We start from the raw sequence: 69858 nt of genomic DNA, 5'->3' as shown, positions 1-69858 counted from the left end.
GAAAAACACACCATAGATAGGCCATGGCTACTAGCTAGTGGCTGTGCATTTCAAGTCGGTGTGATACGGGTAAGGACGAGAAGCCTTAATTACCCATTTGAGGAATGGACCACGCTGATTTGAAGCCGTATTATAGACATTTTGCTTGCATTAATTTGCACTTTGTTCCTAATCAGTGTTTTCTGCATTTGGACCTCTCAGTGAATCAGTGAATGCAGAACTAATCACATAAATACTGATGGAATGATTCTCAATCTAACAATGTGGCTCTTCTTCTTCTTCTTCTTCTTCTTCTTCTTCTTCTTCTTCTTCTTCTTCGTAGTAGTAGTAGTAGTAGTAGTAGTAGTAGTAGTAGTAGTAGTAGTAGTAGTAGTAGTAGTAGTTATTTTTTGCCATAATGCTGCACCTGGTAGGTTGGTAGGTGTATGCTGGTTCATAACACACTGCAATACAATTACCATGTTGATATCACAGGCTACACTGAAAATGGCCCACTACTTAAGTATTGTTTGGTCAGTGGTGGTCCTGTGGTGGTTTCCATTGATGGACAGGATAGAAGGTGGCTGACAGATGAGCAATAGTCAGTAACTGTAAACCATAGAAGTTGCACCTATATAGCAGGTGAACCTGAACCTGTCAATTTAGTAATTACATATATTAAAAAAAAGTTTTTCTTTAAGGCTTCTTTCATAAATTCTATTTAGAACCACGAATATGGAACCATTCGAGGCTTAAATGCTTTTCGTGGTGAAATGGTTCTTCAGACTGATGAAGAATGTGTTGTATTTGATTCTGTATAGCACCGTTTTGGAGATTCTTACAGCTGTTACAGCGTGACATCATAACAGTAGAAGAACCCTTTTTGGAGCCTTTTCTGCACTTTTCCTTTGACTTTCCCCTTCCTTATGCCTGGGCGTTCTCATATCTAATCTCCTCTGACTTTTGCACAGCGCAGCATGTAAACAGAATATCTCTGAAATGGTAACATTTAAAGTACCTTTAAAGGAAAAGTCCTGGCTTTTCAACAGCATGATTCTTTCCACATTTCAAATGAAACACAACAAAAACGGATTTATAACGTGTTTTGAGGAAATATATGTATAAATAACTGCCTGTGCTTCTGAGAATGATTGATTATTTACAGTGATCCCGAGTTTACTTACCTCATACTTTGATTCAATTGCACATCAAGTCAGTATTTCGGCAGGATTTAAACGGGCAGGACTGGCGTTAAGGTGCAAGCACAGCTTGTTTCTAACAAGGATGGACTAATATCAGATGAAAACAGACATTTCTCAGAGATTCTGTTCATTAAGCCAGACAGCGTGGTGACACTGGCAGTCCTCAGCTGGTCTAGTCCTTTGCGCTACACCAGTCTCAGCTCGCAACACTGAAACTGCTGCAGGACACCAATTTGGCTCTGACCTGTAAAATGTGACAAGGAGGTGGCCTTGGTGAATGAAGCTGGAATGCTAATTGAGAGATACTGTTTCAGGCTAAAACCTGAAGTTCCTCTTCACAGATTGAAAGAAGAATCTGCCAAGAAAAGATGTATGCGTGAAACTCGGGCTGAAATCTTTTCCTTCCAGCACACCTTTGATTTTGAATAATGTAGAACCACAATCTTGGCAGTGGTGGGAATCTGAAGTGAACCTGCTCAGATTTTTAAGGAGATTAAAATTGTTCTTTGTGTATGAACAAGTGGTGCCAAATAGAGGCAGCCAATACAGCAAAAATGTAATATTGCAGTACTTTTTTTTTTTTTGCAATACTTATCTCACAATATTTATTTTTTCAAGCATCTGGCTCAGTTATAACAGAGAAAAAAGGGCAGTAGACATTTAAAAAAATACTGTCAGAAATGTGAATGCAGTTTTTAAAACTACAATTTTATTCAGTATTTGGCACAATCTGTTACATTTAATCAAGTTAAACAGGACTAATTTTGCTCTCTTTATAATGAAACATGCAGTTGGACTGTGCTCTACAAGCACTGACGATATTCATATGTCCAGAAAAGCATATTGTAATGTATTGTGATGTAATTTATCTTGATAACAATAAATATTGTCATGTTGCCCAGCCCTACTGCCAAAATGAACATAAAAATGATGTTATTCAATGCTACTCATTTTTTTAATGCTGTTATTTTAAGCGCATTTTCCTAGTTCCAGCCTGAAGCCCCGCTACCCACAGTCATCCTCTTGTTCAAAAAGAGTGACCGCTCTAAGTTCCACTAATGAAAAAACTCACAGCTGTCACAGCTGATGCTGGCAATATCTGTTAATATCAGTAACAAATGCGTCCAGCCGACAGTGCAGGACAGTGCTCGGGGCAGAATCTGGGCCATCTCCTGCCTTTAAAGTCCCTAAGCAGGATTTTGGGTGGCCCCCATCTTTGTAGCTAATGTACTGCAAAATAAAAAGCTAACTAATAACAATGACTTCTACAAGCTGTCTTAATTATATACATTTTGGACTGGCTAATGAATGCATTGCTGATGTGTAGATGCTTGTTTGGGGCTCTAAAAAGTAACATCTTAAATTATGGATTACTTACTCAGCATTCTTGGTCCAGCGGTCATTACTTCTTGCTTACTCAGATAATTTTAAGCTTAGTTTGATCTAACTCAGAAGTTGTTAAGCAGCCCCCGGTGGTGACAAGGCCCAAACAGCGGCTTATGTTGCTTATGTGGTAGATCCAGCACTGGAGAGAACTATGGATAATAACCTGAAAACTAACAAGAGCAATAGCAAAGTGGACAGCTCCAGTTCCATCAAAACATCACATAATGTGAATAAAATGAATGTGCAGCATCTGCTGCTCTCTCTGGATGTTGTGTTAAAATTGGAAACTGTGACCACACGACTTCATGTTCAGGATCAAGCTGAATTATTAAAAGTAAAAAAACAAAACAAAACAAAAAATTCAGATGAAGCTTGTTTTGTTGACTCAGCTATAACAAAATACACCACTTTTTATATTGAAAGAATTGTATTTTAGGGCCAATATAAGCAAATGAATGTGATTAATCATGATTGACCACACAAACTAATGCTCTTAGTCAAAATGAATGATGTGAATTGCTTCACAGCCCTTGTATTAATGTATTAGGCAACAGTCCTGCAATATAATGCATCGCTGCGCTTTGACTTGAGGCATCCAAAGGTTAACCTGTTCACTAGAGGTTTTACACGGAAGAAGCTGAGCCATAAATACACTCGGGCAAAAGCTATAACAGGATAATTCCTCAAGGCTCGGATTGCGCTGCTGTCTCTCGAGCCAGCAGTTTTTACTTTCCCTCATTAACACATCCTGCAGAGATATGGAGGTTATGGTGTGAAAGATGTTGAGATCCACCAGCACTCCACCCCTATCGGGTCCAGCACTCTACACGGGCGAGTTTAGCATCTGGCAATTTCACATACAGCTGCAAGAAGATAGAGAGAGAACGTGAACCAGTGAGAGAGAGCAAGTGCATAGCAGTACTAGTCAGTGTGACAAGGTTTATACCTGTGGCAGGTTGTCAAAGCCAGTTATGAGGTGTCTGTGGTCCTGAATTGCATCTGTCACAGTCATGTGTGCGATATTTTGCATGTGGGGAAATAACAAACAGCTGGAGCAGTAGCTATTTGTCATGGACGTTTCAAAACGGCTCCTGATGCATGGCGTGTGAATTGCTGTGCTCTGTATAACTGCGCCCTTTCTCTTCTATCTTGTAAGCATGAATGATAAGGGAGGCTATTTAAAGAAAACAGTGTTTTTAACATGGAAACTGCATTCTGCAATATAGTTTGTGGCGGTGAATGTAACTGTCAGCCAGAACCACCGCGTTGCAACCTAAAGATGTTCTGGTGGGTCATTACCGTGGCCAGGGCATGATAGCACATCAGGGGTCATGTCAGCCTTATTACGGCTGGTGACAAATGAGCTTCACTTTGCGTATGTTGTATTCCGTTAGTCAGAGCGAACTGTCTCTCAGAGCACTGTACTGCTGTAATTACACACAGGTCTTTTATAATGAGGCTAGGCAGAAGAACAGAAAAGAGAACAGTGTTTGTGGGAGCTGGTCTGGAAGTGCATCTGACATGAATTTGAATACTGGCGTGAACAATGCACCAGAGGGTCCAACACTAGATAGTCATCTAGAAATGCAGTGGATTAACCTGTTTGAAAGTACTTTCAGTGTATTTTTGCTATGGTAACACAACTTGCTCTGTCCAAAATGGTAAGAACAAAATGTTCCTGATTTTCATGCATGTTAATACATTCGATTTGAATCATTTTAATGCATGTTTATCCTAAGCCATTTTAGACCACTATTGGTCCATCTTTTGTGAAATGTTTACTCAATTTAAAGGGCAGCTGGCATTATCAAATGTTGTTAAAAAAAACAAACAAAAACTTGAAGTTGAAAATGTGACAGGAATGTCGGGCCGGTCTGAACAGCATTTCACAAGCTTCAGGAACTTGCTGGTGCTTGAATACTTGTTGAAACATTTTAATCAATGTTTCAGTCACATCAGCAACACTAGACACACGTATTATGTCCATCAAAAACGCAGGAATATTGCACACAAGGGAAGCATAAAGTCCATAGAGACCGTCAAATCATACACTCCCACTTTCTGCAGTGCTCTAAACTATTTTACTTAGAATGCAATGATCTTCTGGTGATATTTTAATTTGAGTGGTCCTTTTCAGATGACATAAACACTCACCAGACTTCCAGTAACATATCACCAGCATATCAGTGATGTAGCAGCAGTGAAGACAATCAGTAGATTATCAAGAGGCATTTAATTAACTGTGTAAATACACTGTTTTTATAATCTGCTGAATCCAGTTATTCACTTTATTTGGTGTCCACGTTCATATCTGTAGACGTTGCAGTGACCTGAGAAGCCACTGAACATGTACCAGGTTTAATACAGACCGTCTCAACATCCTCAACAGGCTGTTCTAGACACACTGCTGACACCATTCTACAACTGGAGCTCAACTGGATTAGGTTTTGGTTAATGTTAGGGTTAGGATTAGGGCCAGGGTAAGGGTTAAGATTAGGTTTTGGGTTGAGGTTAAGACTAGGGTTAGGATTGGGTTTTGGGTTGAGGTTAAGGTTTGGGCTAGGTTTAGGGCCAGGGTGAGGGTTAGGATTAGGTGTGATTTAAAGCTAAATTTAGGGCTAAGATTAAGGTCAATATGAAGAGTAGGTTTTAGAGGTAGGATTAGGGCCAGAGTTGGGGTCAGGTATTGGGTAAGATTAGGTTTTGCTTGAAGGAAGTAACATATCAATACATCTATTTAATGTAGGTAATATATGAACAGAACATCTTCAAGATATTTACCTCAATGTATTCAGACGCTCCACTATTGCTACTACTGATACGTTGCTGATGTGTCACTGATACTCTTTTTCTATGCGTAGTTGTTCAGAGCAGCTCTTTTCTGGTACTAGCAATGTGTGGAGGCTATTTTTCTTTAATACAGTGATTAAAGTGATTTCATTCACTGTTTTATGATGTAAAGCTGCTGTAAAACAAATGGGCTAGTATTCTTGCCTGAAGTGGTTACATGATGGATCTGGAGTTGGAGTCACTGTGGATTGGACAGTTGGCAGTACTTTGATAAGAATTACTATACTAACACTGTTTAAAATGCAGTTTAACCTAAAAAAATCTCCTTCATTCTACTTCTATAATTACTTTGACTGAAACAATGTTTCATACAAAGTTTTAACTTCAGCTGAACATAAGTAGTTCAATTGCTTGTTACCCCATCAAGTAATCTTTTTAGGGTGAATGTATCAATGCTTGACATGCCCTCATGGCATACCAGCCACTTTTCCCAAAATGTGCACTGAGCTTTTCATTGGATAACTGAAAGTGCTCCCACATGTGGTTTATTAGGTATCTTTGCTCTTTTAACTTCAGGTGATGCATTTTATTGCCACATGAAGATATGTATGCCAACACTTGAGTATTCAGATTGTTCAGGCCAGCTCTACAGCAATGATATCCATATGTGATTCTTTTCTTGTAGCTTGGACAACAGTGCTGCTTTGAGATGTTGTAAAGTCTTTCTGTGCTGCAGACTTTATCCCCAGGGCAAACAATATGCTTTGTGTGCCACAAGCCTACCTTCAGGCTGAGACATCCATAGAAGGACTTACATTTCCATACCGCCTCATCCTGCAGCAGCAGAAAGAAAACATTAGTTATGAGTCTCATGATTATATTATAATGAATTTGACACTTGGCAGCAAAGGAGTCACTGACTATTTGAAGCTGAGGAAGAGCGTTCCTTTGCCCTTCTTTTACGTTTCCCTTGATGCTGCTTGTGCTTTGAGATAAAATTGTTTTTTTTTTTTTTTTCCAGATCAAATACTCAACACCAAACCAATCTGTCTTTGAAAAATACAAATTAGTTTTAGACAATTCAGGTGACATTTCCATACAACATTTTACCCACATACCTGGTTCTCAGTTTTCCTTGGAACCTCTCTCTTTACAGACAATTAACACAATATGATACACTGAAAAATACGAGATGCTGAGATTGCTCATACTGCGATTGGAAACACATTGCTTTTAGAAAACTTAATAAACATTCTCAGATTAAGTTGTGCTCTGTACTGAGGAGGGAGTCAAATCTTTTTAAGATTTACATGCTTAATCCTTAAACAGTGGGGTACAATGAGAGTACCTATTGCTGTGGGCTATTGGTATCCAAAAAAGGATGAGAAGAAAAGGAGTAATACTATGTGCTGTGCAATGCATAGAGAAAGTGAATATTAATCATTAACATATTAATGTGGAATGTCAAACAGCTGACACACAACAGTTAACCGACACATTAAAAAAAAAGCTCTCTAATGATCACATCCTTAGTCACAAAGCATCAGCTGAATATTGCACAGTTCATCATTTGCAAGTTATAAAATAAACCCATTAAGCTTCATACATAATCAAGAGGTCTTTGTCTTGAAGAGACTCTACACTTCAATAACATAAACTAGGGGTGCTTAGTTGGTTTGATATGTGCAACTGAAATGAATAAAGAAATTGTGAAAGTTTAGCATGTTGTGTATTGTATACTCTACATACTGTATACTGCATGTTATTCCTCATAGTAGTGTATGGTACAGTATCTGGTTTGTGGGAATTACCATCATCAACACATGACCACTTGACGTTTACAGCCTCCTGAAATGACCCTGTTTTGTTATGGGATGCACATCACAAAGATCCCCATGACCCAGAAGGATAAGCGGTTTAGGTGTGTATGTGTGTGTATGTGTGTGTGTGTATGTATGTGTGTGTGTGTGTGTGTGTGTGTGTGTGTGTGTGTGTGTATTAGAAAGATAAATGACTACCACTTCCTACTACTTTTGGGCACAAGCAGTCCACATAGGGTGATGCATAGTTAGGGTGACACTTTATTTTAGGGGTGGTTACAGTGCCCTTGTAATGCCCTTATTAAGCCTTATCAAGCCAATATCTGGAAATTAAGTGCCCATTACTACTTTATAAAGCAGTTTTATTAAGCAGTTTCCAGGGCACCTTTGGTTCTTTATTATACATCGGAAAGTTTTGCACATCATGAGGTCCAATTATTTCTTTGCAAAGACAAACTGATGGGATTCAATCTAACAAGTATTGACTAGAAATCCTAATGTTGATGTTAATAAGCACAGACTCTAAATCAGGGTTTGCAGCAGACGTTAACACTTTCTTCAGTGTAAATGTTAACTAGTAATTTGTGAAAGATGATTTGTGATTTTCTAAAGTATTAATGAGAATATTTTAGTGATTTGGTACTGAAAGGAATAATAATAATAATAATAAAAAAAAACACTTTCCAAACTGTTCTACGTACAGACCAGGTAAGAAGTACAGCACACAAATACAAGCGCTGTGGAAAATCCTTAATAAAGTATGAGTAGGTAGCCAGAAACTGTCAGCTCTTTGCTTGATAAGCCTTCATAAGGGCATTACAAAGGGATTCTAATATGCCTGCCTAAAATATCATACATAGATATATTAAGGATTTTTGTGTTTATAAATAAAGCCAGATTATTTAGTGACATTGGCTGTTCTGTTAGTGTAATGAATGTTATTCAGTTGTCCCTCTGTTTTGTAAACATTGTAATACGCATACTGTGCTGTCATTTCAAAGACCATCCTCTGTTCATTTAATTTCCAGTCAAAATGGCCATTATATTCACGTTACTCATTTTCTGAAGATATTTTGAGTTTAGATATAATCTAATCTAAGGAAGGGTGAAGTACAAAAATATTGGAAAACAAAATAAAGACTAAAAGATATATAGACAATGGGACTAACTAGAGACAATGGAACTAACTGCACAAGGCCTGGTAGACCGCCCAAGCCGTCCCCATCAGATAAACAACACTTAAGTTTTCACCTTTTGAGAAAGAGGAGAAAATCAAGCTCCAGTCTTGCTTCAGATCTGAAAAAAATCTACGAATGTTCCTGTCCATCCTTCTACTGTGAGAAGACAACAAGCCATCAAGAAGACATTACTGAGAAAAGCACACCGACCACCCCCAGAGGTCAGATCTCAAAACAATTGAATGTATTTGTCTGTGCTTGGATTGTGTGAAACAGAAAATGGCACCAACTTCTAAGACTCAACTTTGGAGGTGTGGAGAAATATCCTCGCAGATTTCTTTCCACTTCCAAAGTGTGGACACACTAAATACTGACAATTTTGAGGTTATATTTAGTTGTTGAGGCATCTGTGAAATTTTCCGTTAAATATGAATTTTCTGCTTTTTCCTGATGCTAAAACAATGTCTGTCTGATTAGAAGTGAAACAAAGAGGGCTCTCTCTTGCGCAGTAATGTTTAAATGCTCAGCACAGTTGCAGCGCACTGACATTTCTCAAAGTCTCTGGTGCATGGTTGTGTAATAGACAGAGCTGTAAAAACATCAAGTCATATGTCGCTTTGTTTGACACAGCTTAATAAGGCTGAGGTACAAGTTGCCCTCGAGAACCTCAAAGTTCATGACATTTATAACTCGGCCTGTTTGTTTCTCGGTATTTACTTTGAAGGTTAAACTGGCCTCTGGCGGTAATTACATTGTTGCTTCTCCCCTGATCATATCGAATCAATAGAAGACCTTTAAGGAAGGCTCTGAGGTGGTTTAGAGACCCAAGGCACGATCTGCAATGCTGCTAATTAGGATCAGGGTCTAATTCAATCATACGCGCATAGTTTAAATGACGGACTTATTTACTAGCACTCAGAATTGTCACTTTTAGCTGATGCACCTATTAAGCCTTTTGCAGTGTTGTCCCCCACCTGTATTAACTCTGAAGAGAACTTGTCAAGGAGACTAATGAAGGTTTAGAGAAATTCCATTGCTTATATGGTGAACGTGATTTTTTTTCTGGATGTTTGGGTGAGTTTTTTTTTTTTTTTTTACATGGATTAGTTTAGTCTACACATTGATAGCAGGTATTTTCCACGGGAAATCATTTTTAGTCTAGCACTAGCTGCCATCTATGTGTGGAGAACCATTCCTTAGTGTTTTGCCATAATGGCACTTTTTTTGTATTATCCCACGAGAATGTGACAGGGGTTTCAATCTGCTTGGAGGATCACATCTGTTATCACATAGTAAGACATCTGCTGATGGTGTGCGGTTTTGAGATATCTGCAGAAACAGAAAATTACATTCACCCTCTAAAAGCATCATCCCACACAAATAAGTCAACCATTATCAATCTGCCACCTGAGCTCAGTTTCACAAAGCAATTCATGATCAAGAGAACTTTAGTCGACCTTAAGTCACACCAGTAAGCATAAGCATGAGGCTCTGAAGTTCTTGAGGATGTGTTTAATTTGTATTTTGTTTTTTTTCCTTTTTACATTTTATGAAATGTCATGACACACCTCAGTAGTCACTGTATGCTGCTCGGGTTTCAATTTCATATCAAGATGATTGACACGGTTTTGTATTTTAAATAGTAACAGTGAACAGACACAGTGCTGTGCATGACAAATACTCTGAGATTGAATGACAGCTTCTCAGTTAGTCTCTTGATTTAATGAACCATCATCTGTTCTAAAGGTATTAAAGGATTTCAAGTGAAAGGCAGAGTCTCTTGAGCTACAGTACGAACACCTTTGGACTTCGCCTGCATTTTTTAATCGTTCCGTAAGCTTATAAGCTATTTTAATATCCTAAGAGCATTTGGTCTTAATTGGTTTAGGGCTCCTTTGAGGTTTTTCTGTTTCCATTTTCTGCGTCGACCGACTACGGATCAGATAAAACCAGCCTTGATTGGCAGATCTGATCGGATGACTCATTCATCTTTTAACAAAGTGAAGCACTTTCCACACAGGGTCTCCCCTCGACCTCCCCTGCCCACCCCTGTCAGTCCCATCTGAAGTCGTGTCCTACCATTTCGTAAAACTTTACATTGAAAGGCCTATAAAAGTCTCGCAGCTGCTCAATGACCTCCTGGTCGATCTGCACGTGCGTCCTGCCCTTGGACTTGCCAAGGCAGCGGGGAAGGCTGCTGCTCTCAGGCTTCTTCAGACAAGGGAAGCCTTTTGTTCGGTTGAAGTAGAAGTGCTTGTCTGTGATGATGCGTTTGAGGCCCAGGAAGTCCTGCACACGGCCCAGTTCACCGGCCGGGTCTGTGATGAGCCGCTCCCCGCTCACAAAGTGGATCTGCGACAGCCGGAAGTACTGCAGCCAGTTCTCCAGGTGCAGGATGTACATGCCGATGCGGATAGCATTCCAGGAAGTGTCCACCACCCCCTGGCTCCTGTTCTTGAAGGCTAGTTCCTCAAAGGTGGGGATGTCAGGCTTTTTGGACAGCGTCTGGGTGTAATCTGAGATGGCTCGTGTCACTGGGTTCCGCACCACCACGATGAGCTTGGTCTCACGGGACATGCTGGCGATGCGTCGCGGAGCCTCCCGTGTCACAAAGTAGCTTGGCGTTTTCTCCATGGTGATTTGGCTGTCCAGCGTGCGCGGCATTAGGCCTCTAGACAAGGATTGAGAGAAAAGAGAAAGGTGAATGACACAGGTATGTTTCTGTTTGAGCTACTGATTAGCCCCTTGAGCCAGCAGTCCTGGAAATCTACCCCCCTGGAGCGTTCTGATCCAACACACCTGGTTCTAATATTCTCCTGCCCCTTCATTACCTGAATCAAGTGTGTTCTCTTAGGGTTGGGTCTGAACTCTTTAGGGTGGTAGATCTTCCAGTCCAGGATTGGGCATCCCTGTCTTAACTCCTAGGCTTAAAATGTTAATCTCAAGCCTATAAAGCTGCAGTGATTGCCAGCAATAACAGAAGCATGGTGTAATCTGATGCTTATCATTGCTCATTAGTATCTCATTGAAAGAAGCAGAAGAATTCTGACAAAAGTTCAGATTCAAATCTTAATCACTGCCACTGGAGATGGACTGATCGTGAAATGTATATTCTTTACAGTTAATTTGACCAAGCACAGTTTTCTTTCCCTTTTCTTTAAAAACTATTTTCAAAGCTCACACTGCATGAGCAAAGTGGTGAAAAAGAAATATATTTATTATTATATATTAATATATATTTATATATAGGAAATTATATAATAATAATAACCAGCAATAACAGCCATGTTTACTGATTGAATCCTGCTAATTAACTAAAAATTTAGAGTAGAAAAATACTGAAACATTAGTGGGACAATACTAGTGTCCCTTTGTGTAGGTCAGTGTTTAATACTTCATTTTGGTCAGTTGCATATTCTATTTTTTGGATGATAGCTTCTTCTTCTTCTAGGCACTGAGTGCATGAATTTGTACAACTTATCCCTAGTCAGGCAGGTTTTCAACATGCCCTGTGTTTTTCTGCCCATTCAGTACATTTTTCTCTCTTGATTTTAGAATTTTAGAGCTTTCAACGTATCTGTAACCTTTCTCAGACATTTTATCATTTATTACCATTATTATTTTCAGACAAATTCAACTTAAATATTTCCTTAGCTGTTTAACTTTCTCCATCTTTCAGAAAATGAATGAAAATTTGGATTTGGATTACTGCCCCAACATTTGTTTTGAAATAAATAAGGGGACAAATCAATGTCTTCTAGCATAGTAAGGTTCATTTGGACTCAGAATACTGACTGATAAGTCATAATACAGCTGAAATATACACATTTGAACATGGTAAGGCACAATTTCCACACATTAACAAATAAAATCATTCTAAAAATAAACAATGACAAACTACTTTTGAGCACTGTACGTTTAACAGGAGCATTATTATCTGGATCATGTTAAATACATCATAAAACTGCACCACAGATCGGCCAAAAACAAAATGACAAATTGCCTGTCTGCTTATTGCTTGTCTGGACAATAAACTGGCCAATTCCTATGTTGCAACCTTATTTGCCAAATCTGTGCTCATAAGCACAAATGGAAATATTTTATGATTTAAATGTGGGAAATTCTAACATGTTTTTGTTGCTGCTTGACATCAAAACAAAGTCAGACAGGCAGACTCACAACTGTTTAAAGAATGCAAAGCAATTGAAAATGTAATTCATTGCAAAAGTCACTATTTATATGTATAAATATGTAATAACATCTGAGGGTCACAGCTTCTAAGGGTTAACACTTATTATTCAGTAACTACTATGAAGCTAATGTGCAAGGTACGCAGTCATGAAAGCAAGGCACTTGTGTGTAGCACACATGCAGGTCCTAAAGGGTTTTTAAGGGGCTAATATAACAAGCACAGAAGAACTTTGAGGGCTATTAAGAATGCATGTAGGCTATTTAATGAAAAATTACACTTTATCACATTCTTTCCATCACATACTTCTTCACATTTCACATCACACTTCAGGCTGAGCTGTGAAACACCACTTCTTAACAAGCGACTTACAACAGACTGGAGCTAACACATTTATACAATTCAGACATTCTAAAGCAACACCATGTCCTCTGAGGTAGGGTATTAGATAAGAATGAGCTGCTGTCATTTATTTTATTTGCTAATCTAAACATACATTTCAGCCGATATGTGAAATAAGGAGAATTCAGTCTGCAATTGTTTTACCAGAAGTGGATTTTTGCAAAAGAACGGAGTTATCCACAGCCTCTACAAAATGAAGTAATTACCCTGGCCAATATTCCTGATGAAGGGGTAAAAATAACGCTGACATTTTCCACTTGGAGCTTTATTTAGAGAAGAAAAATGAAGAGGATGGGGTAAAATGGTCAATGTACGTAGGTGCAAGTCTCAAAGTGAAAAATCATGATTCTGTTAGTCACAAAATCAACACACACACACACACACACACACACACACACACACACACACACACACACACACACACACACACACACACACACACACACCCACAGAAGCTTTTAATACTTTCAGCCAATATTTCCAGTCCCTTATCTCCCGAGTGAGTTTGATGCTGAAGGGCATGGGGGAAATTATCAAATCTCAGCCACATCCTGCACTCCTGGTCATAAATCACCATCACCTGCATTACGGATGCACAATGGAGGAAAAGGCTTTGGGAAATCTAGGACACGTGAAATAGGTCATTATTTTCACAAGTTTTCCTCGAGAAAACCATCAAATCCTCCAACTTTGGAGTTGTTCTGACTTGAACTCATGAACTACATAAGGAGAAATCCAATCAGTCATGGTGGGTCTTTTATTGTAAGAACCGATCCGCTGTTCTTTTTTCCCCACAGAGTAGTAATCCTTTGGCAATGTTCAAGCACAGCGGTGACATCCAGTAGTTTGTTAAAACATTAATTGCCTTGACAGTGCATTGCAGGCCTTTGAGTATATGATATTTTGTTCACTGATGTTATTACGGTTTTCTGAAGACTTTATTGTAGACAAATCCATGTGTAGGAATACACCACTCAACAAAGGCACTGACTTTGCGTGGGTGTGGTGGGTGGGGTGGGGTCATTGGCACTCCCAAAACTAACTGTAGGCGCAATGCCCCCCAGTCCCAATGCAAAGCTAGAGAAAAGCCATAATAGTGGAAAAGTATGAAACAGTCAGGAAACAGCCACAACAGTTAACAGTTTGGAAAAATGGGCCATTTTGAGCATCAACATCAGCTGGGACAGCCACAGCATCTTGAAAACATTGTGCTGTCATATGGTCACACCTGACAGTGTCCTGATAAAGATGTAATTTCGCATCTTTTATTCTTTCAAATTAGAATTTTATTTTGACTTCATGAAAAATAGTCCTGAAAAACATTTTTCAGACACACTGAAAATCTTTCCATTTTTCTGTTAGAAACAGCTGTGCCATATGATCAAGTTGACTTTGTTATGCTTTAAATCAGTGTCCAATAACTGTCCTTGTAACAATAACTGCTCCTTCCTCCCCACCACCACAAGTTGGGTCCCTGTCTGGTTGTCCAGGGGTAGCTCCACCCCTGCCATCAAGATCAGCGAGGGTTTTGATGCTCCAAGACCTGGACCGAGAATGGGGCCTATGTCAAGGACTCTTTAATTTCCACTGAATTGTTATTTCATAAATTGCTCCTGCTTCACTCTTGCCTCCTGACACATTCTGGCAGAACACATATATATTCCTGCAGAGTTCAGATCCAACCTGTCTTACATGCTGACCCTCCCCATACCTACACTAATGCATCTGAAGTAGCCAATTAAGAACTACTGAAGTTAATTAACCGGTGCAGGTGTGGCAGACAGTGGTTTGAACAACAGTCCTAGGAAGGCAGAATTCCAGCACCAGGGTGTGTGACCACAGCTTTAGATTTTTCTAATGGATTTTATCTTCGTTTCTATCTCTGTTAGCTAATTACAGAACCCAGTGACCAAAAGTGATTGCAGTACACTTTCTATTACTCGGTTTGTTGCTTGATTCCTGCTGCTCTGGTCTTAAGGAAGTTTTTCTGATTACTACACGTGTTCCTAAAACTGGTGGCACTTCCAGGGAAGTGTAAGATATTAAATGTTGGTATGACACTAAAATTGAGAGCTATATTAAACATCTACCAAGATCTTTAAAAAAGATAGAAATACGGTAAAACTGCTTAAAAACCATTTAACCACTGAGATCTGTCTGTGTGGCCCAATATTTAAATGACCACACATGAACAGCATCCTTCTGTCGTCTGTATTGTGACAAGTGAGGCTGCTTACACAAGATTCACCCAAGATCAGGACTGTTCAATCAAAAGGGGACCCATTTGGCGAAATATAAGTAATGCCATTTTCTGGACACTGGAGCATTATTCATAAAGCATGCTTTGTACATGACTACTGTATATAAAAAAAAAAATTAAATACATAGAATGGATAGGCTCCCTGGGGTTTTAAAGTTCCTTTAGCAGCAAAGATGGTGAATAACAATTGAGGTGAAGTTGTAGCTAAACCAAAAATGGTGCTTTCAATTATAGAGTAAGCGTGCATGGCTGGGAGGCCAGTTCAAGCAGGCTTCTAGCCAAAGCTGAACTTTGACTGCACACATTGAAAACTAACCTGAGGAGTGAAAATGCACAAGTTTAATGAGTGGTCCCTCTCCCATATGCACTGTAACAGATGTGGGAGCACATCATAATATAGCTTTCAATTTGATCCCTGAAATAAGGCCAAGATAACACTTACACAATATTGCATGTGTATGGCAGTGAAACTTACAATTGGGCATGATTTTAATATATTCACCCACAAGTTCTGTTCATACCTCCATGCCTTTTTCCAACCAAGCTGAAGTCAGTGTCAGAGATAACAGGAAGAGATGACAGTACCCAGCTGAAATAAGAAATATGATTAATGGGACAGCTTGTAATGCTCAACGTAGTGGCTGTATTTTAGACTGTCCCTCCTTTCAATAAAAAGAGCCAATCATCTTTTTGGTTCTGGGGAAAATGTTTTATTTGTTTATTTTTTTGCTTTATTTAAGCCAAATACTACAAACTACTTAAGGCTTTTCATCATTTTTTTTGTCAATGACTTGAAACATTAGTGTAGCTAGTCTTCCATCCATCAATCCATCCATTGATCCATTTTCTAAGCCGCTTCTCCGTCAAGGTCGCGGGGGGTGGGGGTGCTGGAGCCTATCCCAGCGGTCATCGGGCGGAAGGCAGGATACACCTTGGACAGGTCGCCAGACAGACACAGACAGTCACTCACACCCAGAGGCAATTTAGCATATCCAATTGGACTGACTGCATGTCTTTGGACTGTGGGAGGAAACCGGAGAACCCGGAGGAAACCCACGCAGACACGGGGAGAACATGCAAACTCCACACAGAGAGGACCCCGGTCACCCGGCCGGGGAATCGAACCCAGGCCCTCCTCACTGTGAGGCGACAGCAGCTAGCCTTCCATGGCTACAAAATACCAGTGGAGGTAGAAAGAATATCTCACCTCTAACCCTTTTAATCTTTCACTTTTTGAACTAACACAGAGCCTAAACATGCTCAGAGGAGAAAGTTAAGCTTTTGATTGACCATGGGACCATTTTTGATTGGAACATGGTCGACTGCTAACAGCAGGTTCCACAGATGCTACCTAACGCTTAAATAACTGGGTTGACAATATATTTTTTCATAAAGTTCAGTAAAAATCCATTACACGCCAAACTACAATGGCTGCACAGATATTCCTTAACATACCTCATATTAACAACCCAGCAGGCACTTCTTTATTAACAGCATTAGTCATTGGATTTGCAGTCCAATTTATAGTGTTTCCTTTTTACTGTTCTTACGACAGTCTTAAGCTGCATTTACAAATGGACTTTAAATGTGATTAAATCAATGTCGACATGTGAAGCTGAGCTTTTACTGCTGTGGGCCAGTGCAGACAAGAGCGAAGAAATTTGTATCTTATTAGCAAAAAGCAATATTACAGATTAATATTATATTGACTGACTCATGGCAATGAAAGCAGGGGTCAGAGAATAACCTCAAGTTTCCATCAGATGTGAGTCATTCCCAGTTTTTAATGGGCTTTCCTGGGGTCGGAATGACTATAAGTTACCTCCATAGTCCCAGAAATATTGATCCATTTAGCTTGATTTATGATTGGTGTTCTGCTGGCCAGGGTGTCTCAGTTAGCCTTACTAGTTCAGGGCCAGAGGCGAGCATTAATCTTGCACAGAATGGAGCGGCGCCTCTCCTCCAAACAGCTTTACTGTGTGTTTAAATACATGCCACCAATCATAACTTTATGTTGATAGAATGCACATTAAAGTACCATAATCAGCCTTGTCTCTCTCACTGTGCGCACGTCGTAAATGCACCCTTGAAGTATCACTGTGTGACTGTATTGGAGCTCCATTACACAAGTCATAATGGTCATCTTGTTTGTGTTACCTCTTAATGGACTGATTTTGCAAAAAACTTTATTATACTGTCGAAGGAGATACTACACTGTAATAATGGTTAAGTGAGATTATCCTAAATCTTGCTGATATATCTAATATTTCTCGTTGTAAGGTTGCTGTAAGCTTATTATAAGATTATTTTTTATTTATTTATAGACATTTCTTGTTCTGTTTTTAATGATTTTGGTTATCAATATTGGCAAATACACACCGATCATGCATAACATTATGACCATCTCCTTATTTCTATGCTCACTGTCCATTTTATCAGCTCCACTTACTGTATACTTCTGTGTCTGATCCACTTAGACCAACGCAACACACTAACACACCACCACCACATCAGTGTCACTGCAGTGATGATCCACCACCCAAATAGTACCTGCTCTGTGAGGGTCCATGGGGTCCTGACCACTGAAGAAAAGGATAAAAGGGGGCTAACAATGTATCAGAGAAACAGATGGACTACAGTCTGTAACTGTAGAGCTACAAAGTGCAGCTATACAGTTACAACAGGTAATACAGTGGAAGTTTTAATACATTAGTAAGAAATGTGATCTGACAACTTGATGAATTAGATTGCACTAGCTAGCGTACTTACTATTCACATTCCATGCTAGCCAACCGATGTGTTTTGCCTCTGTTCTTTAAAATACTCATTTATGGCATGTAGCACTTTGTTCTATGCATTAGACCTTTTACCACTTTAAGGTTTACAGTCCTAATTTAATCAGTTTTGTTCATGGCTCTTTTCTTCAGACTGGAGAAAAATGTTAAATCTAGAGGCTGACTTGAAGCATGAGAGTCATGTCAAGAGTCAAGTTTAAGTTGCTGATTTGAGCCCCATATGCGGTTGCAACTGATGCAGCTGAGTTTCAAGTAAGTTTCAAGGGAGGTGCATTAGTCATTGCATGATGCAACCCAAGTGAAATTTAGTTTCATGTAAGTTTCAAGCAACTAAAGTTGAGTGAAAGTTGCACCATGTAAAGTCAGCTTTACTCAGCATTTGAGATAAACAGCCCAGCCTGGCAATGAATGATCAGGGTGTTGAATGAAGGGATCTTGAAAAGTTACGTAAATGGACTACATGGTTTTAAAGGGGGAGATTCAATTCCCTTTTACATAGTTGCCAGTTTTCAATTAGTTCATCACCTGCGTCAGCAGTCATGGGTCTATTATTGATCACACTCATTTCAAATCAGACAGTCTGGACTTTTTGTACCAGTCAGCCTGTTATCACACTACTGTCCCTCTAATTTGTCTCTTCATTTAACAGTGATGCATTTTGTAACATGTGAGCTGAATAGCTATTCCAAGCAACAGCCAGACCTACTTATGAAACAGGTTAGATAAACCATTTACTGTCACTGAAACGATATTATACAACGGGTGAAAGAAAAACATATCTCTCCTTTATGTCAATTAGAAAGTTATATTGTGTTAGTTGATTCTCATCACTGGAATCTTCATAATATCCCAAGGACAAAAACGTTTTCATTTTAATTCTGAAACAAAGGACAAGTACTTTCTGGCAGGTAGCTTGGTGTCGCCACAAGATGTTTTCGTTGGCTGCTTCGGCTGATAACGAGTCAGATTCACAGTCTGGAAACCTTCTCATAACTATGAATTTGTTTCTCAAAAGAATTTTGGGGGGAGGACCATGCCTGAAACCCCCTCCTCGTTTCAATCTGACACACTATAAATTTTCATCTGTCCCTTTTGTTACCCATGACCATGTCACCACACCATCTTCTCCATTACTGTTTACTGTCAGTCCTACCACAATTAAAAGGGGAGGTCCAACCTTCCAGGTCCAGCTCTAGGCTAGAGGTTGGCAACCAAAACTTTAAGAAGAGCCATTGTGAAAAAGTAAAAACCAAAAGTGAAACCACCTTTTGAGCCACAACATTTACATTCATTCTATTGAAGTAAAAGTTTATCATATTGACTGTAAATATGTCTGTGTGTGCTAATGTACTAGGCTAAAAATGATAAAAATTATAAATATAAATGTATAATTATAATTTATAATATAAATTATATTATAAATGCAGACTCACTTTGTACTTTTAAGCTTTAGCTCAGTTATAGCCGCTTTTCTCACATCTCTGGCAGGAAACTTTTCTTCAGAAGTAAAATAGCTTTGTGTAAAATCTCTCACAATGTGTGATTTTTGATGAAGCTGAAGGCAGCTTTTCGTCCACCAGCTTGTTGTTTAAATTTTCCCATTCCACCTTAAAAGGTGACTGTTGCGGTAGAATGTAACTGTTGCACCTTTTAAGGTGGAACAGGACAATTCAAACAAGAAGCTGACTCAAGCTTCGCGACTCTTTAGTGTTTGACAGTTTCTCGATTCTCAGGAAACTGGGAGAACTTATAAATGCAAATAAGTCCATTCATCTCCAAATGATCAATGTTCACCCTTAAATCTTTCTATTTGTTTTTCGTTAGCTACTAGCTAGACGAGACTGTGTGGACAGTCTGCGCGCCAACCTTCAGGGTTAAAGGGTGAATCAGCAGTAATAGGCCACTTTAACTCCAACGTTTAAGACCATTCATTGTTAACCTGTGTTAGAATGATCAGCAGAGCTTTATTTTACTGCAAAGGAGAATCATTTAATTTTTTACCTAAAAATCTAATGCTGTGGAGCTGCAACAGGGCAGTGAAAGAGACGCATGTTGCCAACTCCTGCTCTAGACATAGTCGCCCAGAACTCCAGAGTCCCCTCATACTACCACCAAAAACATACAGGTAGTGCATTGCAAATGCACAGTTGTGCTCTTGCATTACTGTGGCAATTTAACCACTACTAAGGAGGAGATAGAGGACAAATCAGAACATCAGTAAATGGAACATACTTTTATTCCAACAGCCACAAACACTAAACATCTTGACAGTTGAGGAATGTGTGATGCTTTACTTGTTCTACTGGAATAAGGAGGCAACTATGTAGCTCGTATATGGTTATAGGAGCAATACGGTTATATGTTTCTGCAATGTTTCCTCCATTTGCTGATCTGTCATGAGTTGACTGGACACAAGCATGGTGGTAGTGCAAGACAGCATGGCCAGGCTTGGCTGTCACTGTGTCCGTCCTGCTGCAAGCTGCATTATGAACTGTCATGGCAAGATTTATTGGTGAACAGTAGACCAACTGTGTTGGAATATCATTTTAAAAACAAACAAATAAAAACTAATGTTAGTCAGTTGATCACCACCACAAAAGTTCTTTGTATTTATCAAGTGGGCTCAAATATATACACAAATCCCTGCATCAATTAATGTCTGTCCATAATCTGTAGTAATTAAAATAATGATTAACTTATCAAGAAAGCATGCAAGGTGCAATTTCCAGACCTTTTTTTATCACGGTCTCTGGAAATAGCTTCTTAATTTTGAACTTGGTCTTTCATGGCAGTAAGACGAATTAATTCCTAATTGAATTCTCTCCATCAACAAGTTAGACAGTAAACAATTACCGTCATGTTTTTTTAAAAAATGGGAAGCACCACAAGATAAACACTTCTCCAACAATTACTTTTTAAATCCTTCCCAGACACAAAAATCCGTCTTCACACTGTATGTTTACAACATGCGCAAAGGGGGGATTCCTGATGGATGCTATCAGTGGCTTTTGCTCCTAATAGCGATTGACATTCCAATTCATCCGAGGGCTTACTCAGTTCATTACTTCAGACGCATCTACCATCTTAATGTAATGAGGACTGACATTGGGCCATGGTCATATTACATCTGAAAGATACACCGGCATTAATTGTCTGCCATTTATTTGTCCATGTTGCTTTTCTTCCTCCGCTTTCTTTTCAGTTTTGTAGTTTGGCCTGCAGGTAGTTGGACAGCGCCATGAATGGCATGAATAGGGCCTGTTGACAAGATCATACTCGCATATCAAATTGAATAGAAACGTGTATGGGAATGGTGATGTTGGTGATGTTGGCTATAGAGTAAAGGCACCCTAGCTTCTTGCAACATTAAGGTTTCCAAGACCCACATTAAGCCCAGGACTAAACAGGATTTTGAAAGAAAAACACAACTGCCACTATAGTTTGGTCCATGGCTAAACCTAAAGCATGTCTGAGAAACTGGCCCTAATGATTAAAGCATCCACATATAGGATATCTTCATGTAAAGGTTAACATGTCAAAGACCAGGGTTGTTGATTCTTAATTGTGCATTCTTAATAAGTACAGGCTTTCTGGAAGAACCATTTTCTTAATAAATCAGGTGTGCAAGTGTGAAAAATGTAAAGATTCCATGCCAATGTAAGTTTTTTTTTTCTAGAACTGCACATCCAAGGACCATTTAGGAACCTTTAAAGTTGCCAGGGTTAAGCTGGGAGCTTATGGCAAAAGCTAAGCCTAAACATGACTTAATTAACTAAACAATGGTCACATTCTTTAAGAGGAGAATGTCATTTTGATGAAATAGTTGACAAAAATAATCTTGTTTAAAATATTATTTTTATGCATGTTAACCTGATACTGGGCTAATCCCATTTGTCAGTCACCTTTTGTTTAGTTTCAGGTTTACTCCTTAATACTTCTGTGCATGTACATGAAAGCCTAGAAAAATCCCCCAAATGTCCAGAGCTGGCCCTCTTCCTGCGCAGTGAAATGATGCCGTATGAAAACTAAGTCTGCTGTGAAACCTCAAAGTTATTATGTACTGCCTAGTCGGACTATAGTCTAAAACTGCCAAAGCCATTAAACTTTCACACTGGAAAAAGCGTACTGGTTTGTGTGTGGCATTCTGGTGAGGTTGCCAGTTTTAGGATGTCAATTCAGTGTGAGCAGTGTTAGCATGCCAATATTCATATTTCAGCTTCTTAATCACCTCGTAAGTCAGAGGATCCTGAAGAAAATGCAGAGGAAAAAGTGCATGTGTGGCAAAATGTATTGGCTTTTGTAAAGTAGGGATGAGGTAGTTCGGCTGCTGTGCCAGTCGAACGTTCTCATCTACAAAATCTATGCTTATTACCATACCACAGTATTCTTCAAAAATGCATATCAGTTACTTTTCTCTACCAGACATGCCTTTTTACTGTCATTTTCCTGACTCTTTTTATGATTTTAAAAGTGAAACAAATCACAAAGCAGAACTAAGAGCCATTTCTGACAGGCAGCATGCTATGTGACTGACATAAGATTGTGTGCCGGTTATTTTCACTAAAAGCAAGATGTCAGATTCACAGCATGGGAATCTTCACATCATTTTCAAAAAATTAAAAGAGCATCGCAGCTAAATGTAAATTATGTCTGATATAGCACATATAGCACATCTACTAAAGCCTGCTGCTTCTCTGACATTCATTGCATTGCAAAGAGGTTTTCATTGCTCAGAAGGCAAAGGTACAGTGCTGCTTTCTCAGTAGATTACTATTAATCTACCATGTTACTTTGCAAAATAACATCTCATAAATGCTGGTTAGAAGTCATAAGTCAAACCCATGCAGTTTACATGTATAAAATACTTTTGTTTACACTTTACTATAGGGTAGAGTTCATAAGCCTACATGACGACTGACATAACACTACATACATGCGTACAAGAGGCGTCATCTGTCATAAAGGCTACTTTAGTTAACTGATCAAAATTGGCACAAGTCATGTTTATAGCGCATGATGCCTAGTTTAATAATAGTTCATACACATTTATGTTGGGTTATGTCAGTTGTCATGACAAGGTTATGTAGGTGCTATGTAGTCTTATGAACAGTACCCTACAGTAAAGTGTTATCATACCTTTTTCACAGTTTACAGCCATATAAGCCTGGAATATGGGACATTTGGTCTGATAGTTTTCCCATAAACTCCAGAAATTAACATCAATAATTCATATCGCTCAGATGTGCTTTTTCCTTTGTTTTACCATGTAGTCATGTAGCTGAGTGATGGAGCAAGGGTGAGGGCATACATTGATTTAGGTGAAGTTTTGTTGTTGTGCACAGTCATTCAAGCGAGCTAAGATTTCGTTTGTCTTCCCTGTAAGGAAAAAAAAAACATTAAAAAGTTTCTGCATCTTCAATGTAACATACTTAAATACTTGCTTAAGTATACAGCACAATGATTGAGGCCCAAGGCATTGGCAAAGATAAATGATGTTAATTGCTAGACTTTTTGCTCTTCTCAGGACACAACCTGACTCTCACTGTCAATCTCTCTCTCTCTCTCTCTCTCTCTCATGACTTAATTGCTGTAAAAACTGTTGTTGTTGCTAATGATTTTAATATCAGAAACATTCTCCAGAGGTATCTGTAAATTTATACAGCTTGGAAGCTGTGAAGGGTTATCAGCTCTAGAGGTTGACACTTATCATAAGTGGTTACAACAACTGCTTATGCCGGATGCAGCTTTCGCAGCATTCAAATAAACATATCATTAGAAGTAAAATATTTAATTCACATTCAGACAGACTACATCGGCATTCGGAACACCACTTGTATTGCACAGCTAGGAAAAAACTGCTTTTTCCGAAGGCAGGTGGTTAGTATTTTTACAGCAGAACTCAAGGGCCTGAAAAAAAAGGCTATTAGGCCTTTGTTCTTTTCCTGCAGCCACAGCAGACGAAACATTTTTGATTTGCTATGTTTAAGAGCAATATAAAAGCTGTAGTATATGATTACCAGCAGCCCACTACACTTTAATGTAGTTCTCTGGACATTAAAGCTACCAGCCTGGCTGCCACACTCGGCGCTGTGTTGGCCAGCTCATAAACAAAATCCTGTGGCCACCAAAATAGCTGTGGTCACCACAGCTTCTGTTGCCGCTTCAAAAGCAGCTATTTAGAACTTTGTTGTTGGCACTTTCTCAAATCTGTACACATGCTGCAAACGTGTTACATACACTGCAAGTGCACAGACCAGATGGTAAAGGATGAATGAGGGTGCTCATTCACTTATAGCGTATATGATCAGCGATAGTGGAATCCAGGAGAAATTGACCAACTTCTCCTTTCATTTTCTGTGCAGCAGACAGGACTTTTAATACTTATTCAGAGCTAAACTTGAATAAAATGTGAACAAATTTGTTCTCTCTTTTGGCAAATTTGGCATCTATGCATATTATGACAACTATCATGACTCTTGAAAGAAAACTTAGAAACACCTACAGTTGTGGTGAACACAGTTTGGTTAATGATGTTCACTTAATGTTTACTTTGTTTAGTTTATGGGCATCTTCTAATGGTCAATGGAACCACAATTAGAGATTTCAGAACAATAATGGCCACAGAAACTCTGACAGAAGGGGCACATTGCTCTCTTTAAAATAAAAGCCAGTGCTTTCAAAGCAACGACCAGCAGGCATGAAGAACTACATTTACAGTACAAAGTATATATGGAACATATTTATTGTCAGTACCTGTAAATAATCAAAAGCTCTGTCATTTTTGCAATATTAAGATTGAACAGTAGCTCATTTAAGAGGTACAGCCTTCAGAGATCAACAGAAGCGCATCTTAAATGTGTTTTCTAGCCTGAAGATAAAATTCTGATTTAAATCTTTAGTAGTTCCTTTAAATTGCTTTTTGTTAAATGTTTAGCTTTGTATTATGTATCTGTTGTTCTTTGTCCATTTTGAGCATGTTCTATTTAAATTGCCTCATATCTGTTTTCATTATTCCTACAATTGGAAATGTGTCCTGACCAGGTAAGTAAGTAAGTAAACATTTATTTATATAGCACTTTTCTAAGCACAGCTACAAAGTGCTTCACAAACAACAAGTACTAAAAATAGAATGATAAAACAAAACAGATACATATAACTATAAAAACAGTACAGCTACATTCATAAACAACATAAAACCATAAAAACAATGCAGCACTATCCAATAAATAACAAAAGCATCACCTGTGACCAACCTCAAAAGCTAATGAATAGAGATGCGTTTTGAGTCTTCCTTTAAAAATGTCCTTTGATCCAGGTCTCCCTTGAAAAGAGATTTTAAAATCAGAGGACTTCTTTGTTAAATAAAGGTTAAATAAAATAAATAAAATAGAGACATACAGCTGCCCTGAAAAGTAACTGAACATTTGTGTCTTTCTTAAAAATGTATTCACTGTGTTAGGAATAAAAAGTCTAACTTTTTTTTTGGCAAAGTATTCTTTCAAAGTGGGGTCAGGGGATATGCAGCCAGAATGACCACTTCTGAATTCATGATACCATCAATGAGCATAAGCTCACTGACACCACTGTAAGAAAAACAGCTCCAGGTTTCGATGTTTCCTTCTACTTTCATTGTAGTGCTTAGTAGTGGGAAGTATAAACAAACATTTATATCACAGTATAATTAGGATTACTAATGGTTTTGGTAAATATCACAATAAAGTGATTATGTATATATTTTTTTCCAAATAAACAATTGTGGATGCTTAATTAAAGCTTTTTTTGTAGATTTACAATGGCATGTCCTTTTACTTTAATAAGAAATATATTTAAAAAGTGAAATAAATCTAAAATATTTTTATTGGGCAAAACAAAACATAAAAACAGATATGAACAACATGTATACAGATGTCAATATTGCTTTTAAACCCAAACATGATAAAGGAGAGTGTATGTAAAGCCCACAGTGGTTTCTCTGAGCCTGGCAAAAATGGTGCTGAATGTTATTTTACCTCTGAAAGTCATATGTCTCCTATGTGTGTCTTGAGCTTTAATCTACAACTGTCAGAAGCATTCGCAGTTTTAGTGGAGAAGCTGTACGGCCTCTTGGCTTGTAAGCTGAGACCAGAGCCTCGCCTGAAGCAAATAGCTGAGTTAGAAGTGCTTTAGACAGTGCTCATGGAAAGACAGCTAGTCTCCATGCTAGGTTAATGGTTAACAGCTAACCCCAAGAGACTGGCTCCACCCTCCTCCCACCCCCTTTAAATCATTAACTAGTTAAACTCTGATGTATGCTACATGGACAATAAACTAGAAAAACAGGCTGCAAATTACTACATGAGTGCTGAGGTAATCAGCATGTTTTGCTGTGTTTGTATGCCTGCATTTATCTGCATACCAGTATAACGGTAATGACACAAGTAATATCTTAAAAAGAATTTCAAAGAGTAGACTGGATGAACTGGACTTTCTCTGCACAGCCTACCATCAGTTAGATGTTGTGCTAAAAGCATTTGTCTCTGAACAAAAACATTTTGCTCAAAATTTTATGAAGTAACCTAAAGAACTAAATCAAAGTTTACCAATGGTTAAATGGGTAAAGCATCCAAATATATATATATATATATATATATATATATATATATATATATATATATATATATATATATATATATATATTGGGTCAACTGTATGAAGGCTGTGGTGCTTATTATAATGGCATAATCATTTTAAACACCACATACAAATAGGGCTGAAGCCATGCTTAATGCTGACCTTGCCTTTCAGCTACGTTTCACTCAGCACATATTGCAAATTGTCATGCATTTGTGTATAGCAGGGCACATTCGCAATGAGAAGAATAATGTCGATTTCCTCAGAGCCATCTAACTGTCGCCCCTTCTACTTCTATTTTCATTTATTTGGTTGAGTAATTTACATCACAGCTGCCTGGTCAGGTTATCTATTAAAGTCAAGGCACATTAATGGTTTGACTCTGACATTTTAATCATTCTTTTCAAATTAACTGTGTCTTAAATTCTGTCTGTACATGGAAGAATGTGACTAAACTGTTGTAGATTTGCCTTGCGCTTGTAAAAATAACTACTGCAGGTGAAAACACATGTTTTAATCTCCATTCTTAAAAATGAAGCCTCCTAGATGGTTCTTGACTTCCACACAGGGTTCCAGAATAAACCCATAGAAGTTGCCATAGAAAACTTCAAATCATGCAGATGTTAGTTAATCTTTCATAATTTCATATTTCAAACTTGCGTGCGATTTTACATTCAAATTACTGAGACTGCAGATTACAGTGGGAAACGAGAGCCCCCAACAAACTTAAGACAAGACAGAAAACGGACGTTCAGCGATGACGATAGTGTTACTCCAGCTAAGAAAATAGAGGTTAAGAAACATTAACATAGACTACAAGTGCATCTTGTGGCCATATCACAATATATTTTGTGCTGCATATTATCACACAGGAATGTCTGGTCTTGAGAGTTTAATCGGTATTATTCTGTTGGTCAACATTTTCTCCACCCACTTTTGCCCAAACTTTCTGCTTGCGTAAGTTTTGTGTGTAAGATGTAGGCAGAATCTGATTTTCACTAGAAACCGTCTGAAACAAAAGGCTTCTACAAATGTACTTATTTATTTATTTATTTTACAGTATACATATTTAGTTTACTGTATTTGGTATTAGAACCCATTTTGCTTAGAGTGTATGTGCCGCCAAAATCTTTTCGTTTCATTTATAAGCTTTGCAAATTGCAGCTTGTAAGAATTCAAGTCCGGTCTCTTGGCCGTCAGAAATGCCCACCAAAGGCTGAGGTAAAGGTCAGTTTTGGATGCGCGATCAATATAAGCTGACCTCAAAGCCTGCTCCTGATGGCGTTCGAGCAGCTATGGGAATAAAGACTATTCTTGTATCTATCTTCACTTAGTGTTTGCTCAAGCAGCTTCAGCCTGGCACACCTGTCCCCTGATGCTCTACACAGCTTCTATGTAAAACCTCCCAAACCGAGCTAGGAGGGTGTTTGCGCTTCGTTCTTTAATACACTCCTCTGTGAAGCCCGTCTTTCAAGCAATTTATGCATGACTGCTGACTTGCGTTTGCTTTGGGCTTATGCTTTCAAACACATAGTGATCCTTTCTAGTCTCCCTACAGGAAGCTCCACAGAAATCTAATGGCTCAATCCCAGAGGTATTAAGGTTAACCTTGGCATATTTGGATAATGCATGCTTGTAGGCTCAGCAATATTGCATTAGCTGCAGTCCCTTCGAACCGCTAACAAGATAACGATGACAGTGTTTCTACATAATTAATCCGAGACTCATTGTGCTAATGAAAGTGCTTTATGACGAGGTGGAGGTTTGGACAGTAATGTTTAAGACGCCACTGATTGGTATTTAAATTGGAAACCATCAATCACGTCCAGATGGCAGAGCCGGGCTGAGACAATGCCCTCCATTTCCTGTAGAGGAGCAGACGCTAGCCATCAGCCCCACTAATACTGAGCCCAATAATATCCTGGACTAAAGGTGCAGTCTTAGCGGGGATTAGGAAAACATCGGTGGTGTTCATAATTTACTGTGGCCGATTTGCCTGCGAGCCATTCTACACATGTCCATGCTTGATCAGTAAATCCTCATTATGCCTGCATCAATGTCTAGTCCCATCAGCTCTTTAGGCAGAATAATAGCTGATCAAGCCAAGATAATAATGCCAAGGACTTCCAAATCAAATACAGGGAGTCTTTCAGAACCTCCTGCATCTTTCATGAAGTGGCTCTCTTCATCATTTCTGTGTTTAAGAGTGGTAGTTATAGTTTTACTCTTACTGCCAAAACATCTGGCCCCTCTACCTGCTTCTGTTATAGAGCACAAGCTCTTTAATTATGCATACTGTGGTCCAGCAATGCACAACTGAATTATTTTACAATGCTGTTTGAAACGAAATACTCAAATAAATATCAGTGCAGCATAGAGTGGCAGCTTGTTAAATCTACAAAGGCTATGATTGAATCTTTGCGCTCACGTCCGCCAGAAACCAGTCTTGAAATTTAACTGGAATCGACAAATCACAGACAGGATTTCTTTTATACGTGGAAAGGCTCTAATAAACAAGGCCTCAAATAATCCCTGAGCCAGTGAACAAACTAATTACTAATTGCAATCCACACTTCCTTGGCCTGATAAGAAGGAATGACTTAATTCTGGCTCCTCTCGAATACATTAGCTCATTAATATTTCATTCACTTACATTTTCTTCAGGGAGGATGTCTGACCATTAATCATCAGCTGCTGAGCCCGGAGGAAGTATCGCAAGAGTTAACTAAGAATCACTCGAGACAGCCACTGAAACACAACCGTTAGGTAAGGTATAACGCTAATATGACAAGGGATGTCAATAATATGACTATGTGAATTAGAGCTCCTTCAAGACGACCCGTTATAAAGCTCTCATTACTAATACAACGGATTCACATCAGCCATATTCCTCTTGAAAGATTAATACGTGTCAGACTGCAGTGTTTTAGCACAAGGTGCTTTTCCTAGTTGCCCACCAGCCTATATCGATTTTCTTTATTATTGTATGGATTGCATTTTAATTGAAACATATGAAACCACACAACAGCAGCCTGTTGGCATCATTGATCTGTCCAGATATACTGAAAGCAATTAGATCACTGCTGACTCTAAAATAGACTGCATTACTAGGATGCAGTGGCAAACCGAGTGATCATTTTTCCTTACACTTCACTGTGGAGCATCTGAGCTCAGTCAAGAAAAAAGCACACGCCGACGCTGTAAAGCTTCATGGGTATTTACTCAAAGAGACTCCTCCTCAACAGAGACTATAAAAAGATGAAAAAAGAAGACTTGTCAATCCGCAAACTCATTTGTGTCGGAGCGGAAACGTCTTTTCGCTCTACAGCGGCACAATGATATTTTTGGTCTCATTTACTTCAGCTACGGTCCCTGGGAGGGGAAGCTCTCAAAAAGGTGATGTCTGCTGGATGATGGATGGAATGCAGTGCAGGGTGGACTCGCACACTCATTCTTCACAGAGCTGGGTAACTGTACAATACCACTTCATGACACTGACTTACAGCATACAGAACTAACAGTATATATAGAAACTGTAATGATGTATAATGATCCTTGTTCGTAATATAATAGCACTGTCTCGAACAGCGGTCACTGATCTTAGTGCTGCACATCTACTTGCCTGTGGAGTGTCGTTCCAACCACAGTCTGCCACACCTGCTCCAGCTAATTGACTTCTTCAGAAGTTCTTGATTTGCTGGATCAAATGCATTAGGCAACATATTAGATGCAGGCTGAACCAAACCCTGCAGGAAAGTCGATCTCCAGGGGGACCACTGATCTAGAAGCTGTGCATTGCATGGAGCTTAATACCTGAGAGAGCTCACTATGACACAAACCAATACAGTAGTATTTCTTGCAGAGAAAAGGAACCTTAACGCAAAAAAAGCATTTTGGGAATTGTGACTGTGTTGTTGTTTTCACTGTTGATGATGTTTTTACCAGTGCCACTGAAAAATATCTCTAAAGAACCCATCTAGCACTGCACTATTGGCCACTCCTGTTATTTGGTAATTTTTTTACTTAATTTTTTTTTCACAAAATTGCTGATGGTGAAAGGAAAATCAGATGAAGGTAGGCCCAAAGTCAGGAGCCCTTATTTTTGTCAAGGTGAATTTTCAGCTCTTTCAAAATCCTTGACCACTGATCTATATTTTATAATAAAACCGTTTCAAATTGGCATGATGCTCGGTCAAACAGCTGAAGGTGATATTTAACAAGCTGCATTCTTAGGCTGGTCAGAAATTGCTCATGCCTTTTTCCTTAAAATACGGCACATGGAACCTTCCTCAAACGATGACATATTTCCTGACATTGGGTACCATTTTATTCTCCCAGAAAATTAATCGAGTTATTTTGGTGGCGTATGAGTGCCATTGTCTCCTAGAATGGAATATATTAATCTTTCATTTCAAAAGCCATACAGAAAATTGCTTGCTTCAGAAGATAACTCTTGAAGGCAAAAAGTGAAGAGAGTGAAAATTCCTCTCATTTTCTGACAAAGGAATAGCTCTAAGGATGGCCAGCCGGTTGCACGATCTCCAATGAGCTTTTCAGTTAACTGTCATAGTTTCAGATTAATTAACTGTGGGTGCACTATGTTGTGTGTTTTTTTTTTTTTTCATAAGGCAGCAAGTTATATAAATAGCACACTTTATCTCAGGACATGTCAGCTTAGCTGAACTTTTCATTCTGTTTACTTGCTTCTTTGGAAGTTTTTTTTTTTTTTTTGTCTTTCCTCCTCTGCTGGTTTAAAAGGCTCATTGCAAAGCTGCAGGAAATAATGGGAACATTAGCATGGCATAATGAGACGCAGCCTGGCTTTACTCGTTGTGAGGCAGAAATGCAAATGGCTGGCAGGCCACCTGAAAGCAGCCAGAGTTGAGCACTAATGCCTGCACTTACTTGTCTACAGCCTGAGCTCTGAATGCCACAAAGCACCTTTGTGTCACAGCAGTGACAATATCATTATGTATTTACTTGCAGCACTAACAATCTTGATGATTATACGGGATGTGTTCTCATAATGAATGTGTTACAAGCACTGCGAGTTTGAGAAGATGAACATACAGGGCCTCACTGAGATGACTGTGTGTGCTACCATGAACACGCGTTTACTTTTTTTTGGGACATTTTTGAGCAAAAACAGCAGTCTTAATTACATCGGTCTTGGTGAACGCAATAACTTGCCACAAGCTACTAAGGCATCCTGTGGTTAGCCTCCAGAGCGACTAAGAGCAAACAGAATTCATCCATAATCCAATCCATCCCATAATAGACTCCCATAGGTAGACATCCGGAGTCTTTGCGTGGCTCATGTTTACCTCCAGCTTCCACTGATGCCACTCAGCCCTAATGAGTAATTTAAGCTAAAACCCACCATATCAAAACATTCCAGCACTCTGGCCTTTTCCTGAGGGACATATCTATGGGAAAGTTGTGTTGATAATTAATGTTACGGCAAGTTCTCCAACTCCCACGATTCTACTGGGATTAGGAATTCCCATTAGCGATGGCAGCAGGCTAGCTCACATGTTCGCAGAGGAACGTGTAGTCTTTCCTGCTAAATGAGCTTCGCCTAACTTTCTGTCCTCGTCAACCTCTCTGACTGCAGCGTTTCTCCCCTGCCTTCCCCTCCGAGCCAATTAATGGCGGACCAGGAGGAAATTCTGGGCCGCAGCGAATGTTAAAAGGCCTTTCTCACAATTTGAGCACTTCTCTGGAAATCTACTTGAAGTGCTCCTGGCTTCAGTTAAAAATCAATAGATGCCCTTTTAAGTTTGGATGGTGTCTAGCGGTGAGTATTTGTTTGATTTTATGATCCAGTGGAAAATGGAGCCATTGGTCTCTGGGGTGTTGGCGAAATTGTTTGTGGTTGCGCATGATGTCCATTTCACGAGGCCAGGTGGGTTAACTGACAATGGGGAGACAGGCTCGCACAATACAAATTATCCCGTGTGCCACCTTCTATTCTGGAAACGCATTAATGAACTTCGCAGCATTTGTCCTGCTCATTTCTCACGAGCTTACTCATTGAGAATGGGTGGAAAAAAATTGCCCGTCTGCTCACAGAGCTCAACAATTAACCATCCGATCCACACATCATCCATGGGCATCACCGCTGCTTATGAGAATCTCATTATTTCAGACGTGGACACTCATAGTTAAGACCCATGAACAGCGTTCCAGGCAGTGCCCACTGAATTTAATGGACGGGCCTGGTCATTAGCAAGATTGAAATAAAATGAATAACAAGGCTCTAAAAGGAATTATTAAGGGAACTTTCAAGGGAACTTTTAAGTTCATCAGACAATCGTCTTTTTCATTACTTATGGCCTTTATTGCAAGATGTCAGGAGCTAAAGTAAAATTGCTTTCAGAGAGGATTAGGGGAACTGTTTCAGTGTCTTGGCCTCAATGGCATTTTAATTAACCAGTCCACAAATAGTATTGATGGGCTTGTGTGTGTGTGTGTGTGTGTGTGTGTGTGCCTGCAACAGCGGTGACGGTGTGTCAAAGCAAGCACTGGTGGGTGATAAAAAAAATGTGTCAAAGACTATATTTCTTCTGTATGGTGCTGGTATGGTACGGTGCATGATGGTAAATGGTACGTGTCCCCATTACTGACTATACTGCATCTGATGCATCAATAAGTCTTACTGAATGTTACCAAGGTCTAGTTAAGCACACATAATGAAGACAAGAATGTAAAAAGTGAGCTTCATTTGCTTCCACTTCCATTGTCTACTTCCACAAGGCTAATATTCATTTGTTACTCATTCAACACTACAAAATACCATAGTTAATCTCATTCTTCATCCTTTTATCTCAATCTATCTACATTTCCAAGCTAGAACCCGGCACCATCGATTTACACGTCTCACAAACATTGCCTGCTTCAGTCACCTTAGGCGCAGCAGACTAAAGGTTAGTGGCGTGGCCCCAGTACCAGCACAAGTAGTGCAGAGTGCGTTTTTGCTTGGCTTTCTACACGACTGAGCAGACAGGAGTTGTCGGAAACACCTGCTAATGGCTAAAGGGCCCCCCTTCGCTCCACTATCTTCTGTAGACTCCTATGGATTCTGAGTCTCGGGGGATGCCACGCATACTAGCGCTCTCCCAGCCGTGTGTTCTGTCTCAGCAGGGATGTGATGTGTATGTAATTACTGAGCCCTGAGCTGTATGCAGTGCTGGCAGTGGGAGGTCTGCTACACTCTCACAGAACCCCCTGCTCCCCAGCCTCATACACCGTATAGCCATGCCGGTCTCAGGTACCAGCCCAATGGCTCCCAAAGGCACGTTTGAATGGCAGGCTGTCAGTAAGAAAGCTCAGATCCAGATCGGCAGCCGCTGCTCAATATGAGGCGTATTTCTCCTTGGCAAGGTTTAATGAAACTTTACGACGTTGCGAAAAAAAAAGGCCTCTGTTGCCCTTTATCTGAACACTTTCTTCCTGAAATCTAACACCGCAATCATTCTGTGTCATTTCACCCTGGCTCCCTGGCCAAGTTATCAGCCTCGGTATGATTTCACACAAACAGCTCCATCTCAGCAGCGGCAGCGTTGGCTCTGCTGAGTTTTGAAGCATTCCTCTCCCCTCTTCTGCTATCACTCAATAGCCCTCTGGCCAAAAATACACATCTGTATCTGTCAAGTACATACGTAAGTAATAGATGCATGCAGACGCCACCTTTTCCCTTATCAGTTTCCAAAGGAAAAGCCATACTGCTGTTTCACGTCCAAGTCAGCACTGCCGTTCTACAGATGTCATTTTTTAAGCCAGTCTTAATCATTTTAAATTGTTTCAACACATAAAGGGGACAGGATAAAGGGACACAGTGAAGTTCTCCGCTTGAAAGCAGCGCCTGCCTGGCTCACGTTCTCTCCTCTGCAAGTCGGGAAGTTTTAAGCGGAGGAAGTTTTACATGCGGCCTCTTAACGACAGGGCGCTACGGAAGCAACAGCTGCCGTGTGAATCCCACCAGGCCACCTCAGAGCGCTGGAGGGGGCGCTTACCTGTACCAGTCCAAGCCTTTGTCGTAGTTTCTGTCGAAGAAGTGCGGCTCGGTGCCCACCGCGCGCACGTCCGGGTGGATGCGGATGAACTCCAGCACGGCCCTCGTGCCCCCCTTCTTCACGCCCACGATCAGCGCGTTCGGTAACTTCTTGTTGCCGTAGCGCTGCGCGCTCGTGCCGTTGCCCGCTTTGGAGCGCGCGGCTTCGGTGCGCGCGCTCTGCGCCGCCGCGCGCCTGCCGCTCTGGTTGCGCGCGGGACTCGCCGCCTCGCTGCGAGGAAGCGCCGCGTTCGGGCCGCTCTGCGCGCTCTCCGCGGCGCAGAAAGGCGCCTTCTGCAGCAGCTTTTTGGCCCCGGCGCTCTCCAAGCGCGCGCAGCCGTGCTCCTCAAAGCCGTGCAGCCTCGGCATGACGGTGCCCGAGCAGAAGAGCACGCTGTAGCATAGATAGGTGAAGGAGAGCGAGAGCGTGAACACGAAGAGGAACCTTCTGCTTAACTTGTTGGAGGGCGGCACGATGCGGCTGGACAGGACCCTATATGCCATGTCTCCATGGGGTCACGGACGGCATGTTTTTCGCTCCGAGTTTTTCTGGGACCTTGGCGATTTCCCCCATCAAGCCCAGCTCCCCTCACTCACTCACTCACTCACTCACTCACTGACGCACTCCCTCACTCCCTCACGCCGGAGCGCCATTTCCTGACAGGAACGACTTTTGTTGACAAACGAGTCCGGCTCGCGCAGCCGTTAACAGCTCGGCGACACTCCCAGCTCAGCATGTCACGTCGTTCCCCGGCGCGGATCTGTGGTTTTTATGTCGGGGAGAGAGGGGGCGACGCTCGGGCTAGTTCAGCTCTTCAAACACTGCTCAAGTTGTGAAACAAAGCCACTGCTCCGTGTTCTGGCTGCTCCGCGGGTCGACGCCGCTTCGTCGGCAGCTCTCCTCATCGCTGCTCACTTCTGACCGCGCCGGGGCTCCGAGCCGTCACTGTGCGCAGCGCGCGCGCTCCTCCGGTACTCCCTCCGTCCGAGCACTCTAATCCACTGTGGACACATCCCGCTCCGAGAGGCGCGCGCTTCTCCTGCTCCTCCGCTCTGCCCGCGTCCCCGGCTCCTCCGCTCATGTTGAGCTTCTCAAACTTCTCGCGAGCGACGCGCCTCGTGCTCACCATTTAAACGCGATGCCTGACGTCACGCCGTGTTTTCGTTAAAGGAGCATACGCGACAGACGGTGGACAGCGTCCGAAAAGTCTCCAGACGGCGCTAAACTGGGATGAAAGGTGGAGACATCGGACCAGATCTAGAGTACGTCAGAAGTTTATTTAATCTCTCTCTCTCTCTCTCTCTCTCTCTCTCTCTGTCTGTCTGTCTGTCTGTCTGTCTGTCTGTCTGTCTGTCTGTCTGTCTCTCTCTCTCTCTCTCTCTCTCTCTCTCTCTCTCTGTCTGTCTGTCTGTCTGTCTGTCTGTCTGTCTCTCTCTCTCTCTCTCTCTCTCTCTCTCTCTCTCTCTCTCTCTCTGTCTGTCTGTCTGTCTGTCTGTCTGTCTCTCTCTCTCTCTCTCTCTCTCTCTCTCTCTCTCTCTCTCTCTCTCTCTGTCTGTCTGTCTGTCTGTCTGTCTGTCTGTCTGTCTGTCTGTCTGTCTCTCTCTCTCTCTCTCTCTCTCTCTCTCTCTCTCTCTGTCTGTCTGTCTGTCTGTCTGTCTGTCTCTCTCTCTCTCTCTCTCTCTCTCTCTCTCTCTCTCTCTCTCTCTCTCTGTCTGTCTGTCTGTCTGTGTCTCTCTCTCTCTCTCTCTCTCTCTCTGTCTGTCTGTCTGTCTGTCTGTGTCTCTCTCTCTCTCTCTCTCTCTCTCTCTCTCTCTCTCTCTCTCTCTGTCTGTCTGTCTGTCTGTCTGTCTGTCTCTCTCTCTCTCTCTCTCTCTCTCTCTGTCTGTCTGTCTGTCTGTCTGTCTGTCTGTCTCTCTCTCTCTCTCTCTCTCTCTCTCTCTCTCTCTCTGTCTGTCTGTCTGTCTGTCTGTCTGTCTGTCTGTCTGTCTGTCTGTGTCTCTCTCTCTCTCTCTCTCTCTCTCTGTCTGTCTGTCTGTGTCTCTCTCTCTCTCTCTCTCTCTCTCTGTCTGTCTGTCTGTCTGTCTGTCTGTCTGTGTCTCTCTCTCTCTCTCTCTCTCTCTCTCTCTCTCTCTCTCTCAAATTCCAGTTCAAAGTAGCTTTATTGGCGTGACTATTTGAAGTCTACCTCCATAAGGGCTTCATAACACATTCATAAGCACTGAATAATGTGTTTATGAAGCACTACTTGAACATTTATTAAGTGCTTATGTCAGTTCTCGCAACCTGACATAAGATGTTTTATGAAATAAATGACATTTTAGTGACATAATAAGAATAAACGTTGAACATATTTAAACATTTAAAACACTTTACATAATTGCATCCATCATCTTATCCATGCCATGGAGGGAAGAGGGGGTGGTTTCCAGGCATATTTCACCTGATATCAGTACAATGTCGTATTAAGAATGTTGACATAAATAGTTATAGTAGTGTTTTAAATGTTTAGTGCTGTAAATATGTTCAACGTTTATTCTTATTATGTCAGTACAATGTCATTTATTTCATAAAACACCTTATGTCAGGTTGTGAGAACCGACATAAGCACTTAATAAATGTTCGAGTAGTGCTTCATAAACACATTATTCAGCGCTTATGAATGCATCATGAAGCCCTTATGTAGGGAGCCTTCAAATAAAGTGTTACCATAAAATTCAACTCAAGTCAGGACACACTTTGGAACTAAAACAAATATACAATTAGTAACAATAATAATGATTTATTTTAATCTTTTTTGTTATTATTTCATAGCAAAAACAATAATATTAAAGTAACTAAAGCAAATAAATAAAATAACATGTTAAATAATAGAAAATAATAACAGACAGAATATTTAACCTGTGTACAGTGAGAGGTTGGGGGGTCAAGGAGGTCAGGTTGTGGAGAGTGTGACTTACGTTAGTCTGAGAGATGCTGTGTGCACTCCAAGAAAAATTGGTAATTATTCCGATTGTATTAGAATTTCAAAATCTGGGAGAATCTTTTTCAATGTTATGAAATTTTCTCATGCCAGTTTTCACATTGAAGGAGGAGGTGCGGTTCTGCCTCGACCTCACCTCCCTCATAGTGGCCAGACCTGTAGTCTCTCTCTCTTTCTCTCTCTTTCTCTGTCTGTCTCTCTCTCTCTCTCTCTCTCTCTCTCTCTCTCTCTCTCTCTCACTATTTCTATCTTTGTTTCTCTATTTCTTTCTCCATTTGTTTCTCTTATGTATCTATTTGTTGGTATGTCTTTCTGTCATCAGTGTCTTTCCTCCTTCTTTTCTCTCTTTCACTCTCACTCAGTCTTTGTTTCTTTCACTCTCTTCATACACTGTCCCCTCTTCCTTCTCTCTTTCTTTTCTCTCTCACTCTTTCTCTCTTTTCTCTTCTCTGTCTCTGTTTCTCTTTTGTCCTCTCTTCCCAGACAGTAGTGTGAAGGGGTACAGGCGTACATAACAGAACAGTGGAGTATGCGACAAGTTCCTCTGTCTGTCTCTCTCTCTCTCTCTCTCTCTCTCTCTCTCTCTCTCTCTCTCTCTCTCTCTCTCTCTCTCTCTCTCTCTCTCGCCCTCTCCCCCTCTCTCTCTCTCTCTCGCCCTCTCCACCCCCCCCCCCCCCCCCCCTCTCTCTCTCTCTCTCTCTCTCTCTCTCTCTCTCTCTCTCTCTCTCTCTCTCTCTCTCTTCCTCTCTTCCTCCCCCCCTCTCTCTCCCTCTCCCCCTAACTGTCTCTATTTCCTTCTGTCTCCACAGACGGTCTATGAAAGGGTATGGAAAGGACATTTGAGGTGAAAGATATTGAACAGTGGGAAGGCACTGTATGCGTTTAATGACCTCTGAACACAATTATCAAGACAAACAGGCTTGAAAGCCCTTTAATCCTCATTACCTAATCTGCTGCTCAGAGCTTTATTTCCAATGTATTTGTTTAGAGGACCTTTAATGTCGGCAGGTCTGCTTTCCCCCCGTGTGGAGAGACCGTATCAGGTGAGTCTCAGTCTGCACGGACAAAATCCCTGTGATTCAGAGCTTACAAGTCTTTAGTGTCCGAAAGTTCTTAGTGTGGAGCCTGGAGGCCTGGGGTGATAAGCAGATGCTCCTTATTATACTCCAGCTTGTCTGGTTTTATATTCACCATAATCCTATGAGGCCAAGTCTTCTGCTTACTGGACAAACTGATTTCAAACTTTTGTGATCTCTGAAGTGTTTTGTAGTACAAGTTGGGTTGCACAAGACCCGGAGTTTGTTTTAGTCAGCAGTTCTGATGTTGCTTGTTTCTCGCTTGTTTTGATGTCTCCTAAAAACACACCGAATGTGCAGATTATATTTATATACATGATGACACCATGAAACTCAACAGCCGCGTTTTGCTAAAATACAAATGCGGTCTGGTGCTAATTTGCCAGTTGTTCATTTTAGTGCCGTATGTTTCAAACAGTTGGGTCCTTTTCTTCATTATCTGATAGACGGCCTCAAATTTTGTCAGCGTCTCTCTTTTTTTTTTTTTCCTCCACATTTATTTATAGCTGACTGCTGGCAACAGCATGCCATTCAAAACCCAAATGTTGACTGGCTTTTAAAAACTAGAGGCATAGACAGACAGAGGAAGAGAGAAAGAGAAAGAAAGGGAGAGGCAGACAGACTAATATGTGATTTTCCCAATTAGTTGGGCCCCACAGAGTCTGTCTCTCTAATCAGCAAGCCTCACTGTGGCTGTGAGTCTGCTATTAGTGAAATGTGATCAGAGGCGAGATCAATTGGGTTAACAGTCCCCACCAAGATGACACTGATACAATTAATGGGGGTTCATTAACCTTTTCATCTTGGCAAGGCTAGAAAGCCTTGACCATGATATCTCGAAACACTATCAGTGCAACTCCCAAGGGCACACACACAAAGGTTATTGGTTCCAGACGTTAGCGCTGAGCGTATACTTAAGGAAGATGGGAGCTTTCAGGCTGAAAGGTGTTGTTTCATTTTTTAGAGAACACTCTTTAAAATGAAGGTATCATAAAGGGTTTCATTGGCAAAATACATAGGACAGGGGTGTCAAACTCAACCACGAAATGGGCCATATTAAAAAAATCTCAGTAAATCTGTGGGCCATTTTTTCTTAACGTTTTGCCTTAACCCGAACAGGCAATTGTTTATTCAAAATATATCAAAACTGCAACAGCAACATAGGCATTAAATACTTATTCAAAAATAATTCTAAACAAAAGATACATTGTTTTAGGTAGTGTTTTAAAAACTGCTTATTTATTTGAACTAGGCACCAGGCATATATTCTTTTAGTGTAACCATTGGCCCATATTGTTATTGGGGAAAGTGGCTCAGAAGGGACATTATATAACAGTGTATGCTGGGGAGTGTAGTGCATTTTGGGGGTGAAACAGGCAGAAACATAAATCTAAATAATTTTGCAGGCTGAATAGGACTGTGTCATGGGCCTGACTTGGGCTGCGGGCCTTCTGTTTGACACACAGGTTACAGGAAGAGCCCCTGAATGGGCGATTCTTCAACTGAAACCACTGAAACCACTGGAACCTAAACCTGTTACTTAATGGCTTCACTCCAAAGATCCTTTTCTGGCCTCTTAGGTTTTTAATGACCATATACAGTATCTCACAATACACAAGTGAGTATACCCCTCACATTTCTGCAAATATTTTATTATATCTTTTCATGGGACGGCACTAGAAATGAAACTTGGATATAACTTAGTCAGTGTACAGCTCGTATAGCAGTATAGATTTACTGTCCTCTGAAAACTCAGCACCCAGCCATTAATGTCTAAATAGCTGGCAACACAAGTGAGTCCACCTCACAGTGAACAATTGTGTCGTTGTCCCTCCCTGGTGTCATGTGACAAAGTTTGAGGTGTGAATGGGGAGCAGGGCTGTTAAATTTGGTGTTTTGGGTACAATTCTCTCATAGTGGCCACTGGATATTCAACATGACACCTCATGGCAAAGAACTCTGAGGATGTGAGAAATAGAATTATTGCTCTCCACAAAGAGCCTAATCTATAAGAAGATTGCTAACACCCTGAAACTGAGCTATAGCACGGTGGCCTAGGTCATACAGCAGTTTTCCAGAACAGGTTCCACTGGGAACAGGCCTTGCCAGGGTCGACCAAAGAAGTTGAGTCCACGTGTTCAGCGTCATATCCAGACGTTGGCTTCAAAAAATAGATGCATGAGTGCTGCCAGCATTGCTCAGACCACACGCTACACAATGCACCAACTCCATCTGCATGGCCGTCGTCTGAGAAGGAAGCCTCTTCTGAAGCTCATGCACAAGAAAGTCCGCAAACAATAAACTTGTTTGGCTCAGGTGGTGTCCAGCATGTGTGGTGGCGCCCTAGTGAGGAGCACCAAGACAATGGTCTCAAGCATAATGGTGGTAGGATCATTGTCTGGAGCTGCATGAGTGCTGCCGGCACTGGGGACCTGTGGTTCATTGTGGAAAACATGAATTCCAACGTGCTGTGACATTCTGAAGCAGAGCATGATCCCCTCACTTCGGAAACTGTGCAGCATGACAGTTTTCCAACACAATAACGACCCCAAACACACCTCCAAGATGACAACTGCCTTGCTGAAGGTAAAGGTGATGGACTGGCTGTGTGTCTCCATACCTAAACCCGGTTGAGCACCTGTCGGGCATCCTCAAGCAGAAGGAGGAGGAGCAGAAAGTGTCTAACATCCACCAGCTATCATGATATCATGGAGGAGTGGAAGAGGATTCCAGTCACAACCTGTGCAGCTCTGGTGAATTCCATGCCCAAGAGGGTTCAGGCTGTGCTAGATAATAATGAAGGTCACACAAAATATTGACACTTTGAGCACAACTTGGACACGTTCACTGTGAGGTGGACTCACTTGTGTTGCCAGCTATTTAGACATTAATGGCTGTGTGCTGTATTTTCAGTGGACAGTAAATCTATACTGCTATACGAGCTGTTCAGTGACTAAGTTTCATTTGTATAGTGCTGTCCCATGAAAAGATATAATAAAATATTTGCAGAAATGTGAGGGGTGCACTCACTTTTGTGAGACACTGTATTTTTTTTAATGAGTGTATGATTTCATAGTCTGTTGTAGGCTTCTGGTCTGCGAAGACTACTTCCACAAAATTTACTGGCATGATCATATTGTAACATTGGTGAAGAAGATCAGGAAGCACTGTGAACACATCAATTGCTCTTTTTTCGGCAACATACACTTACAGTACAAGACAGCAGGCTTGGTGGTTAGCCACAGGAGTAATGAAGCTATGGGAAGCCAGTGGGAGCTAACAAAATCCACTGGACTCCCACTGACAGCAAGCATATGCAACCTCCAACTAACATGCTGGTATAACAGCTGTTGATAAGAATAACCAGAACATACGTCCATTTTCAGCATCCAACACTTATTCCAATAAAACAACAGCATAAAGGCTTATAATGGTGTGTTTGGATGATGCCATTCATGTTAATCTTTAATAAATAAAATAAGTAAAGGGGCTGAAGGCTACAGGCTTCTGTGCATGTATGGATGTGTCAGACTGATGGTATCAGACAGTGATGCTTAGCATCTTATTGTTAGTGTTATATATATAACCCTTTCCACAAATCCATAGTAGATAGCATATTGCTATTTACAGTGAGAAAGGTGTCAATCTGAAATCTTGAGGATTAGCAGACAAATGCTGACCATCCGTTTTTACCTCTCTAACATTCTTAGCCTGGTCACATCTTATGTCGCGTCGTAACTTTTAGCTTATTTACATGTTAAATTCAGTATTTCAACGATAAAAGTTTTACTCTCTATTTATGGGAATAGTGTAAAATAAACTTGAGCAACTTCTGGAGTTTTCCGGGGGCCTTCTCACAATACTTCCTTTAATCCTTTTTCAGCAGTGTGCTACTACACGTCTGGTGTGGGGTAGCCTTTAGATGGCTGTAGTAGTCTTTAGTTCCTTGGACAAAACAGATAAGAAACTGTAGTTTCGTGGAGCCAGACATGACCTTATAACGATAATGACAAGGCTGTCATGGTGTGGTACCCAGTTGGACATGCCTGGACTAGAATAATTTGGAGGTGGGATTTAGAGGGAGAATACTCTTGTTAGTGGTAGAGTTGTGCAATCCCACACTAAAGTCAGCTGGTTGATATGAGATCTGTCCCTAATGAGACTAAAGAAAGTATAAATGTAAGATGTAGCTTCTATACGGCCCTGTGCTCGGCAATACAGTTCAAACATCTCATGATTCTTCAGGATGACAACTGTCCTGCCACAAGCACATGGTTGGATTTAGAAGCCTCATTCCATTTTTGTATAAGAATATTCAGTAGCCAGTTGTAGTTCACCTTTAAACCACAGGTGTCAATAGCTAAGAACCATTGGAGGTTAAAGCAGCCTATCACATGTTATCTGGAAGTGAGAGCAGGCCACTCTTGAGAATCGTGGAGCATTGAATCAAAAGTCAATCCAGTGAGATCTGCATACATCCTAATGTCATTGATAGCATTGTGGGTATGTAACTATTGTTTATTGTTATCTACTGTTGTAGGTCATTATTTTAGGGACATTTTTGTTACATTTTGTTACATTTGATACTGAGAATTGATTGAGGCACTATTGTGGCAGTTGCATTACCACGTCTTTCTGGTGGACATGAGAACGCAGTATAGTCTGGCAAAACAAACAGTGAACAACTGTCAGAGCTGGCCTAAATAGAGATACACACTGTGCCATGATGGAGGAAACGTCTTCCTTAAAGACATGGTCTTACGCTTCATGTTCCTCGGTATGATCATCAACCGGGTCAGCTGCAGCCAAAGCAAGAGCAAGAGCAGAAGCAGCAAAGGCACGTCTTTCCTTTGCTGAAGAGGAAATCAACCTGACACTGGTAAAGGCTAAGTTGGAAGCATCTATGGAAATGCTTAATTACAAGAAGGAAACTGCTGCTGCCATTGCAGAAGCACTCGAAGCTGCAGTTGATTTCAATATGGAGAAACTTAAGTTAACTTAAGAGCAAGTTAAGTTTAAATTCTGTTCCCTTGGAAGCCGCACAATGCACAGAGCAATATGTTGTCGAGCAAACCCAAGTACAAGAGAAAGCGTTCCAGCTAGATGGGGGTGGTCTCTTACCAAGAGCAGAGCCAAGTACTAGCTAAAGTTTTGTACCTTCACATCTTAAACCTGAAGCCAAACCATTCTTTCCAGACAAAATCAACACTGCTTCCCAGTCGTCTCATCTTACCTCACAGCAGCCCCATACCTGTGACAATGAAGGTCTCCATGTACCACATAAAGTTAGGTTCAAGAGCAACCATGCTTCTGCTGTGCAACATTTCACACCTCCAAAACACAAAGATTGTCCCACTCCTTTAGCCTATCCCATGGACCAAAACTCCAGTGATGGCAGCTCGTACGTTCATTGTGAGGTACCTTGCTCATTGTGAAGTGGTAGCTACAGGTTTACTTCAATTTAATGATAAACCTCAGAATTACAGAGCATGAAAAGGTTCTTTTCAGTCTGCTACAAGTGGGTTAAATCTAACACCAAGTGAGGAGATGGACCTTCTGCTAAAATGGCTAGGCAAGGAGTCAGCAGAACATGTTGAACAGATAAGAGCAATACATATCAACCATCTAGAAGCAGGGTTGGCTATGACATGGGACAGACTTGAACAAATCTATGGCCCGACAGAGATGATAGAAGATGCACTGTTCAAACGCATTGATGCTTTTCCAAAAATATCAAATCATGATTATGCTAAACTTACAAAGTTGAGTGACCTACTCATGGAACTGTTGTCAGCCAAGGCAGAAGGAGACCTGCCTGGTCTCTCTTTCCTCGACACGGCAAGAGGAGTGAACCCAATTGTACAGAAGCTTCCATTTCGTTTGCAGGAAAAGTGGGCATTAGTTGGTGCAGCCTACAAGCGGCAAATGCATGTTCCCTATCCTCCCTTTGCCTACTTTGTAGACTTTGTTAGACAGGAAGCTAGCATTGGAAATGACCCAAGCTTCAAATTTATCTCACACCCAGATACAGTTCTCAAGTGTGAAAAAACAAATTGGAAGCCAAACAAACTACGAGAAGTCATTGTTCATAAGACAGAGGTTTTCCCCAGTGGCATTCCTGATTCCGTATCAAGGAAAAGTACAGTGATGTCCAGGTCTTCAGTCACCATCCAATATCTGGGGAGAATTGTTCCTGTGAGACTGACCACTTGGGATGCACTGTTTTCAATAGGACCAGAGATGATAATTAGATGGCTCCATCAATCCAAGATGCATCCTTCATGAAAATAATGGATGAAGGACTACAGAAAGATTCAAACAGCTGGACAGCACCATTACCTTTCAAGTGTCCAAGGCAACAACTCAACAACGGGCCCCAAGCACTGAAGTGTCTCATGTCTCTCAAGCGCAACTTTGACAAGAAGCCTGAAATGAGAGATCACTTCCTCAGTTTCATGGACATGTTTAAGAACGGCCATGCTGAGTTGGCTCTTCCTCTCAGGGAGGAAGAAGAACAATGGTACCTGCCAATGTTCGGAGTGTTGACTTGCTAAAAAGGACACAGGACACTCTCGCTAGATCAAACCTAAAGCTACATAAAATCACAGCAAACAGCAAGGAATTCATGGAAGCTTTTCCATCCAGAGATCATGCAAGTGATCTTAAGGACTTAGACCTTGCTGTAGATCTGCTGCCAGTGCAACGCAGTTTGGGACTCAACTGGGACCTCCAAAAAGACTGCTTCCTCTTCAGTGTAACAGATGAGGTAAAGCCTTCCACTCGACGAGGTATCCTATCCACAGTCAACAGCCTCTATGACCCTCTTGGGTTTGTAGCACCAGTTACAATACAGGGCAAGGATATTCTTAGAGAACTCACTGTTGAGTCACAGATGTTGCTGCCAACAATCATATCAACCCCCCGGCCTGAGCACACAGTACAGAGACTGGAACTTTGTGCAGCAGTGCTTGCTGTCGAATTGGGAGACCTAATCTCTGAAGAACTAGACCTTCAGCTTGATGCCATATCCTATTACTCGGACAGCAAGGTCATTCTGGGTTATATTTGTAATGAAACAAGGCGCTTTTATGTCTATGTCAGTAACAGGGTACTGCGCGTCCGAAGATCCTCCCATCCAAACCAATGGCACTATGTGCCTACAGACCAGAACCCTGCAGATCATGCAACACGGTTTGTGGCTACAGGTCATTTGAAAGACACTAATTGGCTAAGTGGACCCAAATTTCTGTCTGTACACCAGCCAAGCACATCTGAGGGCACTTTTGAGCTTGTTGAGCCAAGCTCAGACCCAGACATCCGGCCTTTAGTGTCCACTTTAAGCACTACATCATCATCTAAGCAACTGGGTTCTCACAGGTTCACCAAGTTCTCTTCTTGGAAATCACTAACTCGTGCTGTTGCTCGCCTCATACACATGGCCTTTTGAGAGTTGGAGGTCGTCTCCACTATTCAAGCCTTGATCAAGGTGAAAAGACCCCCTTGATTTATACCTGGCAAACATCACATTGCAACCTTACTTATCAGACAGCACCATGAACAAACTCAACATCAAGGACGTTTGTTTACAGAAGGAGCTGTCCATTCAGCTGGATTTTGGATAGTTGGTGGGAAGAGGAAAGTAAGCAGCATCATACCTCGGTGTGTAACATGCAAACGCCTAAGAGCTCCACTTGGCAACCAAAAAATGGCCAGTCTTCCAGCAGATCGTCTTTCCGCAGATCCTCCATTTACAAATGTGGGATTAGATGTGTTTGGCCCTTGGAATGTCTCCTCACGCCGAACCAGAGGAGGTCTCATACACAGTAAACGATGGGCTGTGATCTTCACGTGTCTAAGCATAAGGGCTGTTCATATTGAAGTCATAGAATCCCTCAACACGTCCAGCTTCATCAATGCACTAAGGCGTTTTCTTGCAGTTCGTGGGCCAGTTAAACATATTCGTTCGGATCACTACACAAACTTTGTTGGTGCTTGCAAGGACTTAAAGATACCGTCGAACATTGATGGCACAGCTGTGAAGACTTACCTGTCAGACCGTGGCTGCACATGGACCTTCAATCCGCCACACGCTTTCCATTTTGGTGGAACATGGGAAAGAATGATTGGTCTTGCAAGGAGAATTCTGAACTCCATATTTCTCCAGCTGAAAGGAACACTTACTCATGAAGTGCTGGTCACCTTTATGGCTGAAGTATCAGCCATTATCAATTCCAGGCCTCTTGTTCCTGTAACTGACTCTGATGATCCATTTGTTCTTACACCAGCAACTCTTCTGACACAAAAGGTGAATGTTGTTTCTGTTCCAGTGGGGGAGTTTGGAGAGTCAGACCTCTACAAGTGCCAGTGGCGACAAGTTCAGGACCTGTCCAACACTTTCTGGGACAGATGGCGGAAGCAGGATCTCCCAACATTACAGGCATGCAAGAAGTGGTGGTCAAGTCATCCAAACATCAAAACAGGAAGTGTTGTTCTTATCAAGGACAACCAGGTTCCTAGAAATGAATGGCCTCTTGGACTAGTAACACAGACCTTCCCTAGACGGGAGAGAGCGTCAGGTTGAGATTAGGATCATTAAGCCCGGAAAGGCTACATCTTACGGACATGGTGCTGCTTCTTCCCCCAGAAACATGTGTATAAGGGATGTTGTGATTGAGTGATGTATTCCCACGTCAGGCGGGGAGTATCCTGCCACAAATACATGGTTGGGTTTAGAAGCCTCATTCCATTTTTGTATAAGAATATTCAGTAGCCAGTTGTAGTTCACCTTTAAACCACTAGGTGTCAATAGCTAAGAACCATTGGAGGTTAAAGTAGCCTATCACATGTTATCAGGAAGTGAGAGCAGGCCACTCTTGAGAATCGTGGAGCATTGAATCAAAAGTCAATCCAGTGAGATCTGCATATATTGTGGGTTTGTAACTATTGTTTATTGTTATCTACCGTTGTAGGTCATTATTTTAGGGACACTTTTGTTACATTTTGTTACATTTGACACTGAGAATTGATTGGGGCACTATTGTGGCAGTTGCATTACTCTTATATATTCATTCATGCGCAGTTGCAGTAAACCCAAGAGATTTTATTTCAAATGGTGGTTAATTAGCACATGCTAAAGGCAAGCATATTGTTGAAATGTTGTTTTTCTGTATGTTTTAGTTTCACCTTTCCTTGCAACGTCAATAAACCTGTGGATAAGGGCCAAGTGTCTTCAGAGTCTTGATGTTAGGAGAGAGGACAGAACAACAACATATGAAGTTAAAGAAAACCTAATGTGCATGTCACGAATATTAATTTACTATTTAACTTTCTTTTGACTTTCATCATTATTCATTTTGTAGCATTTACCACTGTTAACAGAGGCAGATTATACACAACTCATTGTGCTTTATTAAAGGGCTGTAGTTGGCCACAGCCACACTGTACACATTGTGTTGAGCACTGATGTTAGCTTCAATGGCAACACAACAGAATAAGCTTTAACAGTTCGTCTTTTTGAAATTCTCTTTTCTGGCTCTTTACTGGTCAAAGTTACAGTTGTTAGGCCATAAAGGGTCTGGGTGAGCCAGGTTGCTACAGTGCTACCCTGAGGTTGTCCTGTGCTAGTTAAGAATAATAAAGACAGAAGCTCACCAACCATGTGTGAAGCAGATTAAGTAACAACCTTTCCCCAAATCTGTATCTGGGTGTCAGCTTTGCGGACAGCATAATGTCATAATGATTTTAGTTTCAGGGACCCCCAGAAGTCTGATAGTGAGTCATTCAGGGGTCCAAGAGGTTAATTAGCCAGTTCTGGACCCCCCAGGACTTTCTATATTTTGCACCTGGCTAGTAGCTAAGTAATACCACTGTGTGTCACCTAATATCTTTATAGAGGCTAATGTCAGACACCAAATATGTCTTGGCTGACTGGCTATGTTTATGATATAGTGTGTACACTTGATTTTTTTTAGTGAACCATTCCTATAAATCTTTGTTGTATTGGGTGCTTGGTTGATGGAATATGCCTTTGCTATTCTCACCTCTGCCTTACCTGGCCAAAATAACCTGCAATGCACTCCACTTCCAGTAAATGGCTCATGTTGATATTATATTTAATGCCCGTTGTCTCCAAGCACTTACTGAGGCCTGGTGCTGAGCTGTGCTTACTCTGCAGTGGTCTATAGGGAAAGATGTATGTTTTCCCCTGAAAATGTGCAGCTGAGCAGTCAAGCTGTCCGGATAATTGACAGACATGTCTTCACTTATGTCAGTGAGAGTCACCATAGATGCTGACCATGTTGGATGATATGAGTTGTGTAAGACATGCTACAGTACACATGCACTAATTTTTAAGGTAGAAACATTTAGTTGGGTTATTTGGAGTCTATTTGTTTACTCAGCTGTTTTCCCACATGAGAGGGTTTATCTACTCTCCTCAGAACAGATAATATACATATTTGCATGTTGGTTGCCAAGTGCAGAATATTAGTATGCTGTATTTTTATCTATGAAGGTGTCAAACATTTCATTAACCATAGTACGTTTTAGATATGTTGTAAAAAAATGGATCTGTTTTTAAAGATCATTTAAACTGTTTTAAAAATCATTTGAAGAAGCTTCCACTGAAGTGTTCGTTAAGGAAGCAAAACGGGTTCTTCTATGGCTTTGCTCCAAAAAGCACCCTTTTGGCACCTTTATTTCTCAGAGTGTAGAAGTATATTCCTCTCTCTATGTTTCACATATAACCTTTATGATATCCCACTTTTCCCTGCAGGGTAACCACATAAGAAGTAGAAAACTTCTCATAAAGGCTTTGCAAAGGCACATCAAGGAGTGGTTCTACTAACTCTAGCCTGAAGGTGGAACCATTATGTCATGTTGATTTTTTTTTTTTTTTTTTTTTTCTCTGTGCAATGACAGGATACAGTGGGAGGATATGGCTATTAGATCTTGCTGTTCTCCAAGATTCATAATTGAGTTTCTCTCTACTTTTGACCTCTTTTGATTTACTAGTTCATCAAAGCCAATAATTGCAAAAATAAAAATAACAGATGCTGTTCCGTGTGTGGTTTTTGGTTGACTTTACCGCAGCGTCTTGTCTTTGGTAACCACAGTCTTCAAAACATCACGTTAAAGGAACCATGTGGTCTTAATAGAATGTACATTTCCATCCTGAACTATGTTCTGAAGAGTGCGGAGCTAAATGAAGTTTGAGTGTTGGTAAATGAACACAGCTGAGCTGCAGTTTGCTTCTCCCCTATTCCCATCTCTCTGACTCTAAGGAAAAGAGTTATGAAGACGGATGCTCTTTGTGTTACCTGTTCGTCCAGGGCCAAGAAACTTACCTCCAGGCTTCAATCACCGCAGTGCGCCCGTTCGTTACTCGGAATTCGGTTGTCATGCTATCATTCAAGTGTAATGAGATAACAGACCACACTTGCATGCATCACTCCTAGCCTCAGAGGCAAAAACGAAATGTCTCGTCTTACTCTGGTCTAGCCATCGCAAGTGGAAAATCAACATTATCCATTATAGGACAACTGACATTTGCTCTATCCTACTTATCCTGCTGTTTGATCTTTGTTATTTATTCACTAACAACCTGAACGAATTTTCTGAAGAGGTTTCATCTAAAACACTCAGATTTAATGTGGTGCAATTTCTTTTTCTGTTCTGTTTTCTAACTAGAAATATGTCAATATGCATACAGAATTTTTCAAAGAAATATGCAGAGATGTTTTTTCCCACCTCCAGAGTTCAGTCTTGGAAGTTTGTTCCATTCTCTGCTTCCCACAATTCAAGTAATTCCAGACACATTCAGTGATATTGAGGTCTGGGCTCTGGGGTGGTCATTCTGTTGTTCTGGGACCACCAGCAGTTTCTTTGATTTGCAACCTTCCTTCTTTTCCCTTTCTCAGTAATGGCTTCTAGAGTGGAAGGATGGACCTGAAACACTTGTGGATTGTAACGGGGAGCGAGGCAGCGGACACACGTGTGGAGGTAAGCGACTTTTATTGAGAGCAAATCCAAAATCAGGGTTGAGACAGTCCAGGTTCAAAGAGCCAATACAGAGAGATCGTGGGGCAGACATGACATAAACCAGAATACAATCAATAACACAGAGAAGCAAAGCAAACATCAAGCATAGACCAATACATCAAACAAAGACTGATACAAAGACCAGCGAAAAACAAAGGGCAAACACAGGGCGTAAATACACACTGGGAAGACGAGGGACGGGTGAAAACAATCAGGGCCGGAGTAACCAAACAAGGGGCAGGACTTGAAAACCAAAACAAACGCTCATGGACAGGACTGGGAGGGGCCGATCCTGACATGGATTTTTTTTTCCCCATTTTTTTCCCCCATTCCCATTTATTAGCTGTTTCTCAAAGATTTAATTTTTGTTTGTCTGATGGTGACATTTATGGTGGTCTAGCAGATCTGTTATGTACATATTATAAGCCTTTTTTAAAACTCCAGTTTTGAGATTAAATAGACAGAGTAGTCTGACTTTTGCACAGTATTGCATTGACCTAACATGGCCTTTTACAGCCTGGTGGCCCATAATAACTGTTTTTAGAAGTCAGATTTTTTTCTACATATATTTCTTACTATATACAGTTTTGGAGACTTGTTTCTTGTATTTTCCTTTGACTTTCCTCTTCCTTATGCAAGTGCCTTTTATTATGCCTAGTGTCCTCTGCAATATCGCCTGAAAAATGAAGAATTTATATTTAATGTTTTTGACTGGACATTAAATTTCAAAGACTTTTGTGCAGCACTTAACATGTCGGCTTCATAGCAGTAACTAAATAATGTGTCTTAAGATTAATGCCTGACTACTGAATCTATAATTAAATGCATGAATAGTGATATATTTAATACATTTTATTAATGAACGGAAAAAAACAATGACGTCTTTTAAGGGCATAACATACAACTTCCTGTAGCACAGGAATACTAACACACACACACACACACACACACACACACACACACACACACACACACACACACAGAGGGCTGGTCAGTGTTGTGGCTTTTGGCCTGCCTTACAACCCCCTCTTCTGTAGTGACAGAATTAATATCGCCGAGGCCAGCCTTCCAGCAAAGGCCATTGAACAGCAGGTCACTTCTTCCCCTGCCAACAAGTCCATCGGCTAATTGTTACTGACATTTCGCCTGTGTTGTTCAAATCTGAACTATTTTGATCCATCGATCCCTAATGTTGTTCACAAGAGGGGGACATGAGTTAGAAATGTCATGCTTTTGGTCGTCAGCCCGCTGTCTCGCTGGAGTTGTTTCTCAGAACCTGGTAATTGTCACATGCTTCGTATTGGCAATAGACAGCAGGACACCCAGCAGGCAGGGGCATTTCCTCTAAAGTCTCCAGATACTTATGTACTGAGCTCACAGTGGAAAAACCTGGAGAAATCTGTCCTCCATGTGTAGATGTTGAGATCGGATGCTTTTATGCCTTTTCCTGTCAGCCGTCACACGGCACACCATTCTGTTTTAACCACTTTTCCTTCTGCGAAATAAAACTGAGATCAAATCCGCTAAGAGTGCTTTGCTGAAGATGGAACAAACAGGGAGCAAAAATGTCAAATGTAGAATCAACAATTTCCTCTGATACGTCTGCTCAATTGTGAATGGTTTGTGGCCATTGATGGCAGAATTATGCTACTAGATGGATGGTTTCGTGACACTAACAACAGCACACAAGAACCTTTATCTAAAAATGTCGTCTCGGAAATTGCCGGTAATTTATCTAGTCTGGGCTGCCTCTCTGCCAGACAGCTGAACATTTCACTGTAAAAAATTATTAGCGTGTCGTAAAGGTTTCTCCATACATCACAAATGTGTCACCCATGCATTTGATTCTCCTCTAAAGTACAGCACAGCCTAATACAAGTTGTATTTCACTACGCTCAGCTCAGGCATTACTAAACCTGGTTGCTATGATAATGCTTTTCCAAAGGTGACTTTTTCATAACCGTACCTTGAAGGTTCCCATTGTTGTACAGACATTGTACATTTTCCACACTACTGCTGAATCGTACATTCCTGTATTATCCCCAAATATGCAATGCTTCCAGTAGCCACATTCATCAAAAACCTGGGCACGGGAAGTCTGGGTATTATATATACATGCATGTATGTGTTTGATGTTAAAGCATGAAATTCAATGGCTTTAAATATCTATGACATGCATAACAAGAAGAGTTAGCTACTGGAACAGATGAAGCATACATTTATATTCTCCTCTTTGCGTGTGCATTCAACCCAATCTGTCCAATTAGAAAACGCTGTCTTTAGGGAGTCAATGACACTCGCATGTAAAGAGTGAGGTGTACCTAATAAATCACCCACTCAAGCTGTACTTCTGCTATGCTTGTAAATGTTTGCCTAACCAGTATCTACAAATACACATATAGAAGTTAGTATTAGTAATAATACACACACATTATATCTACATACAGCATACAAAAGACACCATGAGCAAACTGCCTAAAATCATTTATATTTACAATTACAGACTGTAGTCCATCCGGTTCTCTGCATACTTTGCTAGCCGCCCTTGGTCCTGTTCTTCAATGGTCAGGACCACCACAGAGCAGGTATTATTTGGGTTGTGGTTCATTCTCAGCACTGTAGTGACACTGATGTTTTAAACACTGTCCACGCTCCCAAGTGGCGTCATCAGGAGATCGTGAGTTCGATCCCTGGTGATGCTACAGCCACAGTAACTCCGTAGCTGGGAGTCCAAGAGAGCACAATTGGCCTCACTCTCTCTGGGTGGGTAGGATGGTCCCCCCCTTCCCCTCCATCACTCAATGCAATGCTAGTCGGTGCAGGCGCCTGTTAGGTGATGTAACAGATCTGGCGGTTGGCGCTTTCCTCCAAGCGCGTTCAGCTATCCAATGATGTTGCATAAGCGGCGATTTGAAAAGATGATGTGGCTTGTTTCGCAGGTCTCGGGGAAGCCTGTGCTAGCCTTCACCCTCCTAATGTTGATGGCATTGTGTGATTGGGGGAGTCCTAACTAGTGGGTGGAATCGGAGATGATTAAATTGGGGAGAAAAAAAACCCCCAAAAAAGATTGTGTCCACTCACTGTCCACTCTGTTGGACACTACTGTAAACAAATGATCCGTTGTAAATGCCCAGTCTTTTACAGTGTAATCTTGCATATATTTTCACTGTAAAATAGATGCTGTAAATTTACAGAAAATAAATTTTATTGAGCCAAGGTCTGAGACTAACCTCGATTTGTTTAATTGCCAGTCCAAAGAGCCATTAAGTACAAGTTATTAGCTGTTCAGAAGGCATTTCTGAGGAGATTAGCTCTGTTTCCCTTGCACGAGGAAGGTGAAAGTCATAGGAAAATAAGTGAACAAACTGGAGTTTCCAAAACTTGAGAAACTTCAATGTAGGAGTATGAACTATCGAAAAGTTTAATGTAGAATGTCAACATTGTTAAAGCTTCAAAACATACCATTCACTCCTCTGCTTTTGTGGCCCATTATGGTCACTGAGACACAAAAACAGCCTATTTTATATACAGTGTATTTATGATGTCATTAAAACTTTTGCATGTATCCACCTATTCAGTCTACAGCAGTTGTTGCTGATGTCATAAAAATGCTTCTCTGCACTGCTTTTTAAAGAATATACACAACACCGGCCAACCAGTCAGAACAGAAACATTTTCCATATGTTGCTCTTAGATGCACAGCAACAATCATAAATTAGGGTTGGAAAAAGGTCATGTTAAAATGTAAAAATGAATTATGACTGTTTTTGATACATAAACCCATACGAATGTTGGAAGTGGATCTCAGGACAATTAAGAAAAAAAAAAGTTTTTCTTAAACTATTAAAGTAGTATCCAATTAAGATAACAAAAAGCTAAATGTATAAATTTATATAAAATGATCATTTATTATAGGGTACTTTTATTTGGGAGGTGTCTAGGCCAAACACCTAACTCTAACCCACTTAAAAAAATATCTTTTTGATTTATTTTTATGGTGAAGCTGAGAAATTAAAATTTATCCCAAGTTTAATTTTTGATTAAAAGTTGTCCCTGATGTTTAAGTCCATAGGTGGAGACTTCTTTTAGCCACACCCCTGCATTTAAAAGCAGGAAGCGAGAATGCATCCCTGTCACTCATGGCCACATGGTGAGCAGTTAGATCCCCCTGTTTTTTTTTGTGTATTTTTTCATCAAAATAACATGATTTATTGTGTGCACAACTGTTCGAAGATGCGCTGGCTTGTCATATATATGGCTAGTGTTTTTGAGTTCTGCTCAAAGCTAGCTAAACTTGTCACTACTGAAAGATCTTCTGTTGACACATTTGGAAAGTTTGGGTAGTAATGATTGTTTTGATGGTGACAAAATTAAACGGTCAATCCTTTGTTCTAATAATATAAACAAAAATAAAACACAGAGCCACTCAAACCAAGAAGATTTCAGTCTACAGTCCAAATCATAAAAGTCTGAAATATGTTTTCAGCTCTGACTTTGAACCAGTTCAGCACAATAACCCATTAAAACCCTTTAAATTATACTCCCTTCAAGAAAAGCTAATAATGACTGGATGACTAGTGCTGTGGCATTGAGTATTCCATTGTGTGGTGGGCAGTGATGTTGTAGCATCTTGTCCAAGATGAGACAGGTATGCTAATTCCCTATTTTTCAAAGCTTCTGGGTCTTGCACTATTTTTTGGCCTCAACCCCCACCCACACATGCTCCTAATCTCCAGAAAATGAGGGTCGCTACATGGGTGTGATGAAGATTTCAACACTCCCCCTGCCACCACGCTTTTTTTTTTTTTTTTTTAGATTGCATTCTCACATGTTTGGTTTAGCATCTGCTACTCTGACACCTTTGTGAAAGGCATGCAAACAAGAAGCTGCCCCACAGAAGTGTAACCCACACGGCGCTCTCAGTGAAATTGAATGCAAACAAAATGGCGGAGAGATGAGAGTTGCCCCCTCATTGGTGCCATCTATCACTGAGCCTCCTGTTGCAAGGCTGGAAATGATTCCCCTGATGATATATGCCGAACCCAGCCTTGTGCAAATGGATCTGAAGGGTGACTTGGGTCATAGATGACGATTAGAAGCGCATTTCTGCCTTCTTTGCAGATGGTACTTGTTGATTTACATACTTTCGGCTGGGACTGTGTACATGGCGGGTGTTTACACAGGGAGAGATAAGCAATTATTAATGTCGATGTTTGCTTTGAAGGAGGCTGGGAGGGGACTATGTGCACATGCTGGTTCTTTTGGCAGATCTTAGTTAAAAACAGCTACATAGTTTTGCTCAGACCGAGAAACGGTGCTAAAAGATGAAAAAACATCGGAGAGATGGTGAACAAGTGGAATGCATAATGAAACCTTCAGAGCGGCTGTTTTTAAGGATGTTCTGGAGCAGTAATAATGATGATATATAATAGTGTTCTTTATCTAAATGGATAGTAAGGTAGTACCTACATCAAACATTTCAGAGCAGAACACATTAAACCTAGTAGAAAACTGGCCCAGGTTTGTGGACATGGGGAGGCAGCACAAATTTGAATAATCCTTTTGAGGTTGTAATAGAGTCAGAAGATGTGGGGCAGGATGGAAGATGTTGGAAGGTTTTATTTCTCGTAACTGCACTCAATGCATTGGAGAGCAGTGAACCGGGCAAAGTGGAGGGGATTTGAGATGTGAGTAGAAGGTCCAATCATGGGCTCCTGCTTTTGTGTGGAAGTAGAAGAGCAACGTTTAGTTGGATAGAGAAGTCACCTCGTCCTGAGGAGTTTCTGTTGAGCTAACATAAGTTGAGACCATTTGGCTGGTTTTTGATGACTTAAGAAGCTGTCACACCAAATTACGGTCACCTTGCAATTTTCTTCACTGAGGTGGAGCAAAAATGAGGTGGTTCACTGCTAACTAATGTTGGCTAGTTAGCTTTTTTCTTTTCTTGCTGTGTTGCTACTGTGAGCAACAGGAAAAAAACAGCTTAGACCAGCAGGTATGCTCTGGTCTGGTGTTGGTCTGAAATTGATTTAGCTGAACTCCCAGCATGATTGTTTTTTGACCAGTATATCAGCATCAAAACACAATTTACTGTTGCTGTCCCAACATAACCTTCCATATCCAAAATGGTAGCTTTACAGGAGAAGGGAAAAAATACATTCTTAACTTTAATGTAAAGGTTTTTTACTTTACTCCAAGTTATTTTGGACAATTTCTACTGGTCCCTTCATCATGAAATCTTCATAGAATGTAAAGAGTAGCTGATATTTTCAAATCATATGAAAACTTTACTGATCTATGCTGTTTTTTTTTCCTGAGATGTCGAATGGTGTTCCTCCATTGAGTTAAAGGAAACCTATTTTATTCCTTTTCTTTAGTTTAATATACTTCCCTGCGCTCTTTGAAAGACACCTGTGATGAGTTTCTATAATGTGTATTATATGCGCATAGTTCACAAATGTCTTCATTGGACTACAGCGTCTTGAAGCAGAGTGCACATGAACAAGGTTAAGTTAATTTTACACTCTGCTCATTTAAGTGTAATGAAATAAAAATTCAACATCCTTTACAACACTTTGAACTCTGTTTTTGAGCTTAAAAATACAAGGTAAAAAAAAAGACACATCTAATGTTAGCTGAGGTAACAGACCATTAGCATTTGTCTTTTCACCTAAAAAAGAAGGACTGACTGTCATTCTCTGTGTAAATTTCAAGTCACATGTGATCTACTGTGGCTTTCTGTGGTCTTGATGTGGCTTTCATTGAATGTAGTAATGGCAGTGCTGAGTAGGGTGCTGAGAAATGAAAGTATCTGGTGATTGTTGGCCGTTTTATGTTCAAACTGGAGTCAGAAAACACAAAGAGGGCCAACAACTCACCAGGATTACTAGCAAAGATTGCCAGCTAACGAATCCAATAGCTAGCTACATTTATTTTGCTGCAAACTGCAATTATACTTTTATTATTTTATTATATATATATATATATATATATATATATATATATATATATATATATATATATATATATATATATATATATATATTTGCATTTCAGTTTCAACATACGCCATGTCTCTTATAGACTTAGGACCTTTTGCCCAGTAGATAGGTCGGAATAGGACGCATGCCATGCACACAAGTGCCACTTGCCTAAGTATTTCATTGTTTCCATGTCTTTCATGTGACATCGCATGAGAGACTCGCATCATATTGACAGCCTTTGCTAGCTAGATGGTCACTGCAAATGAGATACAGAGTCCCTTTGTGGTGATTTAGTGAAACATACAGAAGGTGAACAATCAGTGCAGCACTCCACCAATCAGGCCTTTATGGCAGTGTGGCCTGCTGGAAGCCTTTCCTCACTAAAGAATACATGACAGTCTGCTGGGTGCTTGCCAAAAGGCAACTCTCAAGCCATGAGACGTCCTCTGGTCTGAGGAAATGAAGACTGAACTATTTGGCTGCAAATTTTCCCAACAGAGTGTGTGGAGGAAACCAGGCACTGAGCATCATTAATACCATCCCTACAGCCAAAAACATTGATGGGAGCATGATGCTGTGGGAATGTATTTCTGTGGCGGGGACTGGGAAACTAGTCATGATAAATGGAAAGAACGATACAGAAAAGTAGAGCAATTTTGAGTGAAACCCTTTTTCCAGAGAGCTCAAGATCCCAGGCGTATCGAAGGTGTACATTTCAATAAGAAAGCAACTGTAAGCATATCACCAAGAAAAAACAGGATTGGCTTTGGGAAAACTCTGTGAAAGTCCTGGCGTAGCCCAGCCAGAGACCATCTGAACCCAACAGAGCATCTCTGGAGAGGATAATCTGAAAATGATGATACCCTTCCAACCTGGCTGAGCTCGAATGATTCCGCCAACAAGAATGGGAGAAACTTCTGAAAGAAAGGCATATCAAGCTTGTAGGATAATCTCCAAGAAGACTTGAGGCTGTCATTGCTGCCAAAGATGCATTAACCATTAGTGCCAAGTGAAGGGTGTGAATACTTACGTAAAAGAGACATTTCAGTTTTTTATTTTTAATTAATGTACAAAAGTCCATTGTGCTGTTTTTGCTTTGTGGAGTGTTGTGTGTAGGTTAACCCCTTGACATTCCAGGCTTTTTACACACTAAGGCTTATTAAGAGTTGCTAACTAATGACGCTATTCGTATGTTTTAGAAGTGTGTAATACTACTTTGGGCATGATGACAAAAAATCATTTTAAGATTTGCTGTAGATCTGCTGTACAAAGCATGTGGATGGTAACATCCACTGCAAATGTTTTATTATTTTTTTTTGTTTATGCCTTTCATCTGAGGTGCTCTTCATTGTCTGCTGTTAAATTTGATCAATAAAATGTAGAAAAAGTCATGTGATGGAAACAGATTGGCCATGAGCATGCAAAGAACATGAAATGCAGAAGAAGGACTGTGCAAATACAAGACATAGTTGTCCAGAAAGTGGGTGGATGTTGGATGTGCCGCTGATCACATATTCTGTTTGATTTGCTACAGTTTAGGCAACTAGCTGTGGACAGTTGTGTGCATGCTTTTTAAAACCAGGTGTAAATTAGCAAGAGAGTCTCAAAGCTGTGTTTTGCACAGGCCTTGAGGATGTACTGAAAGAATATTTGCCAACAGAATAATGTTATTTCAGCTCTCAGGGCTAGATGCTGTATCTATGTGCGAAGGCGAATTGTGCAGAATGTGCCTTGATGCGGCTGCAATAAGTCCTTGTGGTTAGTTACTGTTTCCCAAATTCTGTTTTTTGAGTGTGAGTGGAAAAATGCCTGGGTAGAGCCTAGGTAGATTATTTTAGTGAGAAAGAACTTGATTTATAAACACTCCGGTCTATTCGTCAGTGTACTTGACGTCTCTTTTTCTCTTTGCTCCTGAGCTTATTGAGGACTTCATATTTCACTTTGCCTTTAAAACCCTGCTCCTCACAGACATGTAATAATTGGTAGAGGGTCCCGTGTGCTGTTGCGTAATTAGGTACAACCTCACATATCATTGCTGTCCAAAGACTAAGTAAATTTAGAGAAGAAGGCAAAAATGTGCTGGCATTTATTTACACCGTAAGTAAAAAGACTTTGTTCCAAGCAATTTTGGAGCATTTCTATTGGTCCATTCATGATGAAATTAAAAAAAAAATGGAGGTACATGTTTTTCTTTGGCCAGTGGCCATACATACATCTAACCCAGAGCTCAGTGCTGAAAATGTAGCGAGGGGGTCCAATCATGAAGCTTTATAGATGGGGAGGGGGATCCTGAACTCAATTCAGTCTTCGATGAGGAGCCAGTGGAGATTGCACAGAAAAGGACTGATGTGATCACCAGTTCTGGTGTGGGAGAGGATAGAGGCAGCACAGTTGGTGTTTACTGATGAGCTTGGTAGGGTTGCCAGATAGTAGAAAACTGCAGCAGCTCAGTGTAAGGATAAATAGTGCATAGCAGAATAGTTGCAAACTCTTGCAGTATTGCAGAAATGGGACGAGGTAGTTTTGCCAAGCTGAATTTGGGCGCGATTCAAATAAAAATGCATGACTTGAGACACTCAAGCTTTTGCTTTTAAAGACGAGGGGAAAGAAGAGATTTCAGTAGGAATAATGAGGTTATGAGGTTTGAGCAGGGTAGATTTAAATCCAATAAGAGGAAGAAGTGAGTAATATTTCTTAGTGGCCAGTTCATTACAAACTGATGTACCAGAGACAATCTTGCGATGTCAGAATACTCTGCTTCTTAAAGTTACGAAAGGACATTGTATCAATTTGCAGCAAGATTTAGCATAGTTTCAGGCTTCTTCACAGTTTTACAGTCTTTCCAGTTCTCTTCTGTTGTTAGAATTGCATAGTTTTGAAGAGGCTATTACTGAAGTGGAACTTGCTCTAGGCTTTCAGTGGGCCCAGTTATAGTTGTGTCCAAAAGCAGGCTGTACTGTTAGAAACCTAGGGCCGGTTCCCTGAGCAGGAGTCAAGCCTAGTCCTGGACTACACATCATTCTAAATGAGATTCTCCACTGAAAGGGATATATTGCTGTATCGTTGACTATGACTTTAGGAGCTGAATTGAAGTGATAACATGCCAGATTAACCACTAACATAAATAAGGACTGAAAGTACCTAAGGACTCTTTCCTGAAGACGTCACTATAAAACTGCTACAAGCTTAAATATATATTTATATGCTGTTATATAACCATGTATTGGATAACTACAAATAATATTTGGCTGCAATGGAAATGGTTAAACAAACACATTGATAAATGCAAAATCACTACTTATTGCATTAGTACTTTTTGTTACTTATTGTCATATGTATCATTTATTATTATTGTATACTATGTTGTATTTGTAACATGTATAATATTTATGAGCAAATCAATGCTTACTGCCCAGTTAAATAGCTTTTTAAGTATAATTTTCTTCGATACCTAAAACAGTTGCACAGACTGTATATTCAACCTGAATATTATAGAACATGAAGCATTTTATAACAAATGCATTTAGAGAAATTATTTGATTCTGGAGCTCTTTGAATTTGAAAGCATTTATTTGGTCCCTGAAGAGAAACTGTGGCACAATTAAGGCTCCATATGAATCTGATATGTTCATGCACTCCTATTTTGTATTGAATTTTTTTTCTTTTTTACATTTTCTGGGCATTAATTCTACACTGAGAAGAGAAGACTGTGTGTATGGTGGTGTATGGTAAAATGGCTGCAGTGGACCACAGTATTGTGACTAGTGGTGCTGTAAATCGTTCGTTCATTTTTATTTTCTTGTTTAAATTTAATAAAATAAAACTTTCAACATCATTTATCATTGATCAGTTTAATACCTCTTCACAAACTTTGTTTTTCGAGCTGAAAGATACAAGGTGAAGAAAAAAGGCTGGTAAAATTACTGCTTTTCACTGCTTTTCAGTGGGTGAATTTAAATGAATGTAGTATTGGCTAAATGCTGAGTGGGACGCTATGAAACCATGCTTGGAGTCTTAGTGCTGATGTGTGTCGAGCAGAGTGTTGGTGCTGGCGTATGAGTTTTTGAACACTGTGTGATGTTGTGTGGTGGCCTTATAGGTTCGAACTGGAGCCAGAGAACACTGAGATTGGAGGGGTCAACTACTGTGCACAATACAGCAGACTGGGTTTATGGTCATGTTCACAGCCCTGTCTGAGTGTATAATGGTATATTGACGATGCTATCTTGCTGACTTAGCAGCTAAAGTTGGAATATGTGGGTGTGGCCATTGTTGTGGACGGCAAGGATTTAATTTGCTGTGACGTAGAAATGAGAAGAAAATCTCAACAGCCTGTTGAATCGCCTGCTTTTTTCATAGGAAAATATGCAAAACAGCAGTGAATTCACTGTGTATAAGTGAATACACAGTGACAAGTAACGAACATGTGAACTGGCAAGGAAAACTTTGGGTTCTTTACTTGGTCTCATTTGAAATTCAGAGTGTTTCTCGTCCTATAAAGTTAGCACTTCAGAGATACAGCTTTATTAGATTTGTGATGTCAAGGTTTGCGATGTGGAAAAAAGTTATCTAGTTAAATTTTCCACTAGAAAAAACTAATGTGGCAACACTAGCTGGAAGCCCCTTGCACTTTGTCAATCATCTAAAGGTGCTGAATCTCCTTATAAATTGTAAAGATTAACCACGCAAGAGTGAAAAGGTTTTATATCTATCCAAAATGAACATATCCCTTTAAGGATGTGAAGAGCAAGCAAGGAGACAGAGAGTTTAATTATAAACACTTTCACAGAACAGCAATATAAACCACAATTAGCTGAATGTCAAAGACCGAGCTGCAAACAGCAGCCTCACTGCCAGCAGCAGCAATCTGTAGAGCCTTTTTGCAAAATCTTATATTAATGTATGAAAAACTGGTGCAGCAGGGAACAGCATGTAGTCCCGCACAAGAATATTAATATTATCAACCTACTTTGTCGTGGCTTTTAAGCGCCAGTGGTATGGAAAAGTTTGAACGTGTTTTACGTTTTACTGTTTTGCACATCCTCAACAACAGCATGAAAAATAGTATTTTTCCACACAATTTACATACAGGGTGTCCCAAAAAGTTGCCATCATTTCATAGTCTAATAACATAGTCAATTCTCCCTCAAATAATCAAATTTTAACAAAATGTGTAAAACGAACCAAGTTTTTAGTTTTTAATGCCTTTTTTGGACATGGCACGAGAAAGGCTGTCTGTTCAGGGCAAAGGGATCTGGACGACCACTAGTATCGAAGATATTGTCAATCTTGTTCGAGAAAAATTTGTGCAAAGCCCCAGAAATTCTGTACTGGAAACCCAGATTCCTCGTGCTACAGTATGTTTGGCAGGAACTTGACTAACGACTTGACGTGTGTCGAGTCACAGACGGTGCTCATATTGAACATTTGTGAAGCTGTGAAATCAGTTATAAAATCTACATCCTTCTGAATTTCAAAACTTAAGTAACAATAGTATAAGAATATATATAACAAAACCGATATATATCGCTGCTGTCGGGACAAAACCTTGCATCTCCATTTTTGTGTTTTTTTATCAAATTTGAAAATACGTGTTGCCCTTTGCCCTTACATTGTTTGTAAATTTCACAATGAATGGACCAAATGAAACGGCTCAAAATTACTTGGAAAAATGTCTGGTTCCATTGATTTACATTAAAAGTAAACTTACCTTGTTGGAGATACAAGGTTTTGTTATATACACTGCTCAAAAAAATAAAGGGAACACTCATAACACATCCTAGATCTGAATGAATGAAATATTCTCATTGAATACTTTGTTCTGTACAAAGTTGAATGTGCTGACAACAAAATCACACAAAAATCATCAATGGAAATCAAATTTATTAACCAATGGAGGCCTGGATTTGGAGTCACACACAAAATTAAAGTGGAAAAACACACTACAGGCTGATCCAACTTTGATGTGATGTCCTTAAAACAAGTCAAAATGAAGCCCAGTATTGTGTGTGTGGCCTCCACGTGCCTGTATGACCTCCCTACAATGCCTGGGCATGCTCCTGATGAGGTGGCGGATGGTCTCCTGAGGGATCTCCTCCCAGACCTAGACTAAAGCATCTGCCAACTCCTGGACAGTCTGTGGTACAACGTGGTGTTGGTGGATGGAGCGAGACATGATGTCCCAGATGTGCTCAATCGGATTCAGGTCTCGGAAACGGGCAGGCTAGTCCATAGCTTCAATGCCTTCATCTTGCAGGAACTACTGACACTCCAGCCACATGAGGTCTAGCATTGTCCTGCATTAGGAGGAACCCAGGGCCAACCGCACCAGCACCTAATGGCAGTCAGGCTACCTCTGGCGAGCACATGGACGGCTGTGCGGCCCTCCAAAGAAATGCCACCCCACACCATTACTGACCCACTGCCAAACCGGTCATGCTGAAGGATGTTGCAGGCAGCAGATCGCTCTCCATGGCGTCTCCAGACTCTGTCACGTCTGTCACATGTGCTCAGTGTGAACCTGCTTTCATCTGTGAAGAGCACAGGGCGCCAGTGGTGAATTTGCCAATCCTGGTGTTCTCTGGCAAATGCCAAGCGTCCTGCACGGTGTTGGGCTGTGAGCACAACCCCCATCTGTGGACATCGGGCCCTCATACCATCCTCATTGAGTCGGTTTCTAACCGTTTGTGCAGACACATGCACATTTGTGGCCTGCTGGAGGTCATTCTGCAGGGCTCTGGCAGTGCTCCTCCTGTTCCTCCTTGCACAAAGGCGGAGGTAGCGGTCCTGCTGCTGGGTTGTTGCCCTCCTACGGCCTCCTCTATGTCTCCTGGTGTACTGGCAGGTCTCCTGGTAGCATCTTCAGCCTTTGGACACTACGCTGATAGACACAGCAAACCTTCTTGCCACAGCTCGCATTGATGTGCCATCCTGGATGAGCTGCACTACCTGAGCCACTTGTGTGGGTTGTAGAGTCCGTCTCATGCTACCACGAGTGTGAAAGCACCACCAACATTCAAAAGTGACCAAAACATCAGCCAGAAAGCAGAAAGGTACTGAGAAGTGGTCTGTGGTCCCCACCTGCAGAAACACTCCTTTATTGAGTGTGTCTTGCTAATTGCCAATAATTTCCACCTGTTGTCTGTTCCATTTGCACAACAGCTGTGAAATTGATTGTCAATCAGTGTTGCTTCCTAAGTGGACAGTTTGAGTTATATTGTGTTGTTTAAGTGTTCCCTTTATTTTTTGAGCAGTGTATATTCTTATACTATTGTTACTTAAGTTTTGTGTGAGTTTAACCCAAACTAAAATAATTTTTCTTATGAAAGTAGAAGGCCTGGTCTGTTCAACTGATCCAGCATTGCGAGATTTAATCTCATGCATTGCTCTTGGTGATTCTGCAACTTTCAGCATTGGCTATGTAAATCAGCACTATTTGTACCATTGACCCTGGCCGCAGGGAGAAGCACTTGTCTGTGAAATAGGTTGACACAGCCCATTGATCACAATTATAGCAGGTGATTTGCTTCAGGCCTTGGTCAAAACACTGCTCTGAAATGAGGGCTCGAGTGTGGAATCCATATTGTATCCTGAGGTAATTAACATGGTCCAATCCCCTGTGGACTTTGTATGTGATAATGAGGGAGAGTTGCAGCCAAGCCTAAAGTAGTAGTAGCCTGTTCTGAAGCCTAGGAGACAGCCACATTGTTCAGGAGAGCAGCCAGTCATAAAGTCATGAAATGTTCTGCAGCAGTTGAGCGCACTGTGTCGCTCTTTATAGAGATCTTGAACTCTGGCTTATCTCAGAGCCAGCAATGTTTTCTCTTGAGACTTCAGTAGCGCCGCATAAAGGGAACACGCATGGAGAGTTGTGATATAACTTCTGGTTATCACTTCACTGGACTGTGCAGCTTTGTTAATAAGTAATACTGTTTTATTTAATTATTAAGACAAACTTTTGATAACAGTGGCCTCTGGGAGGGCTGGGACTGATTAGCATTAAGAAGGGCATGACCAGAGCTGGCCTGGTTTTTGTTCAAAATTTTAACTTCAATTCCCTTCTCAGCTCTTTTCTCCACTTTTATGCCTGAGATTATGTTCAATTATTTATTTTCCATTTGTATATAGAGAATATCTTCAGACCATATGTCCAGTAGTTTGCAGACACTTGCTCATCAAAGTTTTAATAAGGAATTTGTTCCCCCTTGGCTGCAGTCATTAAGTCATGAAATGTTCTCCTGGGAAAGCTTTACATTAGATGGAACATTGCTGTGTGGATTTGGTTGAATTCTACCATGGGCATTAATGAGGTCAGATACTGATGTTGGACTGCTGTTCCACTTCTTCTTGCTGGGGAACTTTATGTATATGTACTCTATAATGCTTGGCTAGGCCTGCATCAAGAAAACATATTTTTAGTATTATCACATTGTGCGTTTCCATGACGAGCACCTTCAAAAGGGCTGCAATTACAATACTTATCAAATCACCTCACTCTCAAAGCTAGTGTGCAGGAACATAGCATTAGAAGCCCAACAAGCGCTTACCTGGGACTAAACAACACTCTCCAGGATGAAGAGCAAGTAACAGCTAAGGAATAGCTAAGCAAAAATCTAATTTATAGGATTTTCCACTCACCCCAAATGCAGTCCATCAGCCAAGGCAGGTCCAATTTTTGCTTCTTAGTTTAGAACTGGAGCTATGAGGCAAATGTTGCTAACACACATTGGAAGTGAATGGTCACCCAAACCGTTTCCATAAATGCATGCACAAAACGTCTCTCAACATGTTCAAGCCACGTCCAGATCTCAATTCAGGTCGCACAGATAATGAAAAGCTTCTCCATGCAGTTAAAATAAGCTTATCTTTGTAGCTAAAAGTACTTATAACTAATATAACAGAACACATCTTGTGAGCTGGCCCCCACCTTCACAATAAGTCTCTATAGAACAACCCAGTGAATATATGCTGCAGAACTCATATTCCAAAATTAACATGCAGAGCATTTTGAACATGCTACAATATGAGGATTTTGGCATGTACTTGTGAAAACAGTACCTCTATTGTTTGATAGCACCCTTAGCCTAGCAGCTCCAGTTCCAAACTAAAGAAGTAAAGCTTGGACCCAAACATGTCTTGGCTGATCGACTGCATTTAGGGTAAGTAGAAAATCATGCAGATTTGATCTTTCACCAATCTATTTCTTTACTTAGTCGCCTAAACATCCAAATGCAAATACATGCAGTACTCAAACACTATTCCATCCTGACCTACTAGCCTGTAGAAATATCTCACATGTGACTGTGGTGGGTAAAAGCTGAGAAACTAAAAAGAATTTTATAACTTGCATCACTATAATAAGCTTTCTATACACACATATTATTTCTTTTTTGTATTGCTATTTGCTTAAATGAGAGGTGGCTAGTTTTCTGCTTACTGGGCAAATCCAACCAGAGGCACACTTTTTAGATAATCAGTTATCGCTACTAAGCTTATCACTATGATATCTAAAGACTCTATAGAACAGATATTTTCATGTCTATATCATGTAGCCCTGTGCTTCGCTTTGTGCATGGTGACCTTAGGCACACATGTGACCTTTTTACAGCGTCCCATTCTATTGGCAGTTTTTCTAAGAGTATACAAATTGTATGACCTCATTTAAACACCAGTACCTATAATGGGTGTAATTATGTATGTCTGATTACTGTTGGATATATATATATAGTTTCATCATAAGCAAGCAGGACTGTCTCTGCAGCAGACCTATCTATTGCCATTTACTGCAGACTTTACTAAATGACAACAGTGGCAAACTTTTGCAGTCTGTGGACTTGCTAATATTTCATTCTTTCTGAGCAAACAGACCAGCAACTGTTTGGCTTTTTCCCTGTCACCAACACCAATGCTGAAAGTCTAAAATGGATCAGCCGAGCACTAAAGCGCATCCATAATTTATATGTAAGTGAGAAATTTAAGAGCTCCCGCAGGTTTGGCTGTATTCATTATTGATGTGAGAATCCTGCTCGAACCGCCTTTTCGTCTTCACAACTCATTTACTGTTTCACTTTCAGATGCGGCACCTTTTATCCTCCTCATATCAACTCTCAGCGCGCGTTAGAGTCTGGCTTTTGGGTCTAAACTGGACATACACAAAAAAGGTCTTATGATACTGAATGGACAAGAGCAAAGCGTTGTGGGTTTAATCGCTTTTGTGTAGAAGCAGCAGCGCCGTTGTTAGCCTTGTGTTAGTGTCACAGCGGTCTGCCCACAGTTAATAATGATAGCACTAATGCACTAAATGGACTAGCCTTTATCAGGGTGGCGAACAGTTTGGGGTGTGTGTGTGTGTGGTGGGGGGGTGCAGCAGACGCATGAATTTTTAATCACAACATGATGGTTATGGCAAATACTGATGGAGGTGTTTTCAATTTTCTGCCCAGTTTGTCTTGTCACAGAGGAGCAATTCCGTATTCATGCAGTGGAGCAGCTCGTGTGGGGGCTGAGTCCCAGACAGCCAGGGGCTGCAGGAGGAGATAGGCGGAACCTTTCTGCTACATGGAAAACAAAAGAGCCAGGATGAACGGAAGAGAGAGAGAGAGGAGGAAAAAAAGCTTAAACACTGATCATCTCCCTTCCTGACAGAACTATTTCCTGCGAGCAAAGTGAAGTGGATGCTAGCTCTGAGCTGGCTGAAGCCTGCTGTAATATCTCTCCATAGTGCAATATTAATAGAACTGAGTATCTTCATATTTTCCAAATATTACAGTATCAAAGTATTTGATACACTATATGGCAAAAAGCATGTGGACGCCCTCCTAATTAAGTTGCTCATTAGGTGGCTGTTATCGTGAAACGTCTACAACCAACAACAGCTCAGGAATGAAGCAGTGGTCAACACAAACTGAAGCACCTTGTATGTAAAAGTCTGTGTTGCTTCACTCATCACAGAGATCCAAACTGCCCTTGGAAGCAACTTCAGTAAAAGAACTGCCCATCAGATCCTTCATGAAATGGGTTTCCATGGCTGAGCAGCTGCACACAAGCCTAGGATTACTATACAAAATGTCAAACGTCAGCTGGAATGATGTAAAGCTTGTTGCCACAGGACTTGAAAGCAGAAGTAGAAATGTGTTCTTGGGAGTGAGGAATCACTCTTCACTATCTGGCAGTCTGATGGATGAATCTGGGTTTGGCATATGCCAGAAATACACTACCTACTGGAATGCAAGTTTGGTGGAGGAGGCATAATGAGCTAAGCCCAAAGCCATTCATCCAGTCCTGGTGCTCTTTTCTGAATGAATGCCCCTAAATCCTGACATAGCTTGTTTTGATGTATAGCAACAGGTATTTTATGGAATCGAATGTTAGCAGGAATATAATCATGGTTGTCTACCAGTACTAAAACTAAAAGTCAGTATTATTGCAAGACACCAGTACTAGGTGATATAATGCCCAGCATCTGTCCACAGAACCATTTTAGTAGAAAGTGTGTGAGCTTGAACTGAGTAAGGAAATTTTTATTAAATTTTTAAATTTTTCTATGAAGATACACTCAGGAATTGAGAGGAATGTGAGATTTCAAGTATTTTTTTCACTGAAATTTCTACATTAGGCTAACAACTTAGCTTTGAATTAAATTTGGCTCTTAAGTATCAAAAGCTATAACAAATAAATTATGCTGCACTAGTATGTATGTCCACTATATAATGAACAGTATAATAAATCACACATTAATCAAACTGAGAATCACCAATAGTACTATATTCTAGCTATCTGTGCTCCACTCACAAATGTGTTCTAAAATGTGAGCCAAGTATTATTAAAATACTTTTTATTTTCATCATCATCATCATCATCATCATCATCATCATCATCATCATTGCAACTCTTTTATTTTATTTTATTTTATTATTATCCTTATTTTGTTGTAAATAGTCTAGAGATTTAGCTTTAATTTTTATTATTTATAATGTTGATAAGGTTTATACTGTTTCCCGTTTCTACTACTGAGTGCCTTACTCCTGTTACTGTGCTGCTGCTGTAATACTGTGAATTTCCCCGCTGTGGGACTAATAAAGGATTATCTTATCTTATCTTATCTTATTGTCATTGT

General features: G+C 40.6%; 1 protein-coding gene across 1 annotated transcript; it reads right to left on the bottom strand.

Moving 5' to 3' along the window:
* Positions 1 to 9855: 9855 nt before the first annotated feature.
* On the bottom strand, positions 9856 to 35881 carry hs3st2 (heparan sulfate (glucosamine) 3-O-sulfotransferase 2). Its single transcript, XM_017707464.2, has 2 exons — positions 34627 to 35881; positions 9856 to 11026 (listed from the first exon to the last, which is right to left on the bottom strand). Exons 1-2 carry the CDS (start codon positions 35166 to 35168, stop codon positions 10408 to 10410), a joined length of 1161 nt encoding a protein of 386 aa, XP_017562953.1. The 5' UTR covers positions 35169 to 35881; the 3' UTR covers positions 9856 to 10407.
* Positions 35882 to 69858: the final 33977 nt, after the last annotated feature.

This window comes from Pygocentrus nattereri, chromosome 27 (assembly GCF_015220715.1).
Source record: "Pygocentrus nattereri isolate fPygNat1 chromosome 27, fPygNat1.pri, whole genome shotgun sequence".
In the NCBI taxonomy this organism is placed as follows: domain Eukaryota; kingdom Metazoa; phylum Chordata; class Actinopteri; order Characiformes; family Serrasalmidae; genus Pygocentrus; species Pygocentrus nattereri.
This window is presented reverse-complemented; position numbering and strand designations above follow the sequence as displayed.

Bases quoted from the DNA above. Each gene is read 5' to 3' on its own strand.
- hs3st2 (XM_017707464.2), bottom strand. From the start codon at position 35,168: ATGGCATATAGGGTCCTGTCCAGCCGCATCGTGCCGCCCTCCAACAAG. The intron at 11,027-34,626 runs GTAAGCGCCCCC...ATCCTTGTCTAG, and splicing joins AAAGGCTTGGACTGGTACAG to AGGCCTAATGCCGCGCACGC.